Genomic DNA, 72,089 nt, shown 5'->3' on the forward strand with positions numbered 1-72,089 from the left:
GCTCTCTGAAGGAGCCTGCTTCTTCCTCTGCCTATGTCTCTGCCTCTCTCTGTCTCTCATGAATAAATAAAATCTTAAAAAATAAAATAAAATCAATATGAGATACCACTACATGATCACAAGAATGACTAAAGTGAAGTATGCAGACAAGAAGGTGGAGCATCTTGAACTTTCACATACTGCTGGTGGATAGAGTCACAGAAGATCAAATTACTGAAAACCAAAATTAGAGTAAAATCTTCAAAAGAATCAGGTGAGAAAATAGTTACAACACTTACAGAGAAACAAAGATTAGAATTACAGCAATCTTCTCATTAGAAGACAAAAGAGCAATACTTATAAACAGGAAAGGAAAGAAGAAAAGCAGGAGCAATGTCAGCCTAGCATTCCCCATGTAGCAAAGTAATCTTTAAAAAAATGAAGGTAAAATAATGAATTTTCAAGATGAATAAAAAGCTGAGGTAACATATTGAAAGCTTTGTATAATCTCCTAAATTTATTCAAAAGGAAGATTTGTAGTCACCATCATATAATTCAAGAACTGATATAACTCAAGTAACTTGGGTAATAATATCTCTAATATCTAGAAATGCATAAAGATGAAGACCATAACTAATATTTTGAACAATTCTACATTGATCTGGGTAGATTTCTGAGCCTATTCATCCTTAAAATGGTAGACATTGGGTCTGTGCTCTACAAAACATAGATTGACTGTAGTTCATAAAAGAGGGTTGCATGTTCTCATCGACATGGGATGCTGCTCATACATGCCTAGTGGTTCATATATTCCTTGTGTTTTATCAATTCTCATCTGAAAAGAAGTTAACAAGATATCCGAGACTTAAAGCTGGGATATATTGTCATGTCCTGGTAATCTCTGAGGAAATTATTAAGTGTTTGCAGTAATATTACAAATAATAATTTGATTATATGTGGCAGTAAAGTTTATACAATATTGAATAAATTGTGGTTTTAAGAAAAAAGCAGCATTGGGGCAGCCCAGGTGGATCAGCAGTTTAGCGCCACCTTCAGCCCAGGGCGTGATCCTGGAGTCGCGGGATCAAGTCCCACATCAAGCTCCCTGCATGGAGCCAGCTTCTCCCTCTGCCTGCATCTCTGTCTCTCTGTCTCTCTGTCTCTCTCTCTCCTTCTCCGTGTCTCTCACGAAAAAATAAACAAAATCTTTAAAAAAAGTAAAAAAATAAAAGAAAAAAGCAGTATCAAGAAGTATTTCTTGAGGTTCCTGGGTGGCTTGATTGGTTAAGCATCGGGCTTATGATTTTGGCTCAGGTCGTGATCCCAGAGTCATGAGATTGAGCCCCATGTCTAACTCCATGCTGGGTGTGGAGCCTGCTTAAGATTCTCTCTCTCCCGCTGCCCCTCCTCCCATTCACACATTCTCTCTCTTTAAAAAACAAATATATCTCCAAAAAATGCGATGAATTTAATAAACACTACATATTTAGAAATAGGCTAGAAGAAATCTCAGAGACATAAAAGAGATAATTTTATGCAGATCTAGTTTAAGGTATGGTGATGCCAAAAAGAGACCAAAGAAAAGAATACAGAACTATAGAGGTTCCATGGAATCCATGAGGCACGATCACCCTTACATTCGAGGCTTGCCGTTTCTTTGTGTCACCAAAGTCCTCTTTCTTCTTCTTTTTTTTTTCTTTTCTTTTTTGTTTATTTATTTATGATAGTCACAGAGAGAGAGAGAGAGAGAGGGGGAGACATAGGCAGAGGGAGAAGCAGGCTCCATGCACCAGGAGCCCGATGTGGGATTCGATCCCAGGTCACCAGGATCGCGCCCAGGGCCCAAGGCAGGCGCCAAACCGCTGCGCCACCCAGGGATTACGCTCCTTCTTCTTTATCCCTCTCTCTGCTTTTCGGTTTGATGAATTATTTTTTCATGATACTATTTTAATTACTCCATTTTCTCCATTCGACATTCAGCTTTATTTTTTTTAATTTAATGATCTTCAACGATGTTGCTTCTCCTCTGCTAACTTCCTAGTTCTGCATCTGTGTCTACATTCATATCCGTGTCTCTGTTTCTCTGTCAGTGTACGTGGACACACAACGTGCTTTCAGTTCAGTTGGGGGTCAAGCCGGAGAGTCAGTGCCTCCTGTCTACTTTCAGTTCTGTGGCTGACAGCAGGTTCCCTAGAGCCCAGGTCAGGGCGACCCACTGGGTGCACCGCTGTCCACAGCTCACCCAGTGGGAAGGAGGGAAGGGCCCATAACACGACAGGCAGGGGTTCAGGATAAGGACGGCCTCACACCTTCTAGGCCGAGACTCTGACACCTTCTGTAGGGTTTGCCTTGGATCCAGGAGCCTAGGATCGTGGGGAGCTATTGCCCATGCCTCCCCCGGTGGGACTGTCATCTTCTGGGCCTCCAGTATGAGAGCACTGGTGCCCACGTGTGTGCACATGGACCTCGTGGGCCTGGGCGCATGTACACACCAAGGAAGAACATGTGGTTGGAGGTATTTCCCGCATGTGACACCCGCCTCCAATGTCATAGATATGATGCCACAGTGGCCTGGGGACGTCTGGAGGAAGCACCCGCTAGGATAATCCCTGTCCCACGGGCAAGATGCAGACCATCCCCGACGGGCACAACGGCTTCTCTGGGGTCAAAACCGGGGAAGAATGGAAAGTTGTGTCTGAACGCAGGCGTGTGTCCAGGCTGGGGCCCTGGCTGCACACAGTCCTTCCCTGGGGCCTGTGGACAGGGGTGCGGGTGTGTCACTGTGTGCACAGGCCATCGCCTGCAGGGACGGGGGAGCCGTCGGCAGCCCCGAGCGCCGCCCCTGCAGCTTCCTCCAGGAGTGGGTCAGGGAGGGGGTCCCAGGAAGTGAGGTCACTCCCGTGACACAGAGCCCAACAGAACTTGGAACCCCCGTGACCAGGCAACCGCATCTAGTGCAGCCCCACCTCAGGCTCACTTGGCTGGAGACATCCGCTCCTGGAAGATGTTCTCCTGCTGCCGGCCCACCTCTGGGGGCTCTGGCTCCCAGGAACCCCAGGGGTGCCGCTTGTTCCAATGCTGTAGGCTTTGGCTCCAGCATAAAAACCAACGCCTCAGGGCGTTTATCAGGAGGCGCCGTCAGGTAAGCCAGAGCAGGCCAGGCCAGGCCCCCTGTGCCAGCCATCCTGGGTGGCCCCATCCCCTCCTCTTCAGCTTCAGGGAAACAGGGATGTGTGGGCAGGTGCATCCAGGCTGGGAGATGTTGCAGGGCGGCAGGTTCCCCGGTGATCCCTTCAGGGTGACCCTGAGGTCAAGGTGGGCAGGGTGCAAACAGGGCTCCTGAGGTCCTCTTACCCGCCCCAGAGTCCCCCCGAGGCCCTGCAGCCGCATCCCTTTGCTCTCCTTGGGGCGGGGGGGTGCCGCCTGCGCTGTGGTGTGTCTGGATGGGGGCAGCTGGGGGTGCGGCCCAGCCGAGGCGGCCGGACCGGGCGCTGAGGCCTCCTGCCTGGCTGCCGGGCACTGTCTCCACAGAGCTCCACCCGGGACAGGGGGCGCGAGCGGGAGGAAGGGGTGCTCTGCCCCACCGCCTCGAGGAACTGGGAAGTGCCCTGTGCAGCTAACAGAGGCCAGCTCGGGCTCAAATGAGTGCAGGGGCCGGGGCACCCCCGACACCCGGGTCCCCGATGCGGCACGAAGGGCCCCGGGTCCCAGAGGCCAGCCTGCTACTCCCCTGGGCTCCCCCCTACTCCTGCTCCCACATGAGTCTGCATTCCCCTGCTCCCCACACTTGCCCCAGGGCCCTGCCCCTGCCTGGGCCAGATGCAGAGTCCCTGTGCACAGAGGTGTAGGAATATCAGAGCAGAGCCTTCAGGGGCGGCCTGGTCGCCCAGGGGTTTAGCGCCTGCCTTCCGCCCAGGCCCTGACCCCGCAGGCCCGGGATCGAGTCCCGCCTCGGGCTCTCTGCACCAGGGCTGCTTCTCCCTCTGTCTGTGTGTCTGTCTCTCTCGGTCTCTGTCTCTCTGTGTCTCTTGAGGTCCTTGTACTGATCCAAAATTTTTTGAACATTTATCCTCTAAGATTGTTTCTTTATCGGATAGTTTGTCTTGTTTGTGTAAGAGACAGGCAGAGAGCAGGGAGGGGAGAGGGAGACCCAGGCTCCTGAAGCAGACTGGGCCCCAAGCGCAGGGCCTGCCAGGGCGGGATCCCAGGGTGCTGAGGCCACGACCCGAGCCACAGCCCAGAGTCAGATGCTAAGTGACTGAGCCACAGGCATCAAGGCCCGGGTTCCTGCCGTGGGCACTCCTGCCCCCCACGGCCCCCGAGAGCTCGGGCTGCGGGCTGCGCTCCCACCCCAGGCCTCCCGGCGGCTCCATGCACGTCCCCTCTGTCCCAACTCAGGGTGCAAGGGCCTCGGCCGGGAAGGCGCCTCCCATCTGCCCGACGAAGCCCAGCCGGACGGAGCTGCTGGAGCAGGAATTCCAACAACTGCTGCCCGCCTTGCTGCGCAGGGATGTCATCTCCGTTTTCATCTTTTTAGACAACTGTCATGGATTTGCCACCACCGACGAGGTGCTGGATCTGCTGTTTACGAAGTGAGCACCTGCGCCTCCGCAGCCCAGGGGTGGGCCACCTGCTGGTGGGGAGGCTGGGAATGGTTCTGAGCTGCCCGGCCTCGGAGCAGAGTCACCCAGGGCACAGTGGGGTCCCGGAGGGCAGCCCCGGAGCCTGGCCTGTGGCGGGTCGGCCAGAGGGGCTGTGCCTGTGCTCCGCAGCCGTCCTCCTCCCCCGTGACGGGGCCTGTGCCTCCTCCCCACCGTCACCGGGGTCCTGAGCTGGCCTCTTTTCGCATTGAAAGGGAGGTTGGAGAGTCCATCGGGGGGCTGTGTCCTGGGGCAACCACACAGGGGGACCCCGGGGTCCCCGGGCGCCCAGGCCCACTCAGATATCGGCCGTGGGCCTGGCCGGAGCCTTTCATGCTCAAGCATTCAGGAGGCCCCGGCAGGTGCGGGCGCTTCTCCGGGGGCTGCCCGTGGCCCCCCGCACAGAGCTGACGGCCCCCGGGGCTCCGGCCTAGTCGGGGGTCAGAGGTGACAGCCCCCACGGTGAGAGGTCGCGGCCACAGGATGATTCGTGGGATGCCCCCGCCCTCCCCTAGATATGGGTGCATCGCAGCTGCGTGTGGTGGCGACGACGCGGTCCTGCAGCGCTGGAAACTGTGAGTGACTCCGGCCCCTGCCCGAGGGCCTTCCCTCTCCAGGAGGGCAGCGAGGGGGCTGTGGGCCGGGGGTGCTGGACCCTCACCCCACACTTCTGCAATTCCCGTGACAGGGTAAAGGTCTAAGGGCCCTTCAGGAAAGGAGGAAAGGAGAGCCGTGAATAGGGCGTGGGCTTGGTGGGAGAGCACTGGGACCCCTAAGGGAGACTTTCTCCATGCCCGCCCCTCCCAGCCCTCTGTCTGCCCCACCCTGGGACCCAGAGCAGAGGGGGTGGGGAGCATCGCACTCCCCAATCTGGTGGCACCTGGACCCAGTGCACAGCAGGTTGCCACGAGGGCCATTGAGGGCTCACAGACCCGGTGGCCCTGGCCCCGTGGGAGACGGCAGATTAGAGTCAGTGGAAGGACACCCCCCGGGGCCCCTCATGAGGGAGGCAGCGCAGAGCCACAGGGAGGGAAAGTGGAGGTCCCAGGTGGCTCCTGGCAAGGCCTGGCAGGACACAGAGCCCGAGCCCTCCTGGCTTGGACCTTCCCAGAGCGACAGTGTGTGCAGTGAGGGCAATGACAGGCCAGACGCCCCCCGTCCCCGGACGCCTGCCGGTGGATTCAAGGGGAAGTGGGCAGGGAGCCAGGCTGAGGAGGGAGCCCCGCTTCCCAGCAAAGACCGTGATGGTCACACCGCTGGGCGTGGGCTCCCCCGCACAGAGGCTTCGTGCCAGCCCCTCCTCGGGGAGCAGGCCTGTGGCAGGCAGGACCGCCAGGTGGCAGGTGGACGAGGAGCAGGACTGGCCTCCGACAGCCCCGCACGGGAGGCCGAGGCCCCGGGTCCTGCAGGGCTTCCCCGGGACACCTCGGTGTGAGGGAGCCCTGTCTTCTGACGCCTGTGCCCACCTGTCCCTCCCCAGGGCCATCTGCTGCATCCTGGAGACATGGATGGACTATTATCAGGAGGACTTTTGTCGGCTCCCCCAATCTGCCTCCCTGAAGAAGATTCTGGAATTCATAAGGCAGCGCATGCCAGGCACAGACGTGGAGCTCCGTGCCCGGCGTTACCTGCAACAACTCAGACGCCTCCATGCAGCGGAGCCAGAGGCTGGGGGTGAGGAGGCCTGGGGGTGTCCGAGCTGGGGACAGGGTGGGCCCCACGGATCCAGCGTCCGTGCAGCTGGGCCGGGAGCAGGGGTTCGGCTCACATCCCATCCCCACGAGCTGCAGGCTGGGGACACCTCCCAGGGCTCTTGTCCCCCCACACGTTGAGCGGTGGGAAGAGTGTCCCTGATTTGGGAGGGACGTGGAAAGTCCGTCCTGGTGGTGATACTTTGTCTTCTTGCAGCTACAGCTTTGGCCCGAGCAAAAGACCCTGAAGCACTTCCGGAGCCCGCCCCAGCCCCAACTGTGGGGCCTGCTGCCTCGAATGGGCCTGAAGTGCTCGAGGCCGCCCTGGCTGCTGGGGCTGAGGGCTTGGCCCCAGCTGAGGTGCCAGCTGGGGAGGCGAAGCCCCTGCAGATAGTGGTCACTGCTGTAGATCACGGCTGTGCCCTGGACGAGCCACGTGCACCTGCGGCCACCCCGGAGGAGGAGCAGGCCCTGGCACCTGCAACCGGGGTCCCCAGAGTGCCAGAGCCGCCAATTGCCTCTGGGACAACTGGCTTCAACCTCTGTGCAGCCCCCTGACCTCCTCGGGAGCCCGCCCCAGCTCCCACCGCAGGGCTCGTCATGCCTGCAGCCCAATGGAGGCTTGCCCTTCCCGTGTCATTTCACTGTTTCTATATTTTGACTTTTTCTTTAACCTGTGGCTTATGAGTTTTATTGTAATAAAGTATAAGTTAACTTCAAACAAAATTCACTCTGATGCTTTTAAATTATACATCGTGGACCTACACTTTAGGTCCATTCACAGTGTCACAGGTCCCAGAGCCCAGGGCGCCAGGGGACACAGCCCAGGATCGGGTGCTCCCCCGGGTCAGGCAGAGGCCGGGAGGACACAGGACAGCCAGGTGGCTCCTGCCCCCGGGCGGCCCGAGCTGTACAGATCGGCGGGCCCGCCCCTGGAGCATCCAGGCCCCTGCACACTGGGAGCTGCGGTAGTCACTGCGGGAGCTGACTCCAGGGTTGCACAGCTGGCCGCCCCCACTGTTGTTGTCCCTTCTGGTGTCACCCTGTACCTGGGACTGAGCAGGGGCCTCACAGATAAACAACTCCCACTGAGCCATACACCTGGCAGGGGCCTGGGCAGCTCCCCAGGTGCACACACCTGGGCCTGGGCAGCTCCCCAGGTGCACACACCTGAGAATCAACACAGCAGGCCCCTCCCCCAAAGACCAGCTAGAAGGTCAGGGGAAAGGCAAGGTATTGACCAAGCAGCACTGGAAAGTTCCAGGGGAAGCCGAGGGATTGACAGTATATAGAATCAGAGGATACTGCCCCTTGTTTTTTTCTTTGCTGTTTGTTTCTGTTGTTTCCCCACCCCCTTTTTTCTTTTTTATTTCTTCTTTTCTTTTTTTCTCTCTCTCTCTTTTTCTCCTTATTCCTGTACAACTTGTTTTTGGCCACTCCGCACTGACTAAAATGGCTAGAAGGAAAAACTCACCTCAAAAGAAAGAAATCAGAAACAGTCGTCTCTCCCACAGAGTTACAAGATTTGGATTACAATTCAATGTCAGAAAGCCAATTCAGAAGCACAATTATAAAGCTATTGGTGGCTCTAGAAAAAAGCATAAAGGACTCAAGAGACTTCATGACTGCAGAATTTAGATCTAATCAGGCTGAAATTAAAAATCAGTTAAATGAGATGCAATCCAAACTGGAGGTCCTAACGACCAGGGTTAACGAGGTAGAAGAACGAGTGAGTGACACAGAAGACAAGTTGATGGCAAGGGCGGAAACTGAGGGAAGAAAAGAAAGACAATTAAGAGACCATGAGGATAGGTTAAGGGAAATAAACGACAGCCTCAGAAGGAAAAATCTACGTTTAATTGGGGTTCCCGAGGGCGCCAAAAGGGACAGAGGTCCAGATTATGTATTTGAACAAATCATAGCTGAAAACTTTCCTAACTTGGGAAGGGAAACAGGCATTTAGATCCAGGAGATAGAGAGATCGCCCCTCCCCCCCGCTTAAATCCATAAAAACCACTCAACATTTAACATTTAATTTAATACTGGAACTTGCAAATTCCAAAGATAAAGAGAAGATCCTTAATGCAGCAAGAGACAAGAAATCACTAGCTTTTATGGGGAGAAGCATTAGGACAACAGCAGACCTCTCCACAGAGACCTGGGAGGTGAGAAAGGGCCGGCAGGATACAGTCAGGGTCCTAAATGAGAGGAACCTGCAGCCAAGAATACTTTATCCAGCAAGGCTCTCATTCAGAATAGAAGGAGAGATAAAGAGCTTCCAAGATAGGCAGAAACTGACAGGATATGTGACCACCAAGCCGGCTCTGCCAGAAATATTAAGGGGGACCCTGTAAAAGAAAGGGGAAGTCCAAGGAAACAATCCACAAAAACAGGGACTGAATAGGTATCATGATGACACTAAATCCATATCTGTCAATAGTAACTCTGAACGTGAATGGGCTTAATGACCCCATCAAAAGGCGCAGGGTTTCAGACTGGATAAAAAAAAGCAAGACCCATCCATTTGCTGTCTCCAAGAGACTCATTTTAGACATCAGGACACCTACAGCCTGAAAATAAAAGGTTGGAGAACTGTGTACCATTCAAAGAGTCCTCAATAAATGCAGGGGTAGCCATCCTTAGATCAGATAAATTAAAGTTTGTCCCAAAGACTGTAGTGAGAGGTGAAGAGGGACACTATATCATACTTAAAGGATCTATCCAACAAGAGGACCTAACAATCATGAATATTTATGGCCCGGATGCGTGAGCCGCCAAGTATATCAATCAATTAATAACCAAAGTTAAGACATACTTAGATAATAATACACTTATACTTGGTGACTTCAATGTAGCGCTTTCTGCAATCCACAGGTCTTTTAAGCACAACATCTCCAAAGAAACAGCAGCTTTAAATGATACACTGGACCCGATGGATTTCACAGATATTTACAGAACTTTACATGCAAACGCAACTGAATACACATTCTTCTCAAGTGCACATGGGTCTTTCTCCAGAAGAGACCACAAACTGGGTCACACATCAGGTCTTAATTGATACCAAAAGATTGGGATCGACCCTGTGTATTTTCAGACCATAATGCTTTGAAACTAGAACTAAATCACAAGAAGAAGTTTGGAAGGATTTCAAATATGTGGAGGTTAAGGACCATCCTGCTACAAGGTGAAAGGGTCAACCACGAAATTAGAGAAGAATTAAAAAGATTCATGGAAACTAATGAGAATGAAGACACCACCATTCAAAATCTTTGGGATACAGCAAAAGCAGTCCTGAGGGGGGGAAATACATCGCAATACAAGCATCCATCCAAAAACTGGAAAGAACTCAAATACAAAAGCTAACCTTCCACCTAAGGGAGCTGGTCAAAGACAGCAAATAGATCCTACACCCAGCAGAAGAAGAGGGTTAAAAAAGACTCGAGCAGAACTCAATGAAATAGAGACCAGAAGAACTGTGGAACAGATCAACAAAACCAGGAGTTGGTTCTTTGAAACAATTAATAAGGTAGATAAACCATTAGCCAGCCTTATTTGAAAGAAGACAGAAAACACTCAAATTAATAAAATCATGATGAGAAAGGAGAGATCACTACTAACACCAAAGAAAGGACCTAGAGTGTATTCTATATGTTAAGCAAAGTCAGTCATTCAGAGAAAATACCAGATGATTTCACTCATATGTGGAATTAAAACAACAACAACAACAACAACAACAACAACAACAACAACAAACGAATATAGGGGAAGGAAGGAAAAGAGTGGGAGGTATACTATAAGAGATTCTTTAGTACAGAGAACAACAGGCTTGCTGGAGGGAAGGAGGGCATGGGATTGGTGTGGTGATTGGCAGTGAGGAGGGCACTTGTTGTGATGAGCACTGGGTGTTATAGGTAAGTGATGAATCACTAAACACTAGTCTTGAACCAATATTACAGTATATGTTAAGTAACTAGAATTTAAGTAAAAACTTGAAAAAAGTAAGGAAAGAAGACTCATGGAATGGTAAAGCTTGCAGGGACCATGGTAGTCCAGTAGCAAGCACCTTGTGCATTAAAAGATGAGGAAGGGGCGCCTGGATGGCACAGTCAGTTATGTGACCAACTGTTGGGTTCAGCTTGGATCCTGATCTCGGGGTCATGAGGTCGAGTCCCACATCGGGCTCCGTGCTCAATCTGGAGCGTGTTCTCCCTCTCTCTCTAACTCCCCCTTGTGCTCTCTCTCCCTCTCTCTGAAAAAAAAATAAGATGAGAGAAATAAATCACATTTTCAGACACAGTGCAGACCCTGGAGCTACAAAGCCTCACCTATACCACATGCACTACCCTGCTTGCCTCATCTTTCCTCAATCTCCCTTTTCTGCTCTCTCTTCCTCCTTTTTCTTTCCTAGACACCATATGCTTAGTGAGGCCAGAGGACCAAGAGCTAAAAGTGTCCTGGGTGTGGCCCTTCATAAAGGCTTTCAACAAAGGCACTTACCTTGAAGTGGAAGCCATGATGAGCCAGAAACAGAGATTTGTCTATATGTGCAGAGTCAAAGAACCTGTAAGACAGCAAAAGTCGATTTTTTAAAATTGTATGCTGGGCCGCCCGGGTGGCTCAGTGGTTTGGTGACTGCCTTCGGCCCAGGGTGTGATCCTGGAGACCCAGGATCAAGTCCCACGTCAGGCTTCTGCGTGGAGCCTGCTTCTCCCTCTGCCTGTGTCTGTGCCTCTCTCTCCCTCTGTGTCTCTCTCATGAATAAATAAAGAAAATCTTTAAAAAATAAAAAAATAAAATAAAATATGTATTCTTTCATTGTAAAGGGCCTTAACTATCAATTTCACTTAAAAAAAATTGTATGCTAATTAGCAAGGAATAGGACCTTCTCCACCATTTAAGTGAAAAAAAAAAAACAAAAACAAAAACAAAAAAACCAAAACACATTTTTAGCCTAAAGTTCACCAGCAGTAAGCAGAGGATGGATTGAATACACACAGCAGAGGGGGTCTAGGCAACTGGCCAATCAGAGGGAAAAACAACGAGCCCTCCACCTCCTGCTGAAACATATTATAGGGCAAAGGTTTTCACCGTCAAAACTACTGGCATGTGGGCCGGATGAGCCTTTGTTGGGGGGCTGTCCTGTGAATTACGGGATTTTAACAGCTTTCCGGAACTCTACACTAGATGCCAGTAAAACACGGATCCCCTACCTGTGAAATCAAACATGTTTCCAGATATTGCCGTACGTCCCATGGGGGACAAAATTGCACCTGGTTGACAACTATTATTCTATCTATATCAAGACTACCAATAGATCCTACTGTAAAAAGGAAATACTGTCTACTAGTGCTGCCCAATATGGTATGTGGTTATTACATATCTGATATATATGGCGAGTGTGATTGAGAAAGTGAATTTTCTCAATTATATAAAATTTTATATAATTTTAATTAATTTTAATGTAAATTGTCACATGTGCCTGGCCAGTGACCACCGCATTAGTGAAGTCCCGGATGTATAAAGAGCCAATTATGAAACAACGTTCTCTTAACAACCAACAGGTCAAAGAAGAAAAAATTCTTTCATAGAATAACTTAAGGGGGAAATTAAAAAGCATCTTGAGGCCATCTGGGTGGCTCAGTTGGTTAAGCCTTCGACTCCTGATTTGGCTCAGATCAGGATCTCAGGATCTTGAGATCGAGCCCTGTGCCGGGTTCTGCAGTGAGTGTGGAGCCTGCTTAAGATTCTCCCTCTCCTTTCCCCCTGCCCCAACCCACTCCTGGGTTCTCTTTCTTACATAAATACATAGTATCTCGAAACAAATGAAACAAGGAAACCCAATATACTAAAATATTTAGGCTGCAGCAAAAGATTTCTAGGAGAGCTTAATGCTATAAACACATACTGAAAAAAAAAATATATATAAGTATCTCAAGGAACTCTAGAAAGAATAGATGAATGGATAAAGAAGACGTGGTACATATGTGATGGAGTATTATACAGTTATACAAAAGAATGAAATCTCGTCATTTGGAATGACGTACATGGAGCTAAAGAGTAATACTAAGTGAAATAAGTGAGTCAGAGAAACACAAATACCATATGATTTCATTCCTAAGTGTAATTTAAGAAACAAAAAAAGAATGTGCAAAATAGCAAAAGACTCAAACTTTTCCTCTAAAAATAGGATCAAAATAAAGTTCTTTACTCTGGCCTTTCCATCAAATATAGTACTAGAAAACTTAGCCAGAGCAATTAGGCAAGTAAAAGAAACAAAAAACATCCAAACTGGAAAGGAAGAAGAATAATCATATTTGCATATACCATAATCTTATACGTAGAAATCGTAAGGATTAAAAAAGTTAGAAGCAGTAAACAAATTCAACAAGGTTGCAGAAATGAAAACCAACACACCAAGAAGCACTTGCATCTCTAGATGTTAACAATGAACAATTTGAAGTGGAACTCAAGAACACAACTCCATTTACCACAACACTGAAAAAAGTAAGATATTCAGGAATAAGATTAATGAAAGAAGTGAAAGAATCATACACTGAAAATGAGAAAACATATGTAAGAGTAATGTTTTAAAAAAAAACCCAAAAATAGGGGATCCCTGGGTGGCGCAGTGGTTTAGCGCCTGCCTTTGGCCCAGGGCGCGATCCTGGAGACCCGGGATCGAATCCCACGTCAGGCTCCCGGTGCATGGAGCCTGCTTCTCCCTCTGCCTGTGTCTCTGCCTCTCTCTCTCTCTCTCTGTGACTATCATAAATAAATAAAAAAATTAAAAAAAAAATAATAAAAAAAAATAAAAAAAAACCAAAAATAGATATCTTGTGTTCATAAGTTGATAGACTTAATATTTTTTTATGAGAGACACACGGAGAGCGAGGCAGAGACACAGGCAGAGAGAGAAGCAAGCCCCGTGCAGGGAGCCTGATGGGGGACTCGATCCGGGGACTCCAGGATCATGCCCTGACCCAAAGGCAGACGCTTAACCACAGAGCCACCCGGGCGTCCCGATGATAGACTTAATATTGCTGAAATGTCAATGCTGCCCAAAGTACTTCACAGGATCAAAATCAAAATCCCGATACCATTTTTTTTCCAGAAATCGAAAAATCCGTCCTAAAATTATTTGGAATCAAGGGAAGCCAAATAGCCCAGATAACTTTGAGAAAAAAGAACAAAGTGGGAGAATTCACATGTCCTCATTTCGATACATTGCCCAGCTAAAGAAGTCAAAATAGCATGGCCCTGGTATAAAGGTAGGTCTACACAGACCAGTGAAGTGTAACAGAACCAGAAAGAAAGCCTCATGTATACGGTCGGGTAATCTTCAAAAAGGATGTAAAAACTACTCAAGAGGGAAAGGAGAGTCTCTCTAACAAATGCTGTTGAAAACACTGAGTATCTACATGCAAAACAATAAAGTGGGCTCTTGCCTGACATCATGTACAAAGACTTAACTCAAAATGTATCAAAGAACTAAACGTAAAAGTTAAAATTGTAAAACGCTTGCAAGGAAACATAGGGAAAAGATTCACAATATTAGATCTGCCAATGATTTCTTTCTTTTTTTCAACAGGCTCCATACCCAGGGTGGAGCCTATTATGGGGCCTGAACTCACAACCCTGAGATCAAGACCTGAGCTGACATTGAGTCATATGCTTACTGACTGAGCCACCCAGGATCCACGGACCTGGCAGTGATTTCCTGACTACGATACCAAAGCACCAGCAAACAAGTAAACATAGACAAATGGGGTCTATAAAACTTCAAATGCACCAAAGGATACAATCTAGAGAGTGAAGAGACAACGAATAGAATGGGAAAAATATGTGCAAACCATGTATTTGACAATAAGTTAATATACAAAAGACTCCTACGAACTTCGTCACAAGGCAACAAGTAGCCCAATGGAAGAAAGGACGAAGAGCCTGTACAGACATTCCTTGAAAGAAGATGTATAAATGGCCAATGAACCTATGAAATGATGCTCCACATCACTAACCATCAAAAAAGGCAAATCACAACCACGATGAGGGTCACCTCACACCCATTAGGATGACCACTGTTAAAAAATAAAATGTTGGCAAGGATATGGAGAAATCAGGACACTTGTGCATTGCTGATAGGAATGTAACATGGTGCAACCACTATGTAAACAGTATGAGAGTTCCTCAAAAAAATTAAAACTACAACTACCATATAATCCAGCAATCCTATTTCTGGGGTACGTGTAGTCAAAAGAATTGAAAGCAGGGTCGCCAAGAGACCTCCATCCTCATAGAAGCATTCTTTATCATAGCCAAGGGCTGGGAGCAACTCAGATGTCCATCAAAGGTAAATGGATAAAGAAAATGTGGTGTATACTGATTTTTATTTATTTATGAGAGACACACGGGGAGAGAGGCAGAGACACATGCAGGGAGCCTGAGGGGGGACTCAATCTCGGGTCCCCAGGATCAGGTGGGGGTCAGGGAGGGGGTCCCAGGAAGTGAGGTCACTCCCGTGACACAGAGCCCAACAGAACTTGGAACCCCCGTGACCAGGCAACCGCATCTAGTGCAGCCCCACCTCAGGCTCACTTGGCTGGAGACATCCGCTCCTGGAAGATGTTCTCCTGCTGCCGGCCCACCTCTGGGGGCTCTGGCTCCCAGGAACCCCAGGGGTGCCGCTTGTTCCAATGCTGTAGGCTTTGGCTCCAGCATAAAAACCAACGCCTCAGGGCGTTTATCAGGAGGCGCCGTCAGGTAAGCCAGAGCAGGCCAGGCCAGGCCCCCTGTGCCAGCCATCCTGGGTGGCCCCATCCCCTCCTCTTCAGCTTCAGGGAAACAGGGATGTGTGGGCAGGTGCATCCAGGCTGGGAGATGTTGCAGGGCGGCAGGTTCCCCGGTGATCCCTTCAGGGTGACCCTGAGGTCAAGGTGGGCAGGGTGCAAACAGGGCTCCTGAGGTCCTCTTACCCGCCCCAGAGTCCCCCCGAGGCCCTGCAGCCGCATCCCTTTGCTCTCCTTGGGGCGGGGGGGTGCCGCCTGCGCTGTGGTGTGTCTGGATGGGGGCAGCTGGGGGTGCGGCCCAGCCGAGGCGGCCGGACCGGGCGCTGAGGCCTCCTGCCTGGCTGCCGGGCACTGTCTCCACAGAGCTCCACCCGGGACAGGGGGCGCGAGCGGGAGGAAGGGGTGCTCTGCCCCACCGCCTCGAGGAACTGGGAAGTGCCCTGTGCAGCTAACAGAGGCCAGCTCGGGCTCAAATGAGTGCAGGGGCCGGGGCACCCCCGACACCCGGGTCCCCGATGCGGCACGAAGGGCCCCGGGTCCCAGAGGCCAGCCTGCTACTCCCCTGGGCTCCCCCCTACTCCTGCTCCCACATGAGTCTGCATTCCCCTGCTCCCCACACTTGCCCCAGGGCCCTGCCCCTGCCTGGGCCAGATGCAGAGTCCCTGTGCACAGAGGTGTAGGAATATCAGAGCAGAGCCTTCAGGGGCGGCCTGGTCGCCCAGGGGTTTAGCGCCTGCCTTCCGCCCAGGCCCTGACCCCGCAGGCCCGGGATCGAGTCCCGCCTCGGGCTCTCTGCACCAGGGCTGCTTCTCCCTCTGTCTGTGTGTCTGTCTCTCTCGGTCTCTGTCTCTCTGTGTCTCTTGAGGTCCTTGTACTGATCCAAAATTTTTTGAACATTTATCCTCTAAGATTGTTTCTTTATCGGATAGTTTGTCTTGTTTGTGTAAGAGACAGGCAGAGAGCAGGGAGGGGAGAGGGAGACCCAGGCTCCTGAAGCAGACTGGGCCCCAAGCGCAGGGCCTGCCAGGGCGGGATCCCAGGGTGCTGAGGCCACGACCCGAGCCACAGCCCAGAGTCAGAGGCTAAGTGACTGAGCCACAGGCATCAAGGCCCGGGTTCCTGCCGTGGGCACTCCTGCCCCCCACGGCCCCCGAGAGCTCGGGCTGCGGGCTGCGCTCCCACCCCAGGCCTCCCGGCGGCTCCATGCACGTCCCCTCTGTCCCAACTCAGGGTGCAAGGGCCTCGGCCGGGAAGGCGCCTCCCATCTGCCCGACGAAGCCCAGCCGGACGGAGCTGCTGGAGCAGGAATTCCAACAACTGCTGCCCGCCTTGCTGCGCAGGGATGTCATCTCCGTTTTCATCTTTTTAGACAACTGTCATGGATTTGCCACCACCGACGAGGTGCTGGATCTGCTGTTTACGAAGTGAGCACCTGCGCCTCCGCAGCCCAGGGGTGGGCCACCTGCTGGTGGGGAGGCTGGGAATGGTTCTGAGCTGCCCGGCCTCGGAGCAGAGTCACCCAGGGCACAGTGGGGTCCCGGAGGGCAGCCCCGGAGCCTGGCCTGTGGCGGGTCGGCCAGAGGGGCTGTGCCTGTGCTCCGCAGCCGTCCTCCTCCCCCGTGACGGGGCCTGTGCCTCCTCCACACCGTCACCAGGGTCCTGAGCTGGCCTCTTTTCGCATTGAAAGGGAGGTTGGAGAGTCCATCGGGGGGCTGTGTCCTGGGGCAACCACACAGGGGGACCCCGGGGTCCCCGGGCGCCCAGGCCCACTCAGATATCGGCCGTGGGCCTGGCCGGAGCCTTTCATGCTCAAGCATTCAGGAGGCCCCGGCAGGTGCGGGCGCTTCTCCGGGGGCTGCCCGTGGCCCCCCGCACAGAGCTGACGGCCCCCGGGGCTCCGGCCTAGTCGGGGGTCAGAGGTGACAGCCCCCACGGTGAGAGGTCGCGGCCACAGGATGATTCGTGGGATGCCCCCGCCCTCCCCTAGATATGGGTGCATCGCAGCTGCGTGTGGTGGCGACGACGCGGTCCTGCAGCGCTGGAAACTGTGAGTGACTCCGGCCCCTGCCCGAGGGCCTTCCCTCTCCAGGAGGGCAGCGAGGGGGCTGTGGGCCGGGGGTGCTGGACCCTCACCCCACACTTCTGCAATTCCCGTGACAGGGTAAAGGTCTAAGGACCCTTCAGGAAAAGAGGAAAGGAGAGCCGTGAATAGGGCGTGGGCTTGGTGGGAGAGCACTGGGACCCCTAAGGGAGACTTTCTCCATGCCCGCCCCTCCCAGCCCTCTGTCTGCCCCACCCTGGGACCCAGAGCAGAGGGGGTGGGGAGCATCGCACTCCCCAATCTGGTGGCACCTGGACCCAGTGCACAGCAGGTTGCCACGAGGGCCATTGAGGGCTCACAGACCCGGTGGCCCTGGCCCCGTGGGAGACGGCAGATTAGAGTCAGTGGAAGGACACCCCCCGGGGCCCCTCATGAGGGAGGCAGCGCAGAGCCACAGGGAGGGAAAGTGGAGGTCCCAGGTGGCTCCTGGCAAGGCCTGGCAGGACACAGAGCCCGAGCCCTCCTGGCTTGGACCTTCCCAGAGCGACAGTGTGTGCAGTGAGGGCAATGACAGGCCAGACGCCCCCCGTCCCCGGACGCCTGCCGGTGGATTCAAGGGGAAGTGGGCAGGGAGCCAGGCTGAGGAGGGAGCCCCGCTTCCCAGCAAAGACCGTGATGGTCACACCGCTGGGCGTGGGCTCCCCCGCACAGAGGCTTCGTGCCAGCCCCTCCTCGGGGAGCAGGCCTGTGGCAGGCAGGACCGCCAGGTGGCAGGTGGACGAGGAGCAGGACTGGCCTCCGACAGCCCCGCACGGGAGGCCGAGGCCCCGGGTCCTGCAGGGCTTCCCCGGGACACCTCGGTGTGAGGGAGCCCTGTCTTCTGACGCCTGTGCCCACCTGTCCCTCCCCAGGGCCATCTGCTGCATCCTGGAGACATGGATGGACTATTATCAGGAGGACTTTTGTCGGCTCCCCCAATCTGCCTCCCTGAAGAAGATTCTGGAATTCATAAGGCAGCGCATGCCAGGCACAGACGTGGAGCTCCGTGCCCGGCGTTACCTGCAACAACTCAGACGCCTCCATGCAGCGGAGCCAGAGGCTGGGGGTGAGGAGGCCTGGGGGTGTCCGAGCTGGGGACAGGGTGGGCCCCACGGATCCAGCGTCCGTGCAGCTGGGCCGGGAGCAGGGGTTCGGCTCACATCCCATCCCCACGAGCTGCAGGCTGGGGACACCTCCCAGGGCTCTTGTCCCCCCACACGTTGAGCGGTGGGAAGAGTGTCCCTGATTTGGGAGGGACGTGGAAAGTCCGTCCTGGTGGTGATACTTTGTCTTCTTGCAGCTACAGCTTTGGCCCGAGCAAAAGACCCTGAAGCACTTCCGGAGCCCGCCCCAGCCCCAACTGTGGGGCCTGCTGCCTCGAATGGGCCTGAAGTGCTCGAGGCCGCCCTGGCTGCTGGGGCTGAGGGCTTGGCCCCAGCTGAGGTGCCAGCTGGGGAGGCGAAGCCCCTGCAGATAGTGGTCACTGCTGTAGATCACGGCTGTGCCCTGGACGAGCCACGTGCACCTGCGGCCACCCCGGAGGAGGAGCAGGCCCTGGCACCTGCAACCGGGGTCCCCAGAGTGCCAGAGCCGCCAATTGCCTCTGGGACAACTGGCTTCAACCTCTGTGCAGCCCCCTGACCTCCTCGGGAGCCCGCCCCAGCTCCCACCGCAGGGCTCGTCATGCCTGCAGCCCAATGGAGGCTTGCCCTTCCCGTGTCATTTCACTGTTTCTATATTTTGACTTTTTCTTTAACCTGTGGCTTATGAGTTTTATTGTAATAAAGTATAAGTTAACTTCAAACAAAATTCACTCTGATGCTTTTAAATTATACATCGTGGACCTACACTTTAGGTCCATTCACAGTGTCACAGGTCCCAGAGCCCAGGGCGCCAGGGGACACAGCCCAGGATCGGGTGCTCCCCCGGGTCAGGCAGAGGCCGGGAGGACACAGGACAGCCAGGTGGCTCCTGCCCCCGGGCGGCCCGAGCTGTACAGATCGGCGGGCCCGCCCCTGGAGCATCCAGGCCCCTGCACACTGGGAGCTGCGGTAGTCACTGCGGGAGCTGACTCCAGGGTTGCACAGCTGGCCGCCCCCACTGTTGTTGTCCCTTCTGGTGTCACCCTGTACCTGGGACTGAGCAGGGGCCTCACAGATAAACAACTCCCACTGAGCCATACACCTGGCAGGGGCCTGGGCAGCTCCCCAGGTGCACACACCTGGGCCTGGGCAGCTCCCCAGGTGCACACACCTGAGAATCAACACAGCAGGCCCCTCCCCCAAAGACCAGCTAGAAGGTCAGGGGAAAGGCAAGGTATTGACCAAGCAGCACTGGAAAGTTCCAGGGGAAGCCGAGGGATTGACAGTATATAGAATCAGAGGATACTGCCCCTTGTTTTTTTCTTTGCTGTTTGTTTCTGTTGTTTCCCCACCCCCTTTTTTCTTTTTTATTTCTTCTTTTCTTTTTTTCTCTCTCTCTCTTTTTCTCCTTATTCCTGTACAACTTGTTTTTGGCCACTCCGCACTGACTAAAATGGCTAGAAGGAAAAACTCACCTCAAAAGAAAGAAATCAGAAACAGTCGTCTCTCCCACAGAGTTACAAGATTTGGATTACAATTCAATGTCAGAAAGCCAATTCAGAAGCACAATTATAAAGCTATTGGTGGCTCTAGAAAAAAGCATAAAGGACTCAAGAGACTTCATGACTGCAGAATTTAGATCTAATCAGGCTGAAATTAAAAATCAGTTAAATGAGATGCAATCCAAACTGGAGGTCCTAACGACCAGGGTTAACGAGGTAGAAGAACGAGTGAGTGACACAGAAGACAAGTTGATGGCAAGGGCGGAAACTGAGGGAAGAAAAGAAAGACAATTAAGAGACCATGAGGATAGGTTAAGGGAAATAAACGACAGCCTCAGAAGGAAAAATCTACGTTTAATTGGGGTTCCCGAGGGCGCCAAAAGGGACAGAGGTCCAGATTATGTATTTGAACAAATCATAGCTGAAAACTTTCCTAACTTGGGAAGGGAAACAGGCATTTAGATCCAGGAGATAGAGAGATCGCCCCTCCCCCCCGCTTAAATCCATAAAAACCACTCAACATTTAACATTTAATTTAATACTGGAACTTGCAAATTCCAAAGATAAAGAGAAGATCCTTAATGCAGCAAGAGACAAGAAATCACTAGCTTTTATGGGGAGAAGCATTAGGACAACAGCAGACCTCTCCACAGAGACCTGGGAGGTGAGAAAGGGCCGGCAGGATACAGTCAGGGTCCTAAATGAGAGGAACCTGCAGCCAAGAATACTTTATCCAGCAAGGCTCTCATTCAGAATAGAAGGAGAGATAAAGAGCTTCCAAGATAGGCAGAAACTGACAGGATATGTGACCACCAAGCCGGCTCTGCCAGAAATATTAAGGGGGACCCTGTAAAAGAAAGGGGAAGTCCAAGGAAACAATCCACAAAAACAGGGACTGAATAGGTATCATGATGACACTAAATCCATATCTGTCAATAGTAACTCTGAACGTGAATGGGCTTAATGACCCCATCAAAAGGCGCAGGGTTTCAGACTGGATAAAAAAAAGCAAGACCCATCCATTTGCTGTCTCCAAGAGACTCATTTTAGACATCAGGACACCTACAGCCTGAAAATAAAAGGTTGGAGAACTGTGTACCATTCAAAGAGTCCTCAATAAATGCAGGGGTAGCCATCCTTAGATCAGATAAATTAAAGTTTGTCCCAAAGACTGTAGTGAGAGGTGAAGAGGGACACTATATCATACTTAAAGGATCTATCCAACAAGAGGACCTAACAATCATGAATATTTATGGCCCGGATGCGTGAGCCGCCAAGTATATCAATCAATTAATAACCAAAGTTAAGACATACTTAGATAATAATACACTTATACTTGGTGACTTCAATGTAGCGCTTTCTGCAATCCACAGGTCTTTTAAGCACAACATCTCCAAAGAAACAGCAGCTTTAAATGATACACTGGACCCGATGGATTTCACAGATATTTACAGAACTTTACATGCAAACGCAACTGAATACACATTCTTCTCAAGTGCACATGGGTCTTTCTCCAGAAGAGACCACAAACTGGGTCACACATCAGGTCTTAATTGATACCAAAAGATTGGGATCGACCCTGTGTATTTTCAGACCATAATGCTTTGAAACTAGAACTAAATCACAAGAAGAAGTTTGGAAGGATTTCAAATATGTGGAGGTTAAGGACCATCCTGCTACAAGGTGAAAGGGTCAACCACGAAATTAGAGAAGAATTAAAAAGATTCATGGAAACTAATGAGAATGAAGACACCACCATTCAAAATCTTTGGGATACAGCAAAAGCAGTCCTGAGGGGGGGAAATACATCGCAATACAAGCATCCATCCAAAAACTGGAAAGAACTCAAATACAAAAGCTAACCTTCCACCTAAGGGAGCTGGTCAAAGACAGCAAATAGATCCTACACCCAGCAGAAGAAGAGGGTTAAAAAAGACTCGAGCAGAACTCAATGAAATAGAGACCAGAAGAACTGTGGAACAGATCAACAAAACCAGGAGTTGGTTCTTTGAAACAATTAATAAGGTAGATAAACCATTAGCCAGCCTTATTTGAAAGAAGACAGAAAACACTCAAATTAATAAAATCATGATGAGAAAGGAGAGATCACTACTAACACCAAAGAAAGGACCTAGAGTGTATTCTATATGTTAAGCAAAGTCAGTCATTCAGAGAAAATACCAGATGATTTCACTCATATGTGGAATTAAAACAACAACAACAACAACAACAACAACAACAACAACAACAAACGAATATAGGGGAAGGAAGGAAAAGAGTGGGAGGTATACTATAAGAGATTCTTTAGTACAGAGAACAACAGGCTTGCTGGAGGGAAGGAGGGCATGGGATTGGTGTGGTGATTGGCAGTGAGGAGGGCACTTGTTGTGATGAGCACTGGGTGTTATAGGTAAGTGATGAATCACTAAACACTAGTCTTGAACCAATATTACAGTATATGTTAAGTAACTAGAATTTAAGTAAAAACTTGAAAAAAGTAAGGAAAGAAGACTCATGGAATGGTAAAGCTTGCAGGGACCATGGTAGTCCAGTAGCAAGCACCTTGTGCATTAAAAGATGAGGAAGGGGCGCCTGGATGGCACAGTCAGTTATGTGACCAACTGTTGGGTTCAGCTTGGATCCTGATCTCGGGGTCATGAGGTCGAGTCCCACATCGGGCTCCGTGCTCAATCTGGAGCGTGTTCTCCCTCTCTCTCTAACTCCCCCTTGTGCTCTCTCTCCCTCTCTCTGAAAAAAAAATAAGATGAGAGAAATAAATCACATTTTCAGACACAGTGCAGACCCTGGAGCTACAAAGCCTCACCTATACCACATGCACTACCCTGCTTGCCTCATCTTTCCTCAATCTCCCTTTTCTGCTCTCTCTTCCTCCTTTTTCTTTCCTAGACACCATATGCTTAGTGAGGCCAGAGGACCAAGAGCTAAAAGTGTCCTGGGTGTGGCCCTTCATAAAGGCTTTCAACAAAGGCACTTACCTTGAAGTGGAAGCCATGATGAGCCAGAAACAGAGATTTGTCTATATGTGCAGAGTCAAAGAACCTGTAAGACAGCAAAAGTCGATTTTTTAAAATTGTATGCTGGGCCGCCCGGGTGGCTCAGTGGTTTGGTGACTGCCTTCGGCCCAGGGTGTGATCCTGGAGACCCAGGATCAAGTCCCACGTCAGGCTTCTGCGTGGAGCCTGCTTCTCCCTCTGCCTGTGTCTGTGCCTCTCTCTCCCTCTGTGTCTCTCTCATGAATAAATAAAGAAAATCTTTAAAAAATAAAAAAATAAAATAAAATATGTATTCTTTCATTGTAAAGGGCCTTAACTATCAATTTCACTTAAAAAAAATTGTATGCTAATTAGCAAGGAATAGGACCTTCTCCACCATTTAAGTGAAAAAAAAAAAACAAAAACAAAAACAAAAAAACCAAAACACATTTTTAGCCTAAAGTTCACCAGCAGTAAGCAGAGGATGGATTGAATACACACAGCAGAGGGGGTCTAGGCAACTGGCCAATCAGAGGGAAAAACAACGAGCCCTCCACCTCCTGCTGAAACATATTATAGGGCAAAGGTTTTCACCGTCAAAACTACTGGCATGTGGGCCGGATGAGCCTTTGTTGGGGGGCTGTCCTGTGAATTACGGGATTTTAACAGCTTTCCGGAACTCTACACTAGATGCCAGTAAAACACGGATCCCCTACCTGTGAAATCAAACATGTTTCCAGATATTGCCGTACGTCCCATGGGGGACAAAATTGCACCTGGTTGACAACTATTATTCTATCTATATCAAGACTACCAATAGATCCTACTGTAAAAAGGAAATACTGTCTACTAGTGCTGCCCAATATGGTATGTGGTTATTACATATCTGATATATATGGCGAGTGTGATTGAGAAAGTGAATTTTCTCAATTATATAAAATTTTATATAATTTTAATTAATTTTAATGTAAATTGTCACATGTGCCTGGCCAGTGACCACCGCATTAGTGAAGTCCCGGATGTATAAAGAGCCAATTATGAAACAACGTTCTCTTAACAACCAACAGGTCAAAGAAGAAAAAATTCTTTCATAGAATAACTTAAGGGGGAAATTAAAAAGCATCTTGAGGCCATCTGGGTGGCTCAGTTGGTTAAGCCTTCGACTCCTGATTTGGCTCAGATCAGGATCTCAGGATCTTGAGATCGAGCCCTGTGCCGGGTTCTGCAGTGAGTGTGGAGCCTGCTTAAGATTCTCCCTCTCCTTTCCCCCTGCCCCAACCCACTCCTGGGTTCTCTTTCTTACATAAATACATAGTATCTCGAAACAAATGAAACAAGGAAACCCAATATACTAAAATATTTAGGCTGCAGCAAAAGATTTCTAGGAGAGCTTAATGCTATAAACACATACTGAAAAAAAATATATATATAAGTATCTCAAGGAACTCTAGAAAGAATAGATGAATGGATAAAGAAGACGTGGTACATATGCGATGGAGTATTATACAGTTATACAAAAGAATGAAATCTCGTCATTTGGAATGACGTACATGGAGCTAAAGAGTAATACTAAGTGAAATAAGTGAGTCAGAGAAACACAAATACCATATGATTTCATTCCTAAGTGTAATTTAAGAAACAAAAAAAGAATGTGCAAAATAGCAAAAGACTCAAACTTTTCCTCTAAAAATAGGATCAAAATAAAGTTCTTTACTCTGGCCTTTCCATCAAATATAGTACTAGAAAACTTAGCCAGAGCAATTAGGCAAGTAAAAGAAACAAAAAACATCCAAACTGGAAAGGAAGAAGAATAATCATATTTGCATATACCATAATCTTATACGTAGAAATCGTAAGGATTAAAAAAGTTAGAAGCAGTAAACAAATTCAACAAGGTTGCAGAAATGAAAACCAACACACCAAGAAGCACTTGCATCTCTAGATGTTAACAATGAACAATTTGAAGTGGAACTCAAGAACACAACTCCATTTACCACAACACTGAAAAAAGTAAGATATTCAGGAATAAGATTAATGAAAGAAGTGAAAGAATCATACACTGAAAATGAGAAAACATATGTAAGAGTAATGTTTTAAAAAAAAACCCAAAAATAGGGGATCCCTGGGTGGCGCAGTGGTTTAGCGCCTGCCTTTGGCCCAGGGCGCGATCCTGGAGACCCGGGATCGAATCCCACGTCAGGCTCCCGGTGCATGGAGCCTGCTTCTCCCTCTGCCTGTGTCTCTGCCTCTCTCTCTCTCTCTCTGTGACTATCATAAATAAATAAAAAAATTAAAAAAAAAATAATAAAAAAAAATAAAAAAAAACCAAAAATAGATATCTTGTGTTCATAAGTTGATAGACTTAATATTTTTTTATGAGAGACACACGGAGAGCGAGGCAGAGACACAGGCAGAGAGAGAAGCAAGCCCCGTGCAGGGAGCCTGATGGGGGACTCGATCCGGGGACTCCAGGATCATGCCCTGACCCAAAGGCAGACGCTTAACCACAGAGCCACCCGGGCGTCCCGATGATAGACTTAATATTGCTGAAATGTCAATGCTGCCCAAAGTACTTCACAGGATCAAAATCAAAATCCCGATACCATTTTTTTTCCAGAAATCGAAAAATCCGTCCTAAAATTATTTGGAATCAAGGGAAGCCAAATAGCCCAGATAACTTTGAGAAAAAAGAACAAAGTGGGAGAATTCACATGTCCTCATTTCGATACATTGCCCAGCTAAAGAAGTCAAAATAGCATGGCCCTGGTATAAAGGTAGGTCTACACAGACCAGTGAAGTGTAACAGAACCAGAAAGAAAGCCTCATGTATACGGTCGGGTAATCTTCAAAAAGGATGTAAAAACTACTCAAGAGGGAAAGGAGAGTCTCTCTAACAAATGCTGTTGAAAACACTGAGTATCTACATGCAAAACAATAAAGTGGGCTCTTGCCTGACATCATGTACAAAGACTTAACTCAAAATGTATCAAAGAACTAAACGTAAAAGTTAAAATTGTAAAACGCTTGCAAGGAAACATAGGGAAAAGATTCACAATATTAGATCTGCCAATGATTTCTTTCTTTTTTTCAACAGGCTCCATACCCAGGGTGGAGCCTATTATGGGGCCTGAACTCACAACCCTGAGATCAAGACCTGAGCTGACATTGAGTCATATGCTTACTGACTGAGCCACCCAGGATCCACGGACCTGGCAGTGATTTCCTGACTACGATACCAAAGCACCAGCAAACAAGTAAACATAGACAAATGGGGTCTATAAAACTTCAAATGCACCAAAGGATACAATCTAGAGAGTGAAGAGACAACGAATAGAATGGGAAAAATATGTGCAAACCATGTATTTGACAATAAGTTAATATACAAAAGACTCCTACGAACTTCGTCACAAGGCAACAAGTAGCCCAATGGAAGAAAGGACGAAGAGCCTGTACAGACATTCCTTGAAAGAAGATGTATAAATGGCCAATGAACCTATGAAATGATGCTCCACATCACTAACCATCAAAAAAGGCAAATCACAACCACGATGAGGGTCACCTCACACCCATTAGGATGACCACTGTTAAAAAATAAAATGTTGGCAAGGATATGGAGAAATCAGGACGCTTGTGCATTGCTGATAGGAATGTAACATGGTGCAACCACTATGTAAACAGTATGAGAGTTCCTCAAAAAAATTAAAAATACAGCTACCATAGAATCCAGCAATCCTACTTCTGGGCTACGTGTAGTCAAAAGAATTGAAAGCAGGGTCACCAGGAGACCTCCATCCTCATAGAAGCGTTCTTTATCATGGCCAAGGGCTGGGAGCAACTCAGATGTCCATCAAAGGTAAATGGATAAAGAAAATGTGGTGTATACTGATTTTTATTTATTTATGAGAGCCACACGGAGAGAGAGGCAGAGACACAAGCAGAGGGAGAAGCAGGCTCCATGCAGGGAGCCCGAGGGGGGACCCGATCTCGGGTCCCCAGGATCAGGCCCTGGGCCGAAGGCGGCGCTAAACCGCTGAGCCACCCGGGCTGCCCTCTCTTTCTTAGTAAAGAGAGATTTTACCCCATTACAAACACAGTATGACACAATCCCTTGTACATTTTCATTAGCTTAGTCTAGACCCCCAGGTGACTCAGGGGCTGAGCTGAGCGTCCACCTTCGGCCCAGGGCCTGATCCTGGGATCCGGGATCGAGTACCCCATCAGGCTTCCTGCCTGGAGCCTGATTCTCCCTCGGCCTATGTCTCTGCCTCTCTCACTCTCTGTCACTCTCATGAATAAAGAGATAAAAATCTTTAAATAAAAAACAACAACAGAAAATAATTCGCTTAGGCCTTTGCTGGAAGGTGCTGCTTGTTGCTCAACTTAGGTGCAAAAGTTTTAAAATCACAAGCCTATGTTTTCTCAAGGTAGAAATTTAATACCTACACACACACACCCACACCACACACACACAGACACACACACACACATGCTCCTTTTCCAAAGATGGTTAATAAAATCTCACTGAGAGTTTGGAAGGCTTTTAATTATAAGACCTAGCGAAAAAGCTTTCTAAAAATGATTTGATTAATCCTACTTAATAAAAAGTAGGATTCTAAGACATGTAGTAATTTGGGAACTTTTATGATAGAACTAGAGGCTGAAAATGTTCTTGAAGTCTTTGGAGAAACAAAGAATATAAATCCTAGTCCATGCTGAAAAATAAAAACTCTGTTGTCAGATTTATATTTGTTCAATAAGGTTTGATGGATTATTTGTTAGATAAAAATTACTTATAGATATCCAGATATCACAAGTTGTATATTCCTTGTGAAATTCAACCATCAATCACCTTACTAATTGATAGTCAACAGTATCCAGCCTAGGGTTTATAGGTGCTAGCTATATGAGTTTCTGATGTTATGAATTAGGCAGTGGAGGTTCAGTTCAATGTATCTATCTCTTCTCCTTTAAACTTCAGGATAATTAATACATAACCGTAAGCAAATTCTTTGTGTTAACAAATGTAAAAGAGATGCATTGTTTTCCAACTACCTAAATAAAATGACAAAACAAATGTAAACGGAAATATGAAAATAAGAACACCAAACAAACAAAAAGTAGGATGCCACCAGAATTATAGGCTAAAATTAATAAGCTAGATCAAAAAGAATTGTTCATGATAATAGTGACATTTTTAACCAAAATATCAGTCATAAATCTTAAATCAAGAAAAATCAGAGTATTGAAGGTTATAAACTATTAAAAAGATATTAGAATATAAGAATTAGAATTGGAGTATAAGAAAGGACTACATTAGAATATAAATAGTAAGAAACAGGAATGAAATTAGATAAATTATGATGTAATACTTTTGATTTTTATAGGAGCAAGAAAGAAAATAGATTGAGAATTGTAACATTAAACTATGCATTTGATATATAGGTCAAGCTCAGTTCTTTACAAGAATATGTCTCTTTTAAATTGCCCATAAAATGTTTTTAAAAAGTAATCATGTCAGATTTAAAAAGTTAATAAATTAAAAAGGTAAACTTTTTAATGATAGTTCTATTTTATATATTATGTTCTCTGATACAATAAAATAAAACTGAATATTAGCAATAGACTAAAAATTGCTTTCTAAAAACTTTGTGGAAGACTAAAATATATTGCAAAATAATTTCATGCTCAAAAAGTAAACCAAATTACAATTACAGCATATTTTTATTACAATATTTAGTGTTAACACCTATAAACTGTGATAAACTAACAGACCAGAGGCAAATTTTATGTCATTACACTATTTTCATTATTAAGCAGAATTAAAAATGAATGAAGAAAATGTGAGCTAATATATCTAAATCTGGAAATTGGAATAAGAACAACAGAGGTCTTGAAACCTTGAAAGAAAAACCTAATGGAATAAGAAATTAGAAGTTTCATAAAGATTCAAGAAGAGTTTAAAATTATATAATAGAAAGTTGAGGATTGGTAAATCTTATTTTCCATACTTTTTCACACAGCATTATGCATTTAAGATTTGATTTGGGGGTGGGGGGTTACATTTTACCCTTCCATCAAGGCTCTCTGTTCACTGTTTCAGAATAATGACCACCATATTTTGTTAGTGTAGGGCTAAGGGTGGGCTGCTGCAAGCTGGGCCACTTTGGCATTAAGATTATTTTGAGTTAAAAGTAATCAAAACCCAGAAAGTATAGAAAAAACCCTGTGCTTCCCCATTCACTGCCTAAATGTACATTGGAAAGGAAAGCCTGTACCAGGATGAGAGCTATTAACAAAGACTCCCTTTTGGGACGCCCAGGTGGCTCAGCAGTTGAGCTCTTGCCTTTCAAGCTCAGGGTGTGATCCTGGAATACTGGGATGGAGTCCCACATCGGGCTCCCTGCATGGAGCCTGCTTCTCCCGCTGCCTGTGTCTCTGCCTCTCTCTCTCTGTGTGTCTCTCATGAATAATAAAAAAAAAGATTTCCTTTTACTTAAGAAACTTATCCACATGCTAGGACAAACTTCTTTTTTTGGAACATCTCCTTTTACCTTCCTGCTAATGGTATTCTCTCCTTTGTGTTCTCAAACGCTTCCCCTCTCCTTAGCTCACATTAAGCTTCCCATTGCCTCCTTGTCTTTGTAATCTCATATATATGTGGATTTCCCCATAAGTCCGCCTATTAAATTTGACTTTCTCCTGTTGATCTGTGTTATGTCAAATTGATTCTAAGTCCAGGTAGAAGGAGCAGAGGACAGAGGAAGTTATTCCTTCCAACAGTAATAATTCTCTAATCCATGATAGATAGCTGTCTTCTTAATAAATATGACTTTTATTAACACGTTTGTATGTTCTGGTCTGGTCCTCTTGAAATTTTCTGTAGCTTGTACCTGGGGCCTTGATTTCTACCTTATTCTTTATATTGTCAAAAACAAAATAATTCTGACTCTTAATAAAGATGGTAAGGCAGACTTTAATCTGGATTCTACAACAATGGGGATTTGTGGTATGGTGGGGAGAGGTTGGGTTCAATTCTGAATACAAGGAAGAGTGGGGGTTTCCAGGCAAGAAACAGACTGGGGGCTTGCTTGGTGAGTAGAAAATCACTCAGAGGGTAGAGTGTTTGCTAAAGAGACCCAACAGGACCCTTGCTGATGGCAGGCCAGATGACCAGATGTCACCTGAGGGGGAAAAGGGAGGATCAGGAATTTGTTCAGAGGTTCTGACTGACCGGATCTCATGGTGGGGGTGCCTGGCTGGCTCAGTCAGAAGAACATGTCACTCTTGATCTCAGAGTCATGAGTTCAAGCTCCATCTTAGGTGCAGAGATTACTATAAAAAAACAAAAACAAAAACAAAAAAAACAAGTTTCTTCAGATACTATGGGTGGGGAATGAATTCTGTTTAAATTGATCCAATGAGATTCTTGCTAAAAGTAGACTCTACAGGATGAAGACCCAAGCCCAAGATCAGCCTCGAGGAGCTCCCAATGAGCCTGAGTACAGTTTGGTCAAGAAGAGAATCTTTGTCAATACCGAGCCCAGCCAGATGGTCTCTACTCCCAGAGGTAGTGATGAGGGCTTCTCCCTCCCACATCTCCGTCAGTATTAGTCATTATTCAGTTTTATGATGTTTGCCAATTTTATGGAGATAAGGAAATACCCTTCCTTACAAAAGGAAAAATGTTCTCTTCTATCCTCTAAAGTTTAATAGCTGAGATGTGGGAGTGAAACTGTCAAGAGACAGATTAACAGCAGAAAAAGATCTATTCACATGTACACAGGAGCCAACAAAAGAAGTGGCTAGCTCTCCTAATGGCTACATTTAAAGACTTTTTAAAAAGGATTTATTTGTTTATTTGAGAGAGAGAGAGAGAGAGAGAGAGAGAAAGCAGGTGTGTGAAGGTCAGAGGAAGAGGGAAGAATCTCATGACTCTGAGATCACAACCTAGGCCAAAACCTGGAGGCCTAACCAAATGCACTATCCAGGGGCCCCTGTATTTAAAGACTTGTATACCTAACCTAGTAAATAGAAAGGGAGTGGAGAGAGAAATGACTTCTATAGAAGAACAAATGACTTTCTTTAGGAAAGACAGTTGGGTTTTCAGAACAAATGAGAAATAAGAGAGTTTGTCATAATGTTTGTCTATGAAGCTGTGAATGATCTTTCTATCTGCTTCAAAGTCATAAAAGAACTCCTGGAGAGGGCATTTATGAAAAGTTTACCATGGTGTCTCTCTGTGGTCTCTCTCCTGGAATAGACACTGCTTCAGAAAGAGAATTTAAGACAGTCCTCATTTCTCAGAAATTTTTGCTTTTAGTCAGTTAAGGGAAGCTTTGAGAGGGCTTCTTTTCTTTCGGTATCTGTTGAATATCAAATACCTTGCTCTTAAAATAATTTCTATACCAACTCTGTCTGAGTAGGTCTCTACAACATTTTGCTCTTGTCATGTTAAGTTGTAGTGCTCCAACTTTCATTAAGGTTGAGCATAACTTCTTCAGCCCGGCAGGCTTTTGGGTCTCCTGAAGGACCTACCTATTCCTATCTCCTTGTGGAGCATGTCTGTCTTTGGAATTCAGTTATTTCATTAATTTGTGACCTCAGGTCCCAATGAGTTCAAGAAAGTTATGATTTTGTAATTTATCTAGGAGAGGTGGTAGTCTCACAAAGGGGGAGCTAGTGTGGTGGTGAAAAGTGCTACAGCAGAGAAGAATAGTCTCTAAATTTGGCTTGATATGATGTGAGAGACCAATGTTAGGAAAATGAAGTGAATGAAAACCAGAATGCAAGGAGATAATTATAATCATGGAGATGATATGGTTATAGTTCAAAGGATAGAACAAATTCACAGTTAAGATAAATATACTGGGTTTCTTCTTCTTTCCCTTGCATGAAAGCTCACCAATGTATATACAGGCTATTGTATATGATGTGCAATGTTGGGGTTTGGGAAAGAACGCTCAAGAAAGAATTCTCAAGATGTCTTTGGTGCAAAAAGAATAGTTTTATAAAACATGGAGACAAGGCCTGTGGGCAGAAAAGAGCTGCTCGGAGGTTGCGAGGAGTGACTGATTATATACTTTGAAGTTGGTGGGGGGGTGTTAGGGAGAGTGCTAAGTCTCTAAGGAATTTGAAAGCAAGGTTTCCAGGACCTTGAGGAGCTAGCTGCTGTTAGGATGAGATCATTTACTACTGTGTAGTAAAACCTTAGTCATGAGAGTCATGAGATCATATATATATATATATATATATATATATATATATATATATATATATATATATAAAATCAGTGGGCCATATGCTTGGAAGATGATTGTTAATATATATCTTCCTGGAGGCAGGGGGTAGAGACAAAGGAAGTTTCCAAATGGATTTTTTATAGGATTCTCGAGGTCAGGCTAATTTCAAGTTAAGATTGCCTTTTGCCCCTATCAAAATATTAACATTGACACAGCTAAGCTTCTTGAGGAAGGTCACTCTGCCTGTCCCAAGTACTTGACAATGGACTGTAAGTTGTAAGGAATTTTAATTTTTTCTATATTTCTTTTGCCTTTTTTCTCCTCATTAGTATATATAGTGGTTAAGTGACTGAGTGTGAAACCAGGCAGCCTGGCTTTGGATAGTGATTCTCCTTCCTCTCAGCCACATTATCTTGGGCAAGTTTCTTCTCTATGCACCAGTACCTGATCTTAAAATAGGGAAGTGAATACTACCTGCCTTGTGAGATTGTTGCAAAAATTAAAGGAGTTCATCCATAAGTCACTGCATCTAAATACATATAGTGTGTCTGTCACTCATTTTATCTTCCTAAGCAATTTCATCTCCATTTTTTCCCACTGTTTTAATGTAGAAACTTAGAGAAGTGGCTTTCCCAGGGTGACCCAACATTATATATTAAAGACTGGACTGGAAACTTCATGCTCTTCATCTCCAGGAAACTGGTTCCTTTCTAATGCAGTTTTGCTCTGGTCACTTTTTGGGACTTTTCCATGTCTTTAAAATTAAGAAGTTTGTTAATTATGTTCTATATTCACTTCTAGCAATAAAATCATGTGATCTAAATACAACATGAATTTACAAAATACACGGGTTCGTATTAGATTTAATTGTCTGTGGCAATTCACTATTATACTTCATATACCTAACCATATGCTTATATAAGGCAAATCTTTTTATTGATTTATTTTTTTGGTTAAAAATCAAAGGAAATTTAGGTAGTTTAATGCTTTAATCATGATTCCTATTTGAACTTAAAATCATCTTTTTATGCCTTGCTCATATCCTACATTCTCTAAGAGAAAATTCACTTAATCCAATCTGTCACACAAAGAAACTTAACTCTACAGATTTTTACCAGCATTCAACAGTTAATATCCCTAAAATAAATACCACCAAAGCCTTCTCTTCATGTTATTGCTTATGGTAGGTTTATTGGTTGCTTTTCTGTAAGATATATTTTCTTTTGCTCTATACTAAAAAATTTTAAAGTCATCTACTTATAAAATCAGCTGTCAATAGACCTAGTTTAAATTCTGTATCACATAACCATAAAACAGGTATATTTTGATTAAAGAAAAAAAGATTAAAACTCAGCATAAAGCTAAGTTAATTACTACTATGGCAGTGAATATACATGATTTATAACAGATATTCAAATGAGTTTTAAATTGATCAGAATTCAAAGTTTTCATTCCATCTTTATAATATTCAGCTTTAGAATTCTCCTATGGCAATATGGTAATGGTAGCATATTAGTGAATAAATCTTGAAATAAGAAGTCAGCATTTATCTGGTAAATACTGTTTCAGCAACAATCATTAAATCCCTTCTTTTCACTATAACTACTCCAATGACTCTTTAAATACTCAAGTTTAGCATTTGACCTTTTATACCTTTAGGTTGAAAAGTATAGTTAAGTAATTAAATGTAGTAAAATGAGTTCAATCCATCAAATTATTTTAAAAGAGAAACAGTAAATGCAGGGCTGATTATAACTTTTAACCCACTGGTGCTACTATTTGAATAGTCATTCACCAAAGAAAAAGAAGTAATGAAAAAATGAATCAAAACACAGAAGCACAGTTTACTAGGGTATTCTTTTAAACTTCACTACATAGTTTACGCTTTTTTTTTTTTTTTTTTTTTTTGCAATAAATAGCCAGCTGAAGTAGAGTCCAGAGTGATGCTAAGAGCATTTATTTTCATGGATTATTAAAAGACATGCTTATCATAGTAAGGGATAGTAGAATATACCACCCCAAAATATGCCACTTTGGCAAAAGGAATATTTTGAGTTAAAGGCACTTGAGAAGAAGCAGATATAAGAAAAGCTCTCTGCCCTCCTCTATTTACCTAAAAGCAGGATATAAATTTGTAAAACTGTCCCTTTCCCCTATCAAGTATTCCCTCCACTCTCTACCAGAGAAAAACTCTAAACCCAGGGTAGCTCTGAGACAACACCAAAGGAAACTACATAAGAAATCTTGCTGAAATTAGCCCTTAATTACCATTAGTTTCCCCCATATTATTTGCCCTCCCACATTTGCTGCCCCTAGAAGATCAAAGTCCTTTTTCTTTGTTTTGTTATTCCTTTAAAAATGTATTGTGTTTTTTGTTTTGTTAAGATGCCTGTATAAGTCCAGCTTCTAACTACCCATTTGAGTTACTCATTATTGAGCATTCCAAATGAATGTGGGAGTGTGTTAATAAACTTTTGTTTTTTTCTTGTTAATTAATCTATTGTCTAATTAACAGGACCCCAGCAACAGAACCTATGATGATAGAGGGAAAATATTTCTTTTTCTCTCCTCTACAATAGAATGGCAATACAAAAAAGGTTGGGATTAGTAGATCTATGGATTTAATTTAGATTTGTATGGAAGGAGGAGGAAGAGATACTTGACTTCCAGCAAAGAGGCTGAAATAAAGGGAAGAAATCTAAAATTAGATAACAATTTTAAAAAATGAGTAAAACATCCCAAATGATGATTCTTTGAAGGATTCATAAAATGGACACACTCATGGGATTGACTAGTTGAAAATAAAGAAAGGGAAGATGAAAATAAACCAAATGGAGGATTGATTAGTTCCTTCATTTTCTCAGTTATGCACTGAGCACATGCAAAGTGCTAGGCTCTCTTTAGAGCAGGTTGGTAGCAATAGCAAAAAATAACAGACCAAACTCCATGTCCTCAAGGAACTTGAATTAGGGTAGGCAGAGACAAAAAGAGTTCAAAATAAGTACAAAACTATGCAGTCAATTGGAGGATGATGAGTTCTGTGATGCAGAGTAGAGTGGTAAGGGCGAGGGACCAAGAGCCAACAGTTGTAATCCTAATTATTCAAGAAGGCCACAATGAGGGAAGGATATTTGAGTGAACATTTGAATGAAGTGAAGAGTAAGTCAAATGGACATTTGAGGAAGGGGAACAGTGTAATGAATTGGGGCAAATTACCAGAGAGAGAATTATAGGTAAAAATAATGAAAGTGCGTTATGAAAATATACATACCACTAAAATTCTAGTGAGATAGGTTTATTTCCAGAAATTGGTGAAACTCTGGTTGAAATAGGTGGATTTCTGGAGAACTATAAAAATTCCAAAATATGCAAGGATTAAAAACTCTGAATACTTCAATGCATGAAAATAACTAAAGGACCTCCCAACACAAAAGCAGAAGCCAAAATGGTATTACACATAATTTTTGCCAGATATTCAGAAAATGTCTATATTAAGTTTCTGGGGCTGCCATAACAAAATACCATAGACTGGGTGATTTAAACAACAGAAACTTACTTCTCACAGATCTGGAGGCTGGAAGTCCAACAGCAAGTGTTGACAGATTAGGTTCCTCCTCAGGTGTCTTTCCTTGGCTTGCAAATGGTTGTCTTCTCTCTGTGCACCTTCTGCACATGGCCTTTTCTTTCTCTGTGCATGTACACACACACACACACACACACACAACTGGTGTTCCTCCTTTTATAAGGACATCAGTCCTATCAAATTAACACCCCACCCTTATAACCTCATTTAATTTTAATTACCTCTTTGAGGATCTTATCTCCAGATACAGTCACATTAGCAGTTAGGGCTTTAACATATGAATTTTGGGGGAAAATAAAAGGCTTATTGTAACAATTTATTTCTTACATTTTAAAAGTCATTCCATTAAACACAAAAGAGAGAATTCTGCCCAGTTCATGTATTATCTATGTACTTTTTATTCAAAAACTGGACAATAAAAATAAAAGAATACAAATTATTTGCATGTGTCACTTAAAAATCCATGAAAATATCCCAAATAACATATTACCAAATGCTATTCTCCTGGATATTTGGAAGATGCCATTATGTTCAAGGAAGATTACTCCAGGAATGCAAGAGTGATTCAACATTAGAAAATTCTGTCAATGTAATTGACATTAAGAACTTAGAAAAAATAATATGATTATCTAATGCTGAAGAAAAAATATCTAATGCTGAAGAAAAGCATGTCCTTATGACCAAGGATCTTAGACAACTGAAAATAGAAGGGAATTTCTTTAGCAGTTACACAAAAGTCACCTATTTAACAGAGAAAATGTAAATATCTTCTCTTTAGTAGTATTGTAATCAAACTAACGTGAGTTTAACTCTCTGGTAAGTCACAGATAGAAACACACCAGGTGGGTTGTTGCAAAAAGGGAAACTTATTTGCAGCAAATAAGAATTTGGAGAATTACTTCCAAAGCTGTGACTCTTTGAGCAAGGAGGGTGCATGGGTTCCTTTTATTTAAAGTCAGGAAACATATTCAGAAAGGAGAGCCTTGTCATCAGATGTAGAGGTGGGCAAAGGTCATGCATGCGCCCTTAAGGAAACATGTCTCTACATACATTGTATGTCATGGAAAAAAGCCTTGTGCTCCTTCTTGGGCAGAGATTTTAGTATTATAATGAGGTAGAGGTAATTGTTGGTCCCTCCCTTGTCCATCTGCAGAGGCATGATTTGGGGTTCAGCCCAGACTGGGTGTACTGGGCAGTCCCCTAGATTATTTTTGTATTTAAAAAATGCACTCTAGGGGTACCTAGGTTGCTCAGTGGTTGAGCATCTGCCTTCGGCTCAGGTTATGATCCCAGGGTTCTGGGATCCAGTCCTATATTAGACTTCTCAAAGGGAATCTTCTTCTCCCTCTGACTATGTTTCTGTGTCTCTCCCTGTGTCTCTCATGAATAAATAAAATCTTTAAAAAAAATAAATAAAAATGCACTCTAAACTGTGCTATGGATTATAGATTCTAGGGAGTTGTCAAAAATATTTCCACCAAAATATATAAAATGTGGAGAATCTATATTATACACCTGAAACTAATGTATCACTGCATTTTAATTATATTTGATTTAAAAAAATAAACAAAACTTTAAAAATCTATCTATCTATCTATCTATCTATCTATCTATCTATGAATCTAATTGTGGGAAGATAGTTGGAGATGATAGTATCATCCTGGTGAAAATAGATGATAACATTCAGTGACGCAGGGGTAGCATTGAAGCTGGAAAGAAATGAGCAGGAGATAGTAAAAAGTTTTAGTAACTAATGAGATTTTTGAAATGAGGAAATTATGATGTTGTTTTGGGTTTGGGCAATTGAGTATATGATGATGCCATTTAGGAAGGGAACCAGAGCAGAGGAGGTATTGGGTGGAATACGCTAAATTTATTTTGGAGGCACAGGAAAGATAAAATATCATCTATTCAAGATAGAGATGATCTTTTCAGTCACTTAGCTATTATGTATCTTTTTAGTTATATATGCTGATGTTTGCATTCTGTTTACTCTGTGCTTCCTGAAATTCTGTCCTGGTCTAAGTCGAAGGCTGAGATTGTCAGTTTTTGCTGTTGGGTATACAGAAAATCTGAATACATAGAAATGAAAAGCAATTTTAAAAACCCAAAGTGGAGGGGCAACAGGGTGGCTCCGTAGTTGAGCATCTGCCTTTGGCTCGGGTGGTAATCCTGGAGTTCTGGGATATGAGTTTGACCTCAGGCTTCCTGCAGGGAGCCTGCTTCTCCCTCTGCCTATGTCTCTGCTTCTCTCTGTGTCTCTAATATATAAATAAATAAAATCTTTTTTTAAATCCCCAAATTGGAGATTAAATATACCCAAATTAAAGAAAGATTGTGTCTTTCAAGGGTTAATGGTTATGGGGAAGGAAGCTATTATTGATTGATGGTGCTATAAATATACTCTTTACACTTAAAATATTGTTTTAAGTCTTGGTTAGAATTTATGATGTCTTAAATCTTAGATAGAATTTATGATGGCAACAGATTGTTAGTGTGAAAATAAAGAGCCACAATGAAAGGCAAATGAATATTTATTTGGGACTGCAGACTTGCAAATTGGGGAGCACAGATTCAGGTAGAAACACAGTGTCCTGCTTGTAGGGTCACAGCATAAGAGGAAAAGGAAAGGAGCCATTACTTGGGTTGAAGAAAAGAAAAAAGAAGAATTTTCCATGGGTGTTAACAAGAAAAGTTACTCAGGGATTCATGCTGACTCCTGATTCTGTCTGTAGCAGGTCCACAAGCATTCTTGTGATTGGGATGTCCATTCTCCTGCTTAAATTGCTTAAAACAATTTCTGTTTTGTCCAGTTCAAAGGTCCTGGCCCTGTTCAAACAAAGATGAGTAAAGCAGTTTCTCTGCAGTGGTTGCTCTGGCTCTATCTTGAGATGGCTCCAGTCATGTCATTTTTTTTCACAAGGTATAAATGCTGCTATCCCAAGTACTTCATGTTCTCTAAAATTTGGTATAGCCCCTAAGAAGTAAGGTCATTCAAGAGCTTAATAAATATGTTTTTAATGACTCCTGTCTTTTACATTAGTACATGCACCTAGCTATTAAGTTTAATTGTAAGGTCAAAGAAAATGAAAAAATAATGCCCCATCCTGAAGTTAATGAGATTTTAAGTTAAGTTCTAGTCTCAGTATCAGCCATTCCTTATAGCTAAATGTTAGGAATGAAATGCCATGATGTGAACAGTTACAATGTGATTTCTTTTACAGGGCAAAAGGTTAAATTGGAAGTCGGTGAGGTCAGAGTTGGTTCCCCATCTGTGAATAACTTCCAGTTCTGCTCTGGGTAAGTGGTTTAATCTCTATGCCACACAATCTGAGCACTATGAATAAAAATATATAACTCTGCCCTCTGTAATGCTGGGATTTTGTAATGCTGCCAGAAAAGAGCTTTAGGGTTTTTTTTCTCAACTACATAGTGAAGCAGGATAGCCAAATTTATCTCTCAAAATAATTGAAATTAGCTGAGTTGTGTTTGCGCATGGAAAACTGGGTTTGTGTACGTTATAGAGATTCCTTTTGTTTTTTTCTGCAATGATGCAAGTGGTACTTTGTTGAAAATCTTGAAAATATGAAAAAAATGAACCATGAACAGGCAATGAAATGCCATGTAATTCCTAATTCTACCATCCTGAGATATTGGCTAGTTTCTTCCATTTTTTCCTTTTAAAATAATAAAAATATATATAATGTTAATACACATCAATACTTTGAATTATTTATTTTCCATTTAACATTATATCATAAGTATTTGTATTTTCTTAGAATTTCTTGGAAGAATATAGTTTTTAATTGTTGCAACATACTTGGAAATAATACTTTATCTACTGTTTGTTAATTTTGCTTTTAATTATTACCTTTCACAAATAATGTTTTAGTTAACAATCATTCAATCATTTATTTGCTTAAATCTATTTTTCTTGGGATATACTTCTGGGTATTGATAGATTTCTTAAAGAATAGTATGATTGATTATCTGACTCCAGTAAAAAGAGTAATTAGCAAAATGTAAAAATTTAAAATATTTAAGTGTATACCATTCCTTTGATACACGGAATACATTGATCCTTTTAAAATTTATTAAATGTTTGTTCTTTTGTTTTTGAGTTTTGAAACTTTAAAAATTAACTCAATACTAAAACTATGTTAAACTTAGGAATTAAAAAAAAACAAAGTTAGGAGAGAGGTTGTTTCTGGTGTTGTGATCTTGACACAACGTGATCAGTGAGGAGAAGACCCTATTTCTAGAGACTGAAGCAAGAAGCAGATTATAATGTGGTGGTACAGTGGGTATACACTGAGCCATGAGCTCAGTTCTTGGCTGAAACTGCTATGGGGCTTTATCCTCTTAGATCACATGGTACTTCTAGGTGAGATTCCTCCTTCAAATAAACTAGTGAAGTTTAAGTTCCAGCAAGTAACTTGTTTCACAGAAGGGATTACTAGCGTAATACCTGTTACCAGCCATCAGCCATCATGATTGAAACCATGATAATATTTTTGGCACAAAGCATTGGGCATGAGGGCTTTCAGGTTTGTGGTATACTTTTTCCTTTGTCCGTTCTATTGCTAATAGACAGGTCTATATCTCTAGAGTCTGAGAGTTAAAATTACACAATTCAATCTATCCATATAGGAGGATTAAGATGTATCATTTCTCATAATAGATTTCTAGCCATCTGTAATGGGCTGGAATTAAAACATCGGAGTATGAATATATTAAAGGAGTTAGATTTCATAGTATTTTTCTCTTCTCTTCTCTTTTCTCTTCTGCTCTTCTTTTTAGACAGAAAGCACACTCACGCATGCACATGAGTGAGTGGGGGGGGGGTAGAAGGAGAGGGAGAGAGAGAATATCAAGCAGACTCCATGCCCATCACAGAGCCTAGTACAGGGCTCAATCTCACAATCATGACCTGAGCCAAAAACAAGAGTTGGATGCGTAACCACTAAAATCACCCAGGTGCCCCCATCATATTTCTAAAGTATTTTTCTGATTCCAATATTTAAATAGGTATTTTTGGTTAAGTGCAGAAAAACAAAAAGTGGGATTTCCCATGATCCCACCTCTTCAACATATTAGAGTTACTGCCAACACTTCAATGTATATTTTTTCCAGTCTTCTAAATACACATTTGATTATTTACCTAAAGTTTTTTTTATGCTACAATAATAGTACACTGAAAATAGATCAACAGAGTTTTCTTGGTCATATTTGCACATCCATTACAGATCAGCTGAATGTCAGATCTTCAGTATCTTGATTCCAGAACCCAGGCTGATGAGCAACTTCATATAGGCTCCTCTTGTCATGGAGGGACAAGTTGGAGAAGAAATAGGAGTTGTCTCTTCCACCTTCCACTTGAAAGTGACTCATGTGCCTCTACTTACACGTCATTGGTTAAGTCAAGTCACATAGCTGAAGAGGCAACTTAAGAGTGTCGTCAAGCTATTGAATAGATAGGATGATTCATATCTATTATTAGCTTATCCAGTCATCGGAGAGCAGCTCTATCAGGATTGACTGTTCAGAGACAGTAACAGCAGAAATGTTCCTGTTTAAAATTGAGTCACAAAAGCCAGATAGTCTTTTATAGAGTTTATTTATGTTTATGCTCACTTTGTTTTTTAAAAGATTTATTTATTCATTCAGAGAGAGCGAAGAGAGAGGCAGAGACACAGGCGGAGGGAGAAGCAGGCTCCATGCAGGAAGCCTGATGTGGGACTTGATCCCGGGTCTCCAGGATCACACCCCAGGCTGCAGGCGGCACTAAACTGCTGCACCACAGGGGCTGCCCTGTTTATGTTCACTTTGAACCTTTATATTCTCTGCAGGTAATGCAGTAATAGGATGTTAGGATCAACTAGAATGAAAATAGTAAATTTGAATGTACAAGATATTAATTTCTAAAAATAATTTTGTTATGTAAAGTAATATCAATATTTTTCTTCTTTTAATTACAGCAATTTTAGTCAAAACATACATTTTGTGGGCTAAGCAGTATAGGATATGGCACATGGCTTAAATTTAGCAAAAAAACTTGTCACCAACTAAGTAAAATGCAACAATGTAACCTAATCTATTTACAGCAGTTCTTCTCATTGTCAAATATTATTCCATTCATTTCATGATAAATTATACTCTCCGGGTCAGAAAAAGATGTTTAAACAAATAACTTTAGCAGGTTTCTGATATCACTCTGTTTTGTCTTCTGTGATTTTAATTATTTTTTCAGGATGTATATCACTATGAATTCAAGCCCTATCACCAAATCAGGTTGCTAACTAATTAGTTTCATATTATGCTACCATCATCATCTCCTTTGATATGATATCTTTAAGACAATTTCTATTTGGCTAATGCACTCTTTATCTCTCCTACTTTAGGCTTCCTCTAAGTGAATGGATAATGAATGTATTATTCTATTTTCATAATTTCTAAAGAAGAAATCTAGTAACTCATGAATACATTAGGCTCCTTTACCAGCACTAGTACAAGTATAAATGAAGAAATAGAATAGGAGGAAGAACTACTTTTTGATAAACAACAAAGTGATTTTTTTGTACTGTTTACCTGAGCCAGCAACTGGGTCATAATTATTTTGAACCTCAAAAAGGAGTTTGAAATCAGATTCCTATACAAACACTAAATGACACTGACCTGGAGTTCAACAAAGAAACATTTGAAAAGATAAAAAGAAAGATGATTGAAACAATGTACGTATCTCTCTTCAAATTTGTAATGTTACTAACATTTCTGCAAAGTTTCTGTATTGTATAGTACAGACATTGTACATTTCCTGATTATTGCTGATATTACCTGTGTTTTACAGAAGTCTGAGGGATCCAGACCAGCTGTTAAATATGCACAGCCAATGGGTCTGTGTCTTAGATATCTAGGGATTAAGGTTCTAAGTAGAATGACTATAACTGAAAATAGAGCTTACACTTGGGAACTCTGTTGACCTCTTTTACATGGATCACTCAACATTGTACAACTATTAAAATGGTAGAAATTCAAAGTTGGCATTAGGGGTATTATGATCTGAGAGAGGGGAAAATATTCCCTGTATATGAACACATGACATTTTTCCCATCACCTGACTCTTAACTTTCTCTTCTGAGAACTGTGCAGGGAGGTGTAAATGACTAGCTGGGAAAGGTGGTATTTGTTAGCATCACAAGTTATAATCCTGTCTTTGGGATTTATGTTAAGAATTTCACAGGAAGCAATTCTTTTTCTTGGGCACAGATGGGTCTAAATGAAAGTCTGAAGAAGGTAGTTACAATCAGCATATTCCTACTTTTTTTCAAATACTTTCTTCTTTCCTCATTTTAGCAAATGATCCTAGAGCTGCTGCTAGCACCCATGGATCTCCTGGTATCCCCAAACCCTTCCTTTACCAGGTTTCTGTCCTCTTTAAAAAAAAAAGATTTTATTTGAGAGAGAGAGAGAAAGAGAGAGAGAGGGAGAAAGAGATAGAGGAGAAGCAGTGGGAACAGCAGAGGGAGAGGAAGAAGCAGACTCCCTGCTGAGCAGAGAGCCTGACATGGGGCTCAATTCCAGGACCCTGGGATCATAACCTGAGCCAAAGGCAGACTTAACAGACTGAACCACCCAGTCAACCCTCTTTCTATCCTCTTTGATTCCTCTCCTTCAATGTCTGATGAATCTTGCTTTCAAAAAGTCAATACCATACCAAGGATGTTATAAAATAATCCACAATTACACACTGTCAGGTGAAAAGATTTTTCTTCCTAGGGGTTTTTGCATCTTAATGCAGAGCAATGATTAACCTAAATGAATCTAATATGGTATAATTTCAGGCAACAGAGGGTAGCCCCCTTAGGAAGAGAAAAGGAGTAGATTTCTAGGAATTTCCAAATACCTGTGTACTTAGCTTTCATTAGATGTGAGTTCTATACCCAGGATTTTAATTAAAACCAAAACTTAAGATTCATCTGGAGGCTGGCATTAGGATATTATGAGATTGGCATTAGGATACTTAGTGTTGTTCAAAAATAAAGGATTAAATACACTTTGATCTGTTCCACTGCCAGTGCCAGTAGAGAGTTACATGATGGTTGCTTCAGAACTGTGGATTCAAGCAACTGCAGCACATACTATATTTGAAGAGCTACAGATGGGTTTTCTCAAATCAATATCCCAGTTCAAAGTAGGAATTTAGTTATCTTTCTTAGAATTTTGCAATCTGGGGATCCCTGGGTGGTTCAGTGGTTTAGCACCTACCTTCAGCCCAGGGCATGATCCTGGAGTCCTGGGATCGAGTCCTACATTGAGTCCTACATTGAGTCCCGCATTAGGCTCCCTGCATGGAGCCTGCTTCTCCCTCTGCCTGTGTCACTGCCTCTCTCTCTCTCTCTCTGTGTCTCTCATGAATAAATAAATAAAATCTTAAAAAAAAAAGAACTTGCAATCTCTAGTTGACCTGTATTTAAATAAACTTATTTCTCATTATTTAAATCAACTTATCATTTTAAATCAATTTTGTTTTTTTTAAATTTTGATTTAATAATCAAAACTTAAATTAATTTAAGCTACAAAAATTTCCTTCTAGTTTTTGCATATTTTAAACTAGCTAGACCATTCACTTGAGAAAACGTTATTAAATGAAGGAACAGTTTAAATACATTCCAGCAGGGCAGTCAAATGTAGAATTAGATGTTTTAAATTCTTTCCAGAATTCTGATCTTATACATCTCAGAAGACTATTCTATAGTCTACTTTGATTCTATTACAGAGATGCTGTCTTCTGTTTCCTGTTCATAAACCTGCTTGTAGGAGAGAATTTCCAATTTATGCCAAGACCGCAAATTAGCACAAGCTGCTGCCTCCCTCCAGCAAATCAACCCTAGGGAAACTATGGAAAAAAACACAATATGGCTTCATAAAAGTGTGAGAAATCTCTAAGAAAAAAGAAGGCTACTTAGAACTGGCATGTGGCAAGGCAGGTAGATGACTGTAGCCAAGAGTAACAGGGTTTTGGCTCAGCTGTTACATCATATATGAGAAAAGAGAAGTTTAAGTAATATCCTTGCTACTCCCTTGCCTTCCTTCTTGTTGTAGAATTTGGCAATGGTCATCCAAGCCAAAAGGCCAAGACTTCTAATGGCCCAAACCCCTATTGGGGGTGTCCTCAGGAGTAAAAATCCAAGGAGGGCAAAACTATGACAGGGTAAAAAATTAGGAAAAAATGTACTGTAAGGACTGACCAGACTTTGCTTCCCTTCTGTCAGTCATTTTCCTTGAAACTTCCAAAGCTGATGGATGACAATCTAAGGAGATGCCTTTTCCTTGGTATTTGAAGATAGAACTTTTAAAAGGTTGTTTGGTGTGGTGAAACCAAATGGGAGTGATTAATTCTGGCTTGTGGTAAATTAAATTCATCATCCAAAAATCTATCCCTTCATCTATGCTTGACCTCAGAAGACTGATCTATGTAGGCATTTTCTTCTGCCTCTCCCCAATTTATAGTAACAGATAAGCTATCCCTTCTGAGATAAGCCAAAATATTAATAGCAGCAATAAACTAATAGCTATATTTCTTTAAATGAATAATTATAGGAATATAATCTTTAAAATAAAAACTACAAAGTGTGTCAACATATTATTAGAAGTATTAAAATTGATGAGTCAGAATTTGCGATCAAGTTAATAAATATGCAAATAGGGTCAAGGAAAGGGATTATTGATATGGAACTAGAACAAGATGTGATAAAATAATAATCAGGTAGAAATATTAGGTGCAAAAACATTAACAGAATAAGGGAATAATAGATTGAATTAAAAAATGGATACAGATAAAGAATAAATTAATTCATCATTTGTAAAATAGTATAGAATAATTTTCCTAGAAGGAGAAAAATAAGGTAGAAGAGCAGAAAATATGTAAAACACAATAGGTACAAACATTCCAGATAACAGGAGAGAAAGTAAAAAATTAAAACGGTCAAGGTAAATTTCTAAGAATTCAAAGAAAACATTTCTTAAAACTCAGCATTCCATGCAGGGTCAAATAAGTCTCAGGCATTTTGCAATGTCTGCAATGGAGCCTAGTGGTTGTGTGAAAACTTATGAAAACTTATGAAACTTTGCATATCACTTAGATATGCATACTCAATGTTTTGGAATTCCTATGGGGGATAGAGATAATCCTTTGAAAGGCACAAGAAACCACATTAGGGATAAATTTTCAAGTTGGAAAATATGGCTGGGGACTAGTTTGGTCACAAATAAATGCAGAATCCCAGGAAGGTAACAAGATATTGTTCTGATTAAGAAAATGATGAGGGGACACCTGGATGGCTCAGTTGGTTAAGCATCAGACTCTTGATTTTGGTTCAGGTCATAACCTCCAAGTCATGAGATTGAGCCTAGCTTCTGGTTCTGTGCTAAGCAGGGAGTCTCTTTGAGGATTCTCTCTCTCCCTCCCTCTGTTCCTCCCTTTTGGACGTGTGCGCTCTCTCTCACTCTCTCTAATAAATAAAAAGATAAGATGAGATGAGGTAAGATTAGGTAAGTCTTCATATCCATTACCTTTACCAGGACAGAGGACTCTGACTCTACCTCCAATCCATTCTCCTACTCCGTGCTGTGTTCTGCACCACTCTAGGACTTACTTTGAGGTCTCTTATATTCACTCTGAGTCTGGAGCACATGGCCTCTGTTTCTAAGTGAGAACTTTTTCATATCCTCTGGGACTTTCTCTGTGGCCTGGAGGGCATACTATGCTTTCTCCAAGATCCAGTGATGTATCAGTTCTCTCTTATTTTCCTGCTCTTCTCTCTTCCTCTTTTATTCTGGGCTAGGGAAGGTTGCTTTTGATAAGCTAAGTAGTCTCCCAGACCTTTTCTTATTTCTGAAACATCACTTTTAAAAGTCAAAGTTCAAGAAATTGGATCTTTTATTGTCTATATTGTGTGTGTGTGTGTGTGTGTGTGTGTGTGTATAGTGCTCTTTGAGTTTGAGGGAAATCAGTAGGTCCTACACAACAGCAGCAGCATGCATTTTGTGTGTGTGCTAATTCTGGATAGCAACTTCTGTTCTGACTTGTCTGTCAACTTGATGCTACTATATTCTTTCCGTTGCAAGAAAATTATCTAAGCATAAATTATTTTGATATAGGGCAATCTATTCTCCCATCACAGCTCTCTGATAGGGTTCTTCTACTATGTAAAATTTTAGTGTTTTCCCTCTAATTGAGGCATGACACATATATTGTAAAAGGACATAAGGTATACTAGTTGGAAATACATTAGTCATAAATTAAACCTCAATGAATTTTTATGTAGGCGTATGCATCTTGATAACTCCATGACCCTAAAATGTTCTCTTGTGCTGCTGTGTCATTTAATATCTTCCTCCCATTACAAAAGTAACCTATATTCTCACTTCTTAACAATATAGTTTGTCTCTTCTTGAACTTTGTATGAATGGAATAATAAATTCATAATTTTTGTAACCAACTTCTTTCACTCAATATAATGCATGCAAGACTCAACCTTGCATATGTCAGTTATTCTCTATTGTACTGCTGTGTGGTATTCCATTGTATGAAGATGCAGTACTATCTTTACATAAACTGAAAAGAAAGAGGGCAGAAGCTCAGACTTGCTCAACCTGCTGTCTGCATGAAAAGGTTACATGGTTCTCATAATAGAGTACATCAAATCTATCTTATATTGTATGTGGTTATATTGTCACTCATTAAAGATTGTGAGTTACTGGAGAAGAGGAATATGTATTGTCATATTTTCTGTGTCTTAAAAGTATCTGATATAGTATACAGTTTACTGTTTGTTTCTTCAAAGGTTAAATATAATTCTCTAAAACTGAATGGTATAATAAATTAAATGTTATTTATGTGTGCTATTGTATATCTTTGCCCAAATAATATCCCATGTTGAGGATTTACTTAAAGTCTAGCTGTACTAATAAGAAAATTTTTGAAATTTAACAATTTTTTTCAACCTGTATTATAGAAACTTTCAGAGAATGTATAAATTACAGAAATATTTACATAGCAGGATTGATTGGTAGAGAAAAAAATCTAAAATAATTTGTAGAAAGAATTATTACTGACCATTCATAATTATTGTCACTGAAATTTTAGATTATGAAATGATTTAAGTAAACTTTTCCCTGAGTGACCTATTTTCATAAATGGATTATTAAAGTAATTATGGCATTTGGATAAAACATTAGTGTTTAAGAGAGCATAAAATTTTGCTTTGAACAGGCCATGTATGATGGTTGAATTTGACCTGAGAGGCAAACCAAGGGGGAAAGATAAATGTTCAGAAATATCCACAAAATGGTATATACCAAGATGGTATATATATATAAGCCTTCTGCTTATATTGTGATTGTGTCTGTGGTTCATTATTTTAGGTATTTTCCCCTTATATATAAATATATCAAGTAACTTCTATTTTTGTGTAGATTTTCTAGATACAAGAAGAGATTTTAGTTAAGACAACATATGCTTGTTCCTAGTGCATTACATTCAGGCACGTTAAAATCTGGAGATGTGCTGAGGAAAACAAAATGCTATTAAAGTTTCTGTGTCTCTGATATCCCCAGGGAGAATTCTCTCAGTTGAAAAGTTAGCTTTCACAAAGCTACTTCCAAAGCCATTCTGCGGCTTGCCTCCTGTTAATGGAACTTTAGTGGAAATAAAACCAAGTGCATGAGAAAAACAACAACAAAATTTCTGTTCCAGACTTTCAAAAGACTAAAGTATAAATGAAATGCTGAAAGGAATGTGAAGAATGTATACAATGTATTAATAATGGGAAATTTACATGATATTTGAAGGAAGATTTGATGCAAGAAATGGAAAAGTCCCTTCAGCTGTGGGCTGTGCGGTCTTTCCTATGGCCATTGAAGGAGATAACTTCATGTTTACATGTGAACACGATACTTTTCAATAGCAAATGATAGGATGTGGGTTGGAAAAATTCTTCATGTGAACAATCATTTAGGGAGAAGCTGTAAGATTAATCAGAATACTGTAACAGTTAAATGTAAGTAAAATCTCCTCCCCTTCCAGAAAAGAGAGATGGAATTCCTAACAAAAGATTAAATTAATTAAGGAGAAAACTATATATGATTTTTATAATCAGAAGTCTCTTTTGGTTCCCCATATAGCAGTGTGATACTCGAGATTCATTCTAACATTCTCTATGCCAGAAATAGAGCTAAAACAGGAACTAATCTGGATATTCCAAGTCAAGCATTCAAGATTGTGGTTGATTCATGAATAGGTGCAAAGAACAATTGTGTCTTGTAGTCTATCTGTATTGATTTTAGGCAAAGTAATTTGTTTCACTGTCATTTGTAAGAATAGCTAGACTCCTAATTTTCAGGCAGGTTTTGCTGAATAAAAGAGCTAAGTATGAGGCATGTCTTCAGACAAATGCCTGAAGTATAAAAGGCTTTCACGTTGTTTTCATTTAGTTCTGCTTTTCTGCATATTTTTGTTTTGTTTTAAATACATACTTTTTATTCACATTTAATGAATGGCTCAGTTCTCAACTATACTTTGATAAAAATGTAAATCATTTTCTGAAACAATAAACAATGAGGATGAAACATAAATTCTTTAGGAAAATATCTTTGAATAAGAATGATTGAGTGTCTTGTTTTCAAAAAGGTCTTTTCTTGGAACACACTAGAATGTGTTCTTGGAGACATCTGTCTGGGGATGATAATTGCATGATAAATGTTGGTAATTTTTCATATCAGAACAATCTTCATCTAAGGGAAGTTATCTCCTTTTCTTTTTTTTTTTTTAATTTTTATTTATGATAGTCACACAGATTGAGAGAGAGAGAGGCAGAGACACAGGCAGAAGGAGAAGCAGGCTCCATGCTCTGGGATCCCGACGTGGGATTCGATCCCGGGTCTCCAGGATCGCGCCCTGGGCCAAAGGCAGGCACCAAACCGCTGCGCCACCCAGGGATCCCTCCTTTTCTAAAGTTATCTACTTTTCTACAAATTGGTAATTTGTTGGGATTTTCCAAAAATCACATTCTTAAATTAAAAAAAGAAAATAAATAAAATCTCCCCTTCTCCCTTCTAAAAATACTGAACAAATTTTTGTGGAGCTGAGTTGGATTCGGATAGAAAACACCTTTAGCAATATACTCACTAAAACTTAGATTTATTAATAAATAGATCCTAAATCACTGGAAATTTGCCCATAATGATTGATTCATTATTCATATGATTCATTCCATAATATACTAAAAAACAGGTAAAAATTCTTAGAGAAGTCGCAATATTCCTCATACCATAAACAATGAGATTGTTTAGACTGAGACAGTAACTTATTAAATTTTTACATTATTGGAAATTGGTGTCACAAACATGACCCTCCCCTAAATTTATAAAACCATGTAGAATAGTTTGGTTTTAAAGGATATTCCTTTTGTAAATATATCCTTCTGTTCCGTAAATGTGTTTTTGTTGAGACTGTGATTTATAGTGATTGGTCAAAATGACAAAATAGTAAACTAAAAGAGAATATAATCAAAATGAATATTTTGAGAAAATTAAGTAAATCGAATACAGAATTAAAAATGAAATGAATTCTTGCCTGCCAAATTTCAGAAATTCAGTAACATTTACATTTTATTTGAATTGTGTAACATGGTACATTATACTTAGACATGGCATAAAAACCTGCTTTGATTCAAATCCTCCCATTTATAGCTGTGTGGTCTTTGGCAAGTTACCTATGCTTTACGTTACTTTGATTTCTCAACTGTAAGATGTAGATAGCAATAATACCTACTACATAGTACTATTGTGAGGATTACATAAATTAATAAATGAAAGCATGTAGAACAGTGTTTGGCATTTAGTAAACACAGAACAAAAGTGAGAGTATTAGCACTTTCTTAATATTATGAAGCTTCAGTTCTAATTTAACTCTAAGGAGAGTCTTAATTTTGCTTTGCACATTTTAGCTTCTTGGAAATCCTCCTTCATGAACTCCATAATCAGCTCAATCTATATTTGCATTTCACTGATGGGAAGAAAAGTGCTCTAGACCAGGTGAGAAGTAGCATCAATCTCATAAAGCTGAGCTCGGAGGGGCTCCCGTGGTGGCTCTGCGCGGAGGGGGCTGCGCGGCCCCGGGAGCAGCTCGCAGCGGCTCCGGCAGAGGAAGAGCCTCTGTGCGGAGGGGACTGCGCAGCGCCGGGAGCAGCTCAGAGGGGCTCCAGCGGCGGCTCCGCAGAGGGGGATGCACGGCCGGGAGCGCGAATCCAACAGTACAGGCCCGGGAGCACTGGGTTCCCGGGACACAGCCCAGGATCTGGCCTCCCGCCGGGACAGGCAGAGGCCGGGAGGGCCCAGGACAGCAAGGACGCTCCTGCCTGGAGCTGGGCAGATCAGCGGCCCCGCCCCGGAGCCTCCAGGCCCTGCAGACGGAGAGCTCTGTAGTTACTGTGGGAGCTGAATCCAGAGCTCCAGAGCTGGCCCCGCCACTGCGGTTGTTCCTCCTGGGGCCACACGGGATAAACAACTCCCACTGAGCCCTGCACCAGGCAGGGGGCAGAGCAGCTCCCCCAAGTGCTAATACCTGAAAATCAGCACAACAGGCCCCTCCCCCAGAACACCAGCTAGAAGGACAAGTTCCAGGGGAAGTCAGGGGACTTAAAGTATACAGAAACAGAAGATACTCCCCCGTGGTTTTTTTTTTTTTTTTTTTTTGCTTTTTGATTTGTTTGCTTCCCCCACACTTTTTTTCCTTTCTTTCTTTTTCTTTCTCTTTTTCTTTCCTTTTTTCTTTTTCTCTTTTCTTTCCCTCCTCTCTTTTTCTCCTTTTCCCAATACAACTTGTTTTTGGCCACTCTGCACTGAGCAAAATGACTAGAAGGAAAACCTCACCTCAAAAGAAAGAATCAGAAACAGTCCTCACTCCCACAGAGTTACAAAATCTGGATTACAATTCAATGTCAGAAAGCCAATTCAGAAGCACTATCATACAGCTACTGGTGGCTCTAGAAAAAAGCATAAAGGACTCAAGAGACTTCATGACTGCAGAATTTAGATCCAATCAGGCAGAAATTAAAAATCAATTGAATGAGATGCAATCCAAACTAGAAGTCCTAGGACGAGGGTTAATAAGGTAGAAGAACGAGTGAGTGACATAGAAGACAAGTTGATGGCAAAGAGGGAAACTGAGGAAAAAAGAGACAGACAATTAAAAGACCATGAAGACAGATTAAGGGAAATAAATGACAGCCTGAGGAAGAAAAACCTACGTTTAATTGGGGTTCCCGAGGGCACCGAAAGGGACGGAGGGCCAGAATATGAATTTGAACAAATCCTAGCTGAAAACTTTCCTCATCTGGGAAGGGAAACAGGCATTCAGATCCAGGAAATAGAGAGATCCCCCCGTAAAATCAATAAAAACCGTTCAACACCTCAACATTTAATAGTGAAGCTTGCAAATTCCAAAGATAAAGAGAAGATCCTTAAAGCAGCAAGAGACAAGAAATCCCTGACTTTTATGGGGAGGAGTATTAGGGTAACAGCAGACTTCTCCACAGAGACCTGGCAGGCCAGAAAGGGCTGGCAGGATATACTCAGGGTCCTAAATGAGAAGAACATGCAACCAAGAATACTTTATCCAGCAAGGCTCTCATTCAAAATGGAAGGAGAGATAAAGAGCTTACAAGACAGGCAAGAACTGAAAGAATATGTGACCTCCAAACCAGCTCTGCAAGAAATTTTAAGGGGGACTCTTAAAATTCCCTTTGAAGAAGAAGTTCAGTGGAACAATCCACAAAAACAAGGACTGAATAGATACCACAATGACACTAAACTCATATCTTTCAATAGTAACTCTGAACGTGAACGGGCTTAATGACCCCATCAAAAGGCGCAGGGTTTCAGCTGGATAAAAAAGCAGGACCCATCTATTTGCTGTCTACAAGAGACTCATTTTAGACAGAAGGACACCTACAGCCTGAAAATAAAAGGTTGCAGAACCATTTACCATTCAAATGGTCCTCAAAAGAAAGCAGGGGTAGCCATCCTTATATCAGATAAACTAAAATTTACCCTGAAGACTGTGGTGAGAGATGAAGAGGGACACTATCTCATACTTAAAGGATCTATCCAACAAGAGGACTTAACAATCCTCAATATATATGCCCCGAATGTGGGAGCTGCCAAATATTTAAATCAATTAATAACCAAAGTGAAGAAATACTTAGATAATAATACACTTATACTTGGTGACTTCAATCTAGCTCTTTCTACCCTTGATAGGTCTTCTAAGCACAACATCTCCAAAGAAATGAGAGCTTTAAATGATACACTGGACCAGATGGATTTCACAGATATCTACAGAACTTTACATCCAAACGCAACTGAATACACATTCTTCTCAAGTGCACATGGAACTTTCTCCAGAAGAGACCACATACTGGGTCACAAATCGGGTCTGAACCGATACCAAAAGATTGGGATCGTCCCCTGCATATTCTCAGACCATAATGCCTTGAAATTAGAACTAAATCACAACAAGAAGTTTGGAAGGACCTCAAACACGTGGAGGTGAAGGACCATCCTGCTAAAAGATGAAAGGGTCAACCAGGAAATTAAGGAAGAATTAAAAAGATTCATGGAAACTAATGAGAATGAAGATACAACCGTTCAAAATCTTTGGGATGCAGCAAAAGCAGTCCTGAGGGGGAAATACATCGCAATACAGGCATCCATTCAAAAACTGGAAAGAACTCAAATACAAAAGCTAACCTTGCACATAAAGAAGCTAGAGAAAAAACAGCAAATACAACACCCAGCAGAAGAAGAGAGTTAATTAAGATTCGAGCAGAACTCAACGAAATCGAGACCAGAAGAACCGTGGAACAGATCAACAGAACCAGGAGTTGGTTCTTTGAAAGAATTAATAAGATAAACCATTAGCCAGCCTTATTAAAAAGAAGAGAGAGAAGACTCAAATAAATAAAATTATGAATGAGATAGGAGAGATTACTACCAACACCAAGGAAATACAAACGATTTTAAAAACATATTATGAATAGCTATACGCCAATAAATTAGGCAACCTAGAAGAAATGGACTCATTCCTGGAAAGCCACAAACTACCAAAACTGGAACAGGAAGAAATAGAATATCTGAACAGGCCAATAACCAGGGAGGAAATTGAAGCAGTCATCAAAAACCTCCCAAGACACAAAAGTCCAGGGTCAGATGGCTTCCCAGGGGAATTCTATCAAACGTTATTTTATTTTATTTTATTTTATTTTATTTTATTTTATTTTATTTATTTGATTATTTTATTTTATTTTATTTTATTTTATTTTATTTTATTTATTTTATTTTATTTTATTTTATTTTATTTTATTTTATTTTATTTTATTTTATTTATTTTCTATCAAACGTTTAAAGAAGAAACCATACCTATTCTACTAAAGCTTTTGGAAAGATAGAAAGAGATGGAGTACTTCCAAATTCGTTCTATGAGGCCAGCATCACCTTAATTCCAAAACCAGACAAAGACTCCACCAAAAAGGAGAATTACAGACCAATAACCCTGATGAACATGGATGCAAAAATTCTCAACAAGATACTAGCCAATTGGAGCCAACAGTACATTAAGAAAATTATTCACCATGACCAAGTAGGATTTATCCCCGGGACACAAGGCTGGTTCAACACTCGTAAAACAATCAATGTGATTCATCATATCAGCAAGAGAAAAACCAAGAACCATATGATCCTCTCATTAGATGCAGAGAAAGCATTTGACAAAATACAGCATCCATTCCTGATCAAAACTCTTCAGAGTGTAGGGATAGAGGGAACATTCCTCAACAGCTTAAAAGCCATCTATGAAAAGCCCATAGCAAATATCATTCTCAATGGGGAAGCACTGAGAGCCTTTCCCCTAAGATCAGGAACAAGACAGGGATGTCCACTCTCACCACTGCTGTTCAACATAGTACTGGAAGTCCTAGCCTCAGCAATCAGACAACAAAAAGACATTAAAGGCATTCAAATTGGCAAAGAAGAAGTCAAACTCTCCCTCTTCGCCGATGACATGATACTCTACATAGAAAACCCAAAAGCCCCAAGATTGCTAGAACTCATACAGCAGTTTGGTAGTGTGGCAGGATACAAAATCAATGCCCAGAAGTCAGTGGCATTTCTATACACTAACAATGAGACTGAAGAAAGAGAAATAAGGAGTCAATCCCATTTACAATTGCACCCAAAAGCATAAGATACCTAGGAATAAACCTAACCAAAGAGGTAAAGGATCTATACCCTAAAAACTACAGACCACTTCTGAAAGAAATTGAGGAAGACACAAAGAGATGGAAAAATATTCCATGCTCATGGATTGGCAGAATTAATATTGTGAAAATGTCAATTTTACCCAGGGCAATTTACACGTTTAATGCAATCCCTATCAAAATACCATGGACTTTCTTCAGAGAGTTAGAACAAGTTATTTTAAGATTTGTGTGGAATCAGAAAAGACCCTGAATAGCCAGGGGAATTTTACAAAAGAAAACCATAGCTGGGGGCATCACAATGCCAGATTTCAGGTTGTACTACAAAGCTGTGGTCATCAAGACAGTGTGGTACTGGCACAAAAACAGACACATAGATCAACGGAACAGAATAGAGAACCCAGAAGTGGACCCTGAACTTTATGGTTAACTAATAGTCGATAAAGGAGGAAAGACTGTCCATTGGAAGAAAGTCTCTACAATAAATGGTGCTGGGAAAATTGGACATCCACATGCAGAAGAATGAAACTAGACCACTCTCTTGCACCATACACAAAGATAAACTCAAAATGGATGAAAGATCTAAATGTGAGACAGGATTCCCTCAAAATCCTAGAGGAGAACACAGGCAACACCCTTTTTCAACTCGGCCACAGTAACTTCTTGCAAGATACATCCACGAAGGCAAAAGAAACAAAAGCAAAAATGAACTATTGGGACTTCATCAAGATAAGAAGCTTTTGCACAGCAAAGGATACAGTCAACAAAACTCAAAGACAACCTACAGAATGGGAGAAGGTATTTGCAAATGACATATCAGATAAAGGGCTAGTTTCCAAGATCTATAAAGAACTTATTAAATTCAACACCAAAGAAACAAACAATCCAATCATGAAATGGGCAAAAGACATGAACAGAAATATCACAGAGGAAGACATAGACATGTCCAACATGCACATGAGAAAATGCTCTGCATCGCTTGCCATCAGGGAAATACAAATCAAAACCACAATGAGATACCACCTCACACCAGTGAGAATGGGGAAAATTAACAAGGCAGGAAACCAGAAATGTTGGAAAGGATGCGGAGAAAAGGGAATCCTTCGGTGGGAATGTGAACTGGTGCAGCCACTCTGGAAAACTGTGTGGAGGTTCCCCAAAGAGTTAAAAATAGACCTGCCCTATGACCCAGCAATTGCACTGTTGGGGATTTACCCCAAAGATTCAGATGCAATGAAATGCCGGGACACCTGCACCCCGATGTTTATAGCAGCAATGTCCACAATAGCCAAACTGTGGAAGGAGCCTCGGTGTCCATCGAAAGATGAATGGATAAAGCAGATGTGGTTTATGTGGAATGGAATATTACTCAGCCATTAGAAACGACAAATACCCACCATTTGCTTCAACGTGGATGGAACTGGAGGGTATTACGCTGATGAAGTAAGTCAATCGGAGAAGGACAAACAGTGTATGTTCTCATTCATTTGGGGAATATAAATAATAGTGAAAGGGAATATAAGGGAAGGGAGAAGAAATGTGTGGGAAATATCAGAAAGGAAGACAGAACATAAAGACTCCTAACTCTGGGAAACGAACTAGGGGTGGTGGAAGGGGAGGAGGGCAGGGGGTGGGGGTGAATGGGTGACGGGCACTGAGGGGGGCACTTGATGGGATGATCACTGGGTGTTATTCTGTATGTTGGTAAATTGAACACCAATAAAAAATAAATTTATTAAAAAAATCTCATAAAGCTGTCAAGAGATTTGAGTATATAAATCACTATAAAAGTACCTTATCTTAGTATGTAAATTTAACTGATACTTGCACTTTTTAATAAATGTTTTATTTCTATACATGTTTTTGGGTTCCTGTCTCATAGATAGCATGTCTTTTGCATCTACTAAAGGAGGACCAAGCTGACATTTTTTTTAAGTTTAAAAGCATTTTCATTAGTCTGCTCTTAAATATGATTCATTTACATGATTAATTTTTTAGATGAATACTCACTTATCTATGAGAGGAGGGAAGAGATTTGTATCAGGCCCAGAGCTTTTTCTTGAGGTATTATCAGATTTATAGGTCACTCTTTACCTGATTGTTCCACTCCTGAGTTGGTTAAATCCTTTATTAGATTTGTGGGTGTCTTTTTTGGAAAAATGTCTATTCATGTCGTCTGCCCATTTTTAAACTGGATTATTTGGGGGTGTTTTCGGTATTGATAAGTTTATACATTTTGTTTTTGTTTTTGTTTTTGTTTTAAGATAGCCAGTAGGAATAGTTTTTTATTTCCAAGCATGAGAGAATGTGTGTACCTTAATAAATACCTGTTCTAGATCTCAATATATAACTTTAATTTCTAATTTGATTTAGATCAATTTCTAATGTTGGTATGCAATTCAAAATGACAATAAAAAAAGAAACACTTGAAATTGATGGACGTAAACATCAGTATTGCTTACATAACAGTCAGTTCTTAAAACCCTCAAACTTCAAAACACAAAAATAAATTTCCATTTATAGATTCCCCCTTCCAGCTCCAAAAGTGGTTATTCTAAAGTATTCATCATGTAAAATGTAGGTGAAATAAGTAACAATCACCCAGGGCAAGTATCAATTTAACACACAGATTTTGTGTACTGCTTTCATATTTTCCTTTTGCTTCTCTTCTAGATAAAAAAAAGCAGGATATCGTAAATATATTCTCACAAGTAAATTCTAATCCAGGATACTGGCCTTTTTGAGCACTTCAGAAAAGGTGAATCATCAAGAGAAACTCCTGAGACACAGCAATTTTCAGCATGCTACAGGAGCCACCAACCATAAGCCTCAGGAGTTCATCCCACTCAAGATGGACCAACTGTGCTATTCATACAGATAAGCTCAATCTCCTTGACCAGATAAGCTGCAAACACTCCACTACCCACCATTTAGTTCAGAACATTTTTCACATTTTTTTAGCATAGTAATCTCCCCTCTCAGGAGAGGCTAATTCAAACCCACTCATTAGCATCTTTGGTTACCAGGGCAATACAGTGAGTAGATGTTGTTCATAATGGTTCTCCCATGGCTATGTAAAGATTGGAAAAAATCCTATAGGTAGATATAAGTGCAACCTGCATTTTCCAAGCTCCTTGTAAGTCTTACATAAAGTCCAGTTCTTTTTGAAATTTTGTACATGTCCATAGCAGCCATCTCTCCATGGGACCAGCCATTAACTTCCTATAATGCAGGTCATGTGATTCCTCCAGTCCCCCTCCAGGGCAGGCTAGGTCTCCAAGGGGCATACAAAGGACAAGAACATGTCCAGCTGGTTCTTCACAATAACTTCATCTGGATGTAGCTTGTGGGGTAAATAATGAGCCAAGGTCATCTCCCAGGCATCAACAGGATACACTCCAAACCCTGAGAACATCTTCTGAAGGATAGTGTCCAGCTGAAAGTTGTACCAGTCACTGTTGAAAAGGATCACCTCAGACCTCAGCTCTTGGGCATTAGCTGTTTGGATGACTACCACGGTCTTCTTTGATCCAGGAGCTGGAACACTGCTCGACGGATATTCCTAAGGCGACGGATATACACTTCCAAGGGGAAGGTGCTGAAATGAGACCATATAGCTATGGCAATCACTGTGTTCTTCCCTCCCACGATGCCATTCAGCTCATTTGCCACATAACAGAGCTCACTGCTAAAGACAGTTGTAAAACGGATGGGTGGACAGTTGTAAAACGGATGGCTGCGATATTTGAGCAGGATGTTGTGCTTCTGGTCCACTGCAAGGAAAGGACCCACATTCTTGGGACTTCCCAAGTTAAACTCCACTAAATCTGGAACAAAGGCAGTAAGGTATTCAAACCACTGCCTGATTGTTGAGTCACCAAATAAATACACCACTTTTCTTTGTAAGCATTCTGTAATGTTGTCAGGGTCATTAAACTGGCACATCTTAAACTTTCTGGGCCTCCATTGATCTTTATAATACCCAGAAGGAAAAATTCCTGAGCCTTGAGATAGTTCTGAATTCTTCGTTTCTTTGATGCTTGTGGGAATCACAGTCACCCAATCAGGTCCACTGGAGTTGATTGGCATTTTGATATTGACACCACTCAACCTGATTACAGAAAAGCCGTAGTTTGAAGAAACTGACCCACATTGTCTGGCTGTGTCTTGATCACCCATGGCTGACGCCATGGTACCTTCACTCCTCAAAACTCCATTTCTTTGTTCTTCTGATTTGCAGGTGAGCTTTTAGTTTTGCAGGTGAGCTTTTAGTTTAATTTGCTTCTCTTCTGCTAGTATCAGTAAGAGTTCTTTGTATGGAGGAGAAGCTGGGGTTGATTTAAGTACATTCTTCAAAGGACTCCTTTTTTTTTTTTTTTTTTTTTTAAATGCCTGGTTCCCAAGAAGAGATGCTTATTAGAACTAAGAAATTAGAGCTTACATCTAACTTTCCTTCCAGTGTAAAGTCCTGAATTCAAGCAATCGTGAAAGCAGCACTTATTCTTGTCTTGCCATATTCAAATCATAGGTTGATACTTTTTTCATTTGTATACCATTCTTCCTTGCTGTGTCCTCAGGACAGTCTGACACCAGGGTGACGGGGAAGCCACCTCACTTCGGTCTATTCCTTCATCTCCTTTCTCAGCAGCGTCAGGCCGAGGCACCGCCAGCGGCCTGGGATCCCGGCGAGGGCCACGGGCCAGGGCGCCCACATCACACCTGGCAAGGTCGCACGCTCGTCCCCCCACGACCTGAACCCGGGGGCGCGGGGCCCCGGGGCGTCAGTCAGCTCAGGGACGCCGGGAGAGGTCCGCGCGCTGCGGCGTCGCCGGGCAAGTAGCCGCGCGGGCCCAAGGAGGGGCCCGGGGACCTCGGCAGCGGCCCCGGCGCCTCAGGGGTCGGCAAGTGCGGAGCCGGGGCTTCTCGGGCCCCCGCCCGGCGCCTGCGCACAGCCGCCCCCCTCCCCCCTCTCCCGCGCTCCCGGGGCGCAGCCGTCCGCGGGGCTCCCTCCGGTTTCCGGGCATCCGCACGCGCAAACCCCAAGTTTATACATTTTGAATACTAATCCTTTATCAATCACATGTCACTTGCAATTATCTTCTCCCATTCCATAGGTTGCCTTTTAATTTTGTTGATTTGTTTCCTTTGCTTTCAAGAAGCTTTTTATTTTGATGTAGTCCCAATAGTTTATTTTTGCTTTTGTTTCTCTTGCTCCAGGAGACAGATTTAGAAGAATGTTGCTATGTATGTCCAATGTCAGAGAAATTACTGCCTGTGCTCTCCTGTAGGATTTGTACAGTTTAGGTTCACATTTATGTCCTTAATCCATTTTGAGTTTATTTTTGTGTATGGTATAAGAAAGTGTCCAGTTTCATTCTAACGTAGATAGCTGTCCAGTTTCCCAGCAACATTTGTTGCAGAGACTATTTCCATTATATATTCTTGCCTCCTTTGTCAGAAATTAATAAACCATATAATTGTAGATTTCTTTCTGGGCTTTATATTCTGTTCCATTTATCCATATATCTATTTTTTATGCCAGTGTGATACTGATTTGATCACTACAGCTTTGTAATATAACCTGAAGTCTGGCTTGTGATGCCTCCAAGTTTTTATTAAAAAAAAAAACAAAAAACTTTTAAAAACTTTTAAAACTTTTTAAAAACTTTTAAATAACATTTTTTATTAAAAACTTAAAAACACTTTTAAATAAAAAAACTTTAATAAAAATACTTTTTTCATCTGTATTCATCCAGCTTTGCTTTTCTTTTTCAAGGTTGCATTTGCTATTAGGAGTCTTTTGTGCGGGCAGCCCTGGTGGTGCAGCGGTTTAGCGCCGCCTGCAGCCCAGGGCGTGATCCTGGAGACCCAGGATCGAGTCCGTCAGGCTCTCTGTGTGGTGCCTGCTTATCCCTCTGTCTGTGTCTCTGCCTTTCTCTCTCTGTCTCTATTAATAAATAAAACAATTTTTTTTTAAAAAAGGAGTCTTTTGTGGTTCTATACAAATTTTAGTATTGTTCTATTTCTGTGACAAATGTTGGTGGTATTTTGACAAAGATTGTATTAAATCTGTAGATTGCTTTGGGTAATATAGCCATTTTAACAATATTTGTTCTTTCAGTCCATAAGCATGGACTGTTTTTCCATTTCTTTATGTCATCTTCAATTTCTTCCATCACTGTTTCATATTCTTCAGAGTACTGATCTTTTACCTCTTTGGTTAGGCTTATTCCTAGATATCATATGGTATTTGGTACAATTGTAAATGGGATCAATTCTTTGATTTCTCTTTCTGCAGCTTCATTATTGGTGTATAGAAATGCAACAGGCTTCTGTATATTGAATTTGTATTCTGTGACTTTACTGAATTTGTGTATCAATTCTAGCAATTTTTTGGTGGAGCCTCTTGGGTTTCCTACATAGAGTATCATGTCATCTGCAAATAATGGAAGTTTCACTCTTTCTTGCCAATTTGTATGCCTTTTATTTCTTTTGGTTGTTTGCTGAGGCTAGGACTTTCACAACTATGTTAAATAACAGTAGTAAGGGTGGACATCCCTGTCTTTTTTCCTAACTGTAGTGGAAAAGCTCTCAGCTTTTTCCCATTGAGGATGATATTAACTATGGGTTTTTCATATATGGCCTTTATTATGTAAGGTATGTTCCCTCTACACCCATCTTTGTTGAGGGTTTTTATCATGAATGGATGATGTACTTTGTCAAATGCTTTTTCTGCATCCATTGAAAGGATCATATGGTTTTATGATTTCTTTTATTAATATAGTCTATCACATTGATTTGCAAATATTGAATCACTCATGCAGCCCAGTAATAAATCCCACTTGATTATGGTGAACGATTCTTCAATGTACTGTTGCATTTGATTTGGTGGTATTTTATTGACAATTTTTGCAGTTATATTCATCAGGGATATTTGCCTATAATTCTGTTTTTTAGTGGAATCTTTGATTTTGATATTATGGTAATACTGGTCTCATTAAAATGAACTTGGAAGTTTTCCTTCAATTTCTATTTTTTGGAATGGTTTGAGAATAGGTCTTAACTCTTCTTTATACATTTGGTAAAATTCCCCTGGGAAGCCATCTGGTCCTGGACTTTTGTTTGTTGGGATAGTTTTGATTACTGATTCAATTTCTTTGCTAGTTATTGGTCTGTTCAAGTTTTTTATTTCTTTGTGTTTCAGTTTGGGTAGTTTATGTTTGGTAATTTATATGTTTCTAGGAATTTACCCCTTTCTTCCAGGTTGTCCAATTTGTTGGCATGTAGTTTTTCATAATATTCCCTTATAATTGTTTGTATTTCTGTGGTGTTGGTTGTTTTTTCTCCTCTTTCATTTGTGATTTTATTTATTTGTATACTTTCTCTTTTATTTTTGATAAGTCTGGCTAGGGGTTTATCAATTTTATTAGTTTTTTAAAAGAAGCAGCTCCTGGTTTCACTGATCGATTCTACTTTTTTTTTGTTGTTGGTTTCTATATCATTTATTTGTGCTCTAATCTTTATTATTTCCTTTCTTCTGCTGGCTTAGGCTTCATTTGTTGTTCTTTTTTTAGCTCCTTTAGGTGTAAGGGTAGCTTATTTATTTGAGATTTTTCTTGCTTCTTGAGATAGGCCCATATTGCTGTAAACTTCCCTCTTGGAACCACTTTTGCTGTATCCCAAAGGTTTTGAACCATTGTTTTAATTTACATTTGTTTCCATGTAATTTTAATTTGATTTCCCAGTTGAATCATTCATTGTTTAGTAGCATGTTCTTTACCCTCCATGTATCTGGTCTTTCCAATTTTTTTCTTGTGGTGGACTTCAAGTTTCATAGTATTGATCAGAAAATATGCATGATGTGATCTCAGTCTTTTTGTACTTGATAAGGCCTGATTCATGATCCAATATGTGATTTATTCTGGAGAATGTCCCATGTTCACTTGAAAAGAACGTGTATTCTGCTGCTTTAGCATGAAATGCTCTGAATATATCTGTTACGTCATCTGGTCCAATACATCCTTCAGAGCCATTGTTTCTTTGTTGATTTCTGTTTCCCACTGTTTCTTTGTTGATTTCTGTTTAGATAATCTGTCCATTGCTGTAAGTGGAGTGTTAAAGTCATCTACTATTATTGTATTATCATCAGTGAGTTCCTTTTGTTTGTTTTTAGTTTTGTTTTATCTATTTGAGTATTCCCATGTTGGGAGCATAAATAGTTACAATTATTAGATATTCCTGTTGTACAGTCCCCTTTATTATGATATAGTGCACTTTTTCATCTTGTTACAGTCTTTGGTTTAAAGTCTAGGTTGTCTGATATATAAGTATTGCTATTCTGGCTTTCATTTGGTGTCCATTTGCATGATAAATAGTTTTCTATCCCTTCATTTTGAATCTGCAGGTGCCTTTAGATCTAAAACGAATCTCTTGTAGGCAGCATATAGTTTTGGTTTTTGATCCATTCTACACCCCCTGTCTTTTGATTTGTAGCATTTAGTCTATTTACATTAATAGTATTTATTTTTTGTTTCTAATATTTATTGTTTATTTTAGAGGAGTGAGGAGGAGCAGAGGAGATAGAGTCTTAAGCAGACTCCATATGACCTGAGCCAAAACCAAGCTTGGACACTTAACCAACTGTGCCATCCAGGAACACCATTCACAGTATTTATTGATAAATTTGTATTTAGTGCCATTTTATTACTTGTTTGTAATTGTCTCTGGAGATTTCCTCTGCTTCTTTCTTATCTTTGTCTCCTTTGGTTCTTCCTTTTCACTCAAAGAGTTTCCTTTAATATTTCTTGCAGAGTTCATTTAGTGGTCATGAACTCTCTTAGTTTTTGTCTGGGAACTTCTTTATCTTTCCTTCTCTTCAGAATGGTAGCCTTGCTGGATAAGGTATTCTTGGCTGCAGATTTTTCCCATTCAGCATGTTGAATATATCATACTACTCTCTTCTGGCTTGCCAAGTTTCTGTGGAGAGATCTTCAGCTAGCCTTCCCTTATAAGTTAAGGATTTATTTTGTCTTGCTTTTATGATTTTTTACTTTATCACCATATTTTGCAAATTTAATTAAAATATGCCTTGGTGCTGACATACTTTTGTTCATTTTGATAAGAGTTCTTGGTGCCTCTTGGATTTAGATGTCTGTTTCCTTCCTCAGACTGGAAAAAGTTTCAGCTATTATTTCCTCAAATAGATTTCCTTCCCTCTTTTCTCTCTCTTCTGCTGGGACTCCTATGATAGAAATGTTGTAAAAAAAAGAAAAAAGAAAGAAATGTTACCTTTGATGTAGTCACTGAGTTCCTTAAATCTATTCTCGTGATCCACAAGTCTTCTTTCTCTATTTTGTTCAGCTAAACATATTGCAGCATTGAAAGGCTTTAGTGAAATCTTTCTTATCTCTAATAATTGCTTCCTTGAATCTATGGAGGAACTGAAAAAGCTTTATTATTATTATTTTTTACAAAGCTATTTACTTATTTTATTGAGGTAAAATTCACACAATGTAAAAGTAACCATTAACCATTTTTAAATGACCTATCCAGCAGCATTCAGTACATTCCCAATGTTGTTACTAGACTTTTTTTAATATTATTTTAATTAGTGATTATTTACATATAACACCATAAGTGAGTGCCCTCCTTAAGGAAATAAAAACCTTTAATGCTTGAAATGAGATATTGTTAAGACTCTTCCTCATGTTTCTGAGGAAGAAACTGTTTCTGTTTTCCCCAAGTTTCTAGATAGTAACTCTAAAATAGGAACTGTCACTGTTTGCAGATTTTAGAAAGCAGGGTCCACACTTCTGTTCACTCAATAATCTAAAATTAGGAAAAGGAATAAGAAGGAGTAAGTGGATGCATACAGGATATAGACTTTTTTTTTATACTCTCACTTTGGAGCAGCCTGTCCACAGTATTTAATACTCCTCACTCCTTCCTACTATAAGCTTCTTGAGGCAGCTCAACAAGAGACAATATACCACTGCCCATGTACTCTCTTGGTGAACATAGGGCAAAATTAGTTGTGGGGGCAAATTATGTGGAAGTTAGATTCTGGCCATGTGTCAAACTATGTTCTGCAATCTAGTTTTGAACAGCAATAAAGTTAATATTTTTCATACTTCTGAATTTTGTGCCCTTTTCCTTTTTCTTTTTTTCCTTTCTTACTTTAGTCTTTTTTTACTTCCTCCTTTTCTCCCTTTTCTTTTGTAAATATTCCATGTATACTTAGAAGAATATTTGTTATAATGTCCTAAATATGAATTAGATAGAGTTGTTGAATAATGTTTAAATTCCTTATAAATAAATCCTTTATTGTTTTTTATTTGGTTGTTCTGTTAGTTACTGACAGAAGTATATTAAAATTTCCAACTCTGATTAAGGATTTGTAAATTTTTCCTCTTAGGTCTCTCAACTTTTGCCTTAACTATTCTGAAGCTATGCTATCAGATATTTTCAGATTCAGGATTGTTGTTTCTTCCTATTGAGTTGGCCTTTCAATCATTATGGAATTTACTTTTTCAATTTTTTTTGTCTTAAAACCTATTTTATCAGATATTAATGTATCCACATCAGTGCTTAATAAATGTTTTCATGATAGTTGCTTTGCTTTTCCATATTTTCTTTCAACCTATCTATGTCCTTATATTTAAAGGATATATACCCTTGTAAACATAATAGATTGACTTTTTAAAGAGCCATACTGAATATCTTTGTCTTTGCAGTGTGTAGTATAGGGGAGGAAAACCTTTCCCTTTACTTTTCTAGGGTTGATAGCTGGGTCTGTGAAATAAATTGACAACACGCAGATTAACAGAGAAAACTGACAACACGCAGATACACAAATTTATTAATTTTTTTATGTGCACAGGGGCACACATGGAAAAAAAGTGAATATTCAAACAGTAAGATTTGAGAGCTTATATATTCTCTTAATAGGGGAAACGGGGTGAAATGAATGTAGACAACTTAAGAGAGAGTCAATGATTTCCAGAAAAGATGAATGGGCCTTTAGAAGAATAGATGGAAAGTGTGATTGTAACTAAGTTTGTTTGGGTGTGGTACTGACTTTGAATCTCCTCTCCTATGGTTAGAGTCACATTTTGCTGGTTGGTGAAACTCCTGGAAAAGGAATTATGGCATTTAAATTCCTTCTGGAGGATCGGTCTTTAGGCAGGTAAAGAGAGTCCTTGCCTGCAGAATTATTTCTGTGGTTTTCTAATGGTGTGTTTTCTATTTACCACATTCCTTCTATATTCATTAATTGGAATTATTCCATTAGAAAGAGTTGCCTCTTTTCATTTATTTTGTTTGTTGTTTATTTACTCTTTTATTTTGTTATTAGAGGCTCATAAATACTTACTGTATTTGTTGTGTTATAATCCAATATTATTATTATTTCTTTTATTGCTCAAATTGTTCCAGCTTTGTTGGGAAATCGGCAACTGTGTCAATTTGACATGCTTCATCCTTCTTTTGTCTTTTGTCTTTTTTTTTTTTTTTTTTTAGCACTTCCTTTTTTACCACAAGATGTTCCAGGCTCATCTTATATTCTTGCATAGTGTCTGTTCTAGTCTCTAATGAACCATTATTCCAAGTACTTCTGATTCTTTTTGTTAGGGAAATGCACTTAGAAATAATTCATTAGAGTCTAGGTGTCAGTATCTCACCCAACATGAGTCTTATACATAAGTCTGTTATGTTCTGCTCCATGTTCCAGCCTTTTATTTACCAATGAACCATTCATGTAGAATTAAGCATATAACATAATCTATTACTGCTATTTTATATTATGTACTGCTCCCACGTATACTTTTTAGTTAGATACTGATTTAGATAACAAGCACTAGTCTAATGATTTGGTTGAACTAGAATGGCCTTAGAGTATCTCAAAATTTTTAAGGAGCAGATACATTTTCTTGGAGACAGTTTATTTGACATTCAGCTACATGACTGACAAATGGTTGAAATAATGAACCCTGAGGGTGTCTCTATGTTTGAAATCACATAAAATAACAATTAATTATTAATGAATAAATCCTGGATATTGTTTTGACAGGGATCAATATTTAAGTTAGCAAGAACAGGATGAAAGGAATTGATTTGTGGTCAAGCTCAGATGCAATTTCATTCAGGTACTGTTTTTGGTGAGACAGGAATTCCTAAAGAGCACACAACATGTAGAGCTGACAAGTTTCACTCAAGCATAGCAAAGAGAGGAAAGAAAATGCTATAGAAGGAAAAATAACTCACTAGGGTTTGAGACTATAGAAGAAATAGAGATAATAACTTCAAGCATAGATTTCTAACAAAAACATAAGCATAGAAGAATATGAAGAGAAATTGAAAGAACTGAAATATAGGATCTTAAGAATAGTTAAATTGTTTACCAACATATGCTTTCATCAAAAGAAATGAGTCACTTAGAATACTGAAGTTCAACAATCACTTTTTGAGCACCAGCTATAGGTCAACTAATGAGCTAGGCAATGGGGATGCAGGGAGCATTATAGGAACTGTCTAGCATTACACCCACCTGCCAGTCTCAGCCATAGGTGGAAATGTAGTCTCTGCTAAACCTGTCAGACTCCCTCCTGGGAATATAAATGCTAAACAAAGGTTAAGAAGGAGATAAATCTGTTGGGGCTAAGCCATTTTAACAATAAAGTTCATGAGTTTTCCTAGTTAGAGAAAAGCTGCCTTGATTCCAGTTTTTTTTTTCTAAGGCCTGATAATTTTGTTAGCATTTCTTTCAATATTTTAAGCTTCTCAGTATCTTTTAAAATATACTTCCATTAAGAAATTATTGCTAGCCAGAATCAGCTTGCCAAGAACCCTAAATAACACAGTCATTGGATGAATTTTGTCATTGTGAAATCCAAATACATGTTTCTAACCCTTTAGAATACAGCTCCCTATGACATTCTAGGAGACGGAAGCTAATTCAAGAGAAGAAATGAGCCAGTGTTGATAGAGAAGTAGGCAGAATTAGTCTGAGTCAAGAAAAGTGAGGGTGACTTTCTATAAGACTGGGGCGGGGGGGATTGCAGAGATACATGTCTTCACTTGCAAGTTGGTTTTGGATAAAGGTGACTGAGATATGTCTGTAGAAGAGAATTATCACACAGACCTTGAGTAGTAGAGGCACTATATGGTTAGGTCTGTAGTTACTGAAGAAGACTGAATAAAGAAGCATTCCTTAGTCCACACATAGCCAAACAGACTTCTCAGCAACTTTGAAGAGCAAAAGAAGCATTGGTTATTATGGTGATCAGCATGGCCTGGAAGCAGGCTTCTCTGCCATTTTTATGCAAGCCTATATGCCCTCATATTCCTTTACCAACCTTGGAATAGCAGAGTCTTTCAACATTACAGCTGAAGTGTCATTCTACATTAATATAATGGGTAGAAGCTTAAGACCATATTTAATTTGATTTAAAATAAACTAATAAAAGCTAATATGTATCAAGCACTGATTATAAGCCAGGAACTCTTCTGACAGCTTCACATCTATTGACTTATTTAGTCCTTACTTTATTTTATAGATGTAGAAGGTCAGGTATAAACAATGTAGCTCAAGATCATATGGTGCATATTCCAGTGCAAGCAATCTGATTCCAGAGTACCACTCCCACACACTGTGCTATATATATATTTTTGTGTGTTTGTGTATATGTTTTAATTGTGAAGTATTTTAACCATACCACAAGAATATAGAAATAAATTCCCTGTTTTCCTAACTTTTAGTTGTATTAAATCTTCATTATATGTCACATTTTCTTCAGATATCTTTGAAATGACCACCATCATGAATTCAGAGTATTTTTACTACATATTTATGCACCCATAAATATTATTTTAAATAGTTAAAACACTTTAAACTTACTCAGAGGGGGCAGCCCCAGTGGTGCAGTGGTTTAGCGCCACCTGCAGCCCGGGGTGTGATCATGGAAACCCTGGATTGAGTCCCACGTCGGGCTCCCTGCATGGAGCCTGCTTCTCTCTCTGCCTGTGTCTCTGCCTCTCTTTTGCTCTCTCTGAATAAATAAATAAATAAATCTTAAAAAAAAAACTTACTCAGAGGGCATCGTATTAAATATAAAATTCTGCAAATTGCATTGATGGAAACAATAATTTTCAATTTCATTCATCTTAAAATAGATAGCATTACCTCATAAAACAATTACTATAGTATGTCCATTATAATTCCTTTTTTTAAATCAATAGGCAAGTAATTTATCCTATTTTTAATTTTTTTTGAAGATTTAATTTTTTTTATTTCAGAAAGAGAGAGACAGCATGAGTATGGGTGTGGATAGAGGGAGAGGTAGAGAGAGAGAAAGAGAGAGAGAATCCTAAGCATTATCCTAGGAATCTCTGTGCTGAGAGCATGGAGCCCCAATTTATCCTATTTTCATTTTATTTTTTAATTTAAATTCAATTTGCTAACATACAGTATAATACCAGTGCTCATCCCAACACAATTTATCCTATTTTTAATGCTTGGATTCAGGAACTGTATTTATTTAGCTTTTATTTTTCTGAGTGCATATTTGATAATACATATAATTGATGAATTGTATATTTTAATTATAAAAATATTCTATATAAGCTAAAAACTTTTTATAATTGTGAGTCACCACAAACTCAAAAGCAGTGTGAACAAATTAAGCATTTGTCTTTTCTCATGAAACAAGAAGTCTGGAGATGTAATTACTGGCACTTGTTCAGACTCAGGAATATCAGAATTGAGGCTTCTGTCAATTTCTCTGAGCTGAAACTAACACACCTACTTTTCAAGCAGGAACAAAGAGAAGGGGGAAAAGCAAGCAAGCAAGAGGATGAATGCATCTAGAATCAGGAAAAAAAAAATCATCCCTATGTTATCCAAAGGAAAATGAGTGTTGAGTGGCAGTGATAGCCAAGTTTTTCACTCCTCAGTTGAACCTATACCACCTTCCTCCCACTTCTTAAAATCTTTTATGCTGAATGTAATGATTTTATATGAGCAGTATAATTGTATTACACAAATTAACAATAATGCAAACCATTTGAAAATCTCTTTGAAAAGGACTACTGAGATTGATTAGAATTCTTAAAATCAATAACTAAGAGATGTGAGAATTATACCCACATTTACTGATACATTGATAACCTAAAAATTGTCTCCTACTTATACACTAAATAAATTTCTTTTTTATTTTATTTTATTTTATTTTATTTATTTTTTTTACTAAATAAATTTCTGATAAAATATTGGCATAAGCATCATTAATATTAGTGTGAAAAATTTAATAACTCTCCAACACTACATAAGCAAGTTATTACATAGCTATACAATTAATATTTTAACCATTAAAATAATATTTTGCAGAAATAATATTTAAGCCATCACAATATATCATGCAATATGATACAAAGTGAAAAAGGAAGACTATGATGTTTTTATTTGAAAAAAAGTACATGGAAAATGGATGGTAATAACATGCATTAAACATCAATAGGGTTGTTTTTTTTTTCAGTAAAATAATGCACTATTTTATGGATATTATTAACAACAAGAGATTCCACCACTTAGAACATGTGCTGCATGAATAAAATAAATGAAAGAAATCAATAAAAAATTCACAAACTTTAAAATTTTTATGACAATTTCATAGTCACAAATAAAACTAGATAAATTTAGAGGTGTTATTTGAGCCATAGACTACACAGTTTTAAAAACTGTTAGCATTTCCCAATGACATAGGATGTGAAAAAGATAAATATTCTTTTATAATAGAAATGATGCCAAATGTAACTACACATGAAGTATTATTTTTATCAAGTTCAATAAAATTCAGGAATAAAACACATAGCTTTATGAATAAATATGCTAAGAAAAATATTCATAGGGAACAAAGCAATATTTTAATGGAACAAAGTTTATGTTGTTTTTCTTGGAAATATTTTTCCTATTCTAATTAGAAAGGCTATCTTCAATATGCTGTTACATCTGCATATGTCCTGGTCTCTTAGATTCCTAAAGAAATGTGGATGCCATAGAAATGATTAAAGAATGCTTAAAATATTGCTTCTCAGGCCATGTTCTTCATGCATAGATTATAAGCCAATATGAAAATATTGGCTTGCCTAAGATTTAAAATCTTTCCTAATCTGATATCATGCTTGATAGAGTACATTCCAAAAGACTAAAACAGCTCTTTTTGCTGATCAAAGTTGCTGAGACAGATACAATAAGAAATAATACAAAGTCTGCTCAGTGGTAGAAGTTTTTCCACAGGAGAAGAAAATGTTATGATGCATGAAGATGTTTATTAATGTGTTATTTTCAACAGCAGAAACTGAAAATATGAATTGTAAATGCATTTTCTTCTTTTTGTCTGGTTCAGTATACTGAATTTTACTATTTTAAAAAATTTATATATTTTTTCCCTCAAATTTTCATTTAAATTCTATTTAACTAACATATCATGTAATAATGGTTTCAGGAATAGAATGAGTTTTACCATTATAGGAGGAAAAGAATTAATGAATTTTCAGAAAATTCCATTTAAAATTTAGAGCCCAATATGGGAAGTATTATTTTCTTATTAAAGATTTTTATCTTTATTCTATCTGGGCATGATATTATTCATGATTTTAAAATTATATTTTCTTGTAATATCAAAACAAGGGACTGATACTTTGGATGTTAAAATATTTTTATCAGAATATTTAGTCAGACATTTTATCAGAATTTTTTAATCTACAGTTATTTAGAGTAATGATACCATGTTTCATCTGACTTTGAATAATTTAGAAAAATAATCTTTATAGTGTTCAGATATTATTGTAGGAACATGTATGATTGGTATGGCTCTTAGTCCACAAGTTTAATTATGAAAAAACAATTGCTGGCTTGATTTTCATTCCTAACAATCTTTGAGTCAGAATAGTTATCACTGTGTGCTTTTATCCCTTACAATGTCTCACCAATATTTGGGAAGTTTACTTAGCCCCTGGAAGATGAAAGGCCTTTAGTTTCCAGGACAGATCATCATACATAATCTGGGTAGATTATACTGTCCCAATGGCAGTGGACCCTTGACCTTTTGTTCCACTTGTGTATCATCTTTGAGGTCCTGCTTTCCTGGTGGACAGAAGCATCTCTCTGAGGTCTGGATACCTCACAGACACTGCCTTGGAGGAGT

General features: G+C 41.0%; 2 protein-coding genes and 2 long non-coding RNA genes across 4 annotated transcripts; 2 read left to right on the top strand and 2 right to left on the bottom strand.

The window, feature by feature from the left end:
* Positions 1-2,901: 2,901 nt before the first annotated feature.
* Positions 2,902-6,868, top strand: LOC144284153 (uncharacterized). Its single transcript, XM_077848493.1, has 5 exons — positions 2,902-3,121; positions 4,378-4,571; positions 5,135-5,194; positions 6,100-6,446; positions 6,528-6,868. The coding sequence occupies exons 1-5, from the start codon at positions 2,984-2,986 to the stop codon at positions 6,866-6,868; spliced, it is 1,080 nt and encodes a 359-aa protein (XP_077704619.1). The 5' UTR covers positions 2,902-2,983.
* A 1,283-nt stretch (positions 6,869-8,151) lies between these two features.
* LOC144284414 (uncharacterized) lies at positions 8,152-11,129 on the bottom strand. The gene is made up of 2 exons (XR_013352764.1): positions 10,808-11,129; positions 8,152-10,559 (listed from the first exon to the last, which is right to left on the bottom strand). It is a non-coding gene; the product is annotated as an uncharacterized LOC144284414 (long non-coding RNA).
* Positions 11,130-14,819: 3,690 nt separating this feature from the next.
* Positions 14,820-17,647, top strand: LOC144284415 (uncharacterized). Its single transcript, XM_077848944.1, has 3 exons — positions 14,820-15,067; positions 16,324-16,517; positions 17,081-17,647. The coding sequence occupies exons 1-3, from the start codon at positions 14,930-14,932 to the stop codon at positions 17,142-17,144; spliced, it is 396 nt and encodes a 131-aa protein (XP_077705070.1). The 5' UTR covers positions 14,820-14,929; the 3' UTR covers positions 17,145-17,647.
* A 2,450-nt stretch (positions 17,648-20,097) lies between these two features.
* On the bottom strand, positions 20,098-23,075 carry LOC144284416 (uncharacterized). Its single transcript, XR_013352765.1, has 2 exons — positions 22,754-23,075; positions 20,098-22,505 (listed from the first exon to the last, which is right to left on the bottom strand). It is a non-coding gene; the product is annotated as an uncharacterized LOC144284416 (long non-coding RNA).
* Between the last annotated feature and the right edge of the window lie 49,014 nt (positions 23,076-72,089).

The sequence above is a fragment of the Canis aureus genome, chromosome 15 (assembly GCF_053574225.1).
Source record: "Canis aureus isolate CA01 chromosome 15, VMU_Caureus_v.1.0, whole genome shotgun sequence".
Lineage (NCBI taxonomy): Eukaryota > Metazoa > Chordata > Mammalia > Carnivora > Canidae > Canis > Canis aureus.

Excerpts from the sequence above, each read along its gene's own strand:
- LOC144284153 (XM_077848493.1), top strand. The coding sequence starts at position 2,984 with ATGTTCTCCTGCTGCCGGCCCACCTCTGGGGGCTCTGGCTCCCAGGAA. Across the intron at positions 3,122-4,377 it reads TTATCAGGAGGCGCCGTCAG|GGTGCAAGGGCCTCGGCCGG; the intron begins GTAAGCCAGAGC and ends GTCCCAACTCAG. Across the intron at positions 4,572-5,134 it reads CTGGATCTGCTGTTTACGAA|ATATGGGTGCATCGCAGCTG; the intron begins GTGAGCACCTGC and ends GCCCTCCCCTAG.
- LOC144284415 (XM_077848944.1), top strand. The coding sequence starts at position 14,930 with ATGTTCTCCTGCTGCCGGCCCACCTCTGGGGGCTCTGGCTCCCAGGAA. Across the intron at positions 15,068-16,323 it reads TTATCAGGAGGCGCCGTCAG|GGTGCAAGGGCCTCGGCCGG; the intron begins GTAAGCCAGAGC and ends GTCCCAACTCAG. Across the intron at positions 16,518-17,080 it reads CTGGATCTGCTGTTTACGAA|ATATGGGTGCATCGCAGCTG; the intron begins GTGAGCACCTGC and ends GCCCTCCCCTAG.